This window comes from Rattus norvegicus, chromosome 7, assembly GCF_021556685.1.
Source record: "Rattus norvegicus strain SHRSP/BbbUtx chromosome 7, alternate assembly SHRSP_T2T, whole genome shotgun sequence".
Classification (NCBI taxonomy): Eukaryota; Metazoa; Chordata; class Mammalia; order Rodentia; family Muridae; genus Rattus; species Rattus norvegicus.
Genome location: NC_141540.1, coordinates 31,871,199 through 31,943,287, shown reverse-complemented (window position 1 = coordinate 31,943,287; position 72,089 = coordinate 31,871,199). Strand labels below are relative to the sequence as shown.

Genomic DNA, 72,089 nt, shown 5'->3' with positions numbered 1-72,089 from the left:
CCCACAAAGGAGTAAACCTGTAATAACACTAAAGGATTTGCCAGAGCCTTAACTACACATGCGATCTAGGTGAATGTCCAAGAGGTGTCTGGTAAAAATATCATCTTCCATTGGAACTCAGAGCTCACTTCGTGCACGGAATCTTAAGGGCTAGCATTTCTTCCTATATGCTCTGGGGAATTAGAAAATCTCAGTTAATGCAATAAAACTATTAAAAGTATTAAAAAGACACCTTCATTTCATGATGGAAGAATCAGGTACAGATGGGGAGGGTTGTAGGAAATCGCGGTTGAACGAGTCATGAAATGCTCATTAGTGGGATGCATCCCAGGGCCCTTAGCTCTGGGAGCATGGTCTGTTTCTTAGCTCTACGTTGAGAGATATCAGATGTTGATCATAGCTGGAACAATCCACTTCTATTCTGTAATATAGAGCAAGATAGAAGGACAGACATAAGCCTTGGTGCAGACATAAAAGAAGCTGGAAGAGACAAGGACCACCATCTCTAGGATCAGCTTGCCTCAAATCCTCAACAAAACCGTCTATGAGCTCTTGAGTAAGTTACATGATTTCTGCATGACTCTCTTTCCTCATTTGCATAAAGGGACTAATTAAGACACCTCTATCACAAAGAATGATGGCAACTAAATTCAACAGTACTTAACACAGTATAGTCCAGTATTGTAAGGGCGTAACATAGCATAATCCAAGAAAGTGCCCAGTATCTGTTGGCTATTACAGACTGAGTATCCCTTATCTGAAATGCTTGTGAGTAAAGGTGGGTTTTGGAGGAATATTTGCATATACATAATGAGGTACTTTCAGATCAAATCCAGGTCTAAACGACCACTTCATTAATGCCTCATGTTCTCATTAAGCACACAGCCTTAAAAAAAAAAAGTGAGCTTGAGTTGACCGCCTGTGACCCGTTTGATGGGTTCAGGAGTGGACTTTACCTTTGCGACTCTGTGGAAGTGCTCACAAGATCTGGAGGTATTTGGGGCTTCTCCATTTTAGATGAGAGGTCGTCAACCTGTAAAAAAGCAGAGAGGCAGCTGTGCTCCAACTCATAACCATTGAGGAAAAACTAACCTATCACGGCCAGGGAAAGCGAGGTGAACCGATGCATGCATGGAATGATGCAGAAAGGACCAGTAAAGAAAGACGTATCATGCCTTCTAGAAGTCTGCACCTACCTTCAAAACTTTCCTGTGATTTTACAGTGAATGACTCTGCCCCCACTTCCGTTAGCTTAAGCAGTCTAGGTGGCTTGCAATCACAAAGGCAAAACTCGAGTGGCAGAGACAGGATTTGAACCCAAGGCCCCTGGCTTCCTGTCCAGCTGTTGACTATTGCCATATGCCAATTTACTGAGGACCTTGATGTAACTCATGGAGAAACGTGTCCCAGAGGAAGAAGCAGCTCTTTGCAACTGGCAGCAGCCTGTGTCTGGAATTAGATTTAGAGCGCCTGGCTTCACAAGACACTGACTTCTGAACTTCCAGCTGCTGCGGCCGGCGCCAGACCAAAGCTGCTGATGGTGCTGGAGAGGTTCAAGGCTCCAGAGACGTGCCTGTAAGAGACATGCTCAGTAGTCGTCTTCTGGCATCATCTAGATATCGATTCAAGGGGCGGTTAGAGGCTGTGAGGCTAAATGTGGGATTGCCATGGATTTGCGAAACAAATTACATACCCTGTTCGATCCTCCAAAATCCAGCTTGCTCACATCTCCTCGCCTAGGACAGCTAAACTTTTACTTGTTGCTGCTTTCCATAGGCTTTTCCGTGGATGCCCAGTGGGCTGCAGAATCATCTCCTGTTGCTGTGAAACCACCACCTGACTGGGCCAGCCCAAGAAGCTGGCACTATGTATCTAACAAGCCATTCAGCAAGCGCCCTCTCTCTGCAGGACCCTGATGTAAGAAACCCAGGATTACTCTTTGAAAGCACTCCGTGATGTTTTTATCCATATCTGCCGGGAAGAGCTATAGACTGAGAGGATGCACAGAGTGAGATTTAAAAAAAGAATATCGTTGTGCAAAGTCAAAATCACATGGAGCCTGGTTTTTTTTCTTTTTTGTTTTGTTTTTTTCGGAGCTGGGGACCGAACCCAGGGCCTTGAGCTTCCTAGGCAAGCGCTCTACCACTGAGCTAAATCCCCAACCCCGGAGCCTGGTTTTTAACTCGGGTCTCAGTGGTTTGGCCTGTTGAATGGATCCGGTAGTGGGGCCGCCCTTTGCTTTTTGTATAGTTCACTTGCAGTAGCTAGAAACAAAGTATCTGATACACCACCAAGCAGGTGGCAGTAATTAGTGTACCAAAGTACAATTCTCAGGGAGAGAAAGGATCTAATTAGGTATGTAATCTGTTCCTATCCTATCACAGAGCTTTCCTGGACTTACCTCAGTGACAGTGTACCAGCAGGCTTCATTTCTGTTGATAATGTCGAATGTTTTTAAGCTTTTGCCTAAAAGTGAGTCACCACACGAGATGCTGATTGGCTGACACCAGTTCTATTTTGTTGGGTACTAAATAATGAAGCGGGAGGGGGGTGGTGGTTATTAATGCAGAGAAGGCGGGAAAAAAAGAGCAATGAATAGAGACACAGAAATAGCATCAGTAATTATAAGTCTCACAAAGCCTGTTGTGACGTACCGTATGAGTCAAAAATGAAATGTGTATGACATGAATCATTCTGTGAATAAGAGAAGGGATCTAATTTCCTAAATTGGGTTTTGTCAGCAGTAATGCTTCATGCTGAAAAATGTATACTCTTCAGCCAATGACAGCTAACTTTGCTGGGGAGGGGGAGTTGGTGGAAGGATTGTGGGAGGGGGTAAGTAGGAGAGGGACAGTGAGAGGGGATGTAAAGTGAATAAGTAAAAATAATAATAATGATAAAAACCAAACAAAACATTTCTTCTTAGCAAAACAAAAGTGAAAGCAAAATTCTCGTGGTAATTCAGCATGATCTCAGCTCTGGACTTACCTTAGTGGGAAAATTATAACACACTTAAGCAAGTTTCAATGTGTCAACCAGTCTCTGCCTCTTTGAAAATACACGAGTTGCAGTTTTGGCTTGGGAATGGCAATATGAATGCATCGATGATCCTGGGAAGCTTCAACGTTCAGTGAGAGAGGCCCAGGGAAGAGAGGAGAGAAGAGCATCTATTCTAGGTGATCAGAGAAGTCCCTCGTGTTTGCAAAGTTGAGTCTGGAAGCAGGGTGGGTACTGTGGCTGGACTGAGACTTGTTCTAAGTGTCAGAGTATCCAGTCTGTTCTCTCCATCTGGGATGCCCTACCAGTGCATCCTCTGGACCTGCAGAACAGGCATTTACTTCTCCTAGTTCTACTAGTACTGGGAGAGTCTGCAGGGTCTGCTTCCTGACTCCTGGGTGCCACCTTCTCACTGTGGCCTCACACAATACAGTACAGTGACCTTTAGGGTTGTCATTTGTAAAAGAGTTCATATCCTGTTCATGTGGCTTCTGCCTTCATGGATCTAATTCCTTCCCAAAGGCCTCAGATCTTTATAGAACCCCAGTGCCTCAAGGTTAGGTTTCAACGTGGACATTTTTGGGCTTCACAAATATTCAAACCATAATACATTGCAGTCATCTTCTTCCTAATGGTGGGCATCAGTGTCTTAATACTTTCGAACCTCGACTGCAGGTTTCCATTGATTTCATTAACCCATCAGACAGAGTTCCAATTTGTTGAAAGTCTAGACATTTCCAATGGGACATTTGTAAAGGGATAGAGAGAAGGTTCCTACAAATTAGAGGGAATATATGAACAAAGGCTTCAAAATAGCCCTGTCCCCCAGAGGGTAAGACAGGGATTGTGGTGGTTCTACAGTGGGAGAGGTAGGCTCATGTCTGTAGGTCAGGTGGAAGAGCTGTGGGTTTATCCTCTGACAACCAGGGGACTGCTGAGCACTTATCAAGGCAGTTATCATGACCTTTGACCTGGCATCGTGCAGAGAATATGCCATGTTGCAGGTCAGGAGCCCTTCAGCAGCAGATTTAACTGAACTTCTTTTCTGCGGCACACAAGGGTTACGCACACTTGAGGTTTTAGGATACCATGGTGGTTTCAACTTGCACCTTCTGTACTGACTCACGTCTCTGGTGCATGGCATTTTCTGTCTGCATTAGCCTTGTTGCATTCCTTGCTTGACTATCAATAGCTAAGGTATCATCTTGCTCGGTTCCGGAATCATCCAGGTTAGGCCGAGTGATGCTGAAGCTTTGGAAACTTCCAGATTGTGTGTGATTAAGATCAAGTTTGTTTCTAGTGTGTGTTTCACGCCAGTTGCAAGCGAGAGATTAGACAGTGACATCCATCATAGTCGTTTGGTCAGAGTGACGGCTGTGAAAGGGAACATGGGTCACCTTGTGCCAACTCCTGAGGTCACATATGGCTCTCTGGACACGTTTTGTTGGTCAAAGAAGCAAGCTAACTGAGCCTGCTTTCAGGAAAGAGAAAAGTTTAATCTTCCCTGGAGGAAGAACAAATCACATAATTTATGACACAGCCCTCCATGCCGCACTCCTTTCTGGGATTGGCCTCTGCAAAACTAACAATGCTAACATACCAAACGCTTCAATCCTTCCAACATTTCCTCCTCATCAGCCACTTGCTGTATCCAGGCAATGGATGGAGCCTGACCTTTCCTTTCTTTCATTCAATCCCCATAGTAAGTAAACATGGAGTCATCATTGATCATTACGAACATGATTGATTCATATAGTATTTTTGCAGGGAGAGGCTATGATTATCTCTATTTTGCAGATTACTAAGCTGAGTCACAGAGAGGCTGTCACCTGAAGAACATAGAACTAGGAAGGACCAGAAGCCAGTCTTTAGCATTGTCTTCTTAACTTCAGTAGCAACTGAAGCCCTCAATACAGTGAGCTCTGTCTTACACTGTGTCCCTTTCTGTCCATTTGCCTCCCATAAACACTGCCCCCTTGTAGGCACTTTAGTTACTGCTCTGTGACATGTAGAAAGTTGGGGCTTTCTCCTATGCAATACACATTAGAAACAAACTTGATTTTAATCACAGCAACCTGGAAGTTTCTATTGCTTCCGCAAAACGCGACCTAACCTGGATGATTCCAGGACTGAGCAAGATGATACCTTAGTCAAGCAGGAAATGCAACAAGGCAAGCCTCGCAGAGAGGTAGGTGGCAGAGCTCGGGTTTAAGCCCCGGCCTCAGGCTTCAAGGTCAGCATTCAAGCGACTATGCCATATTGCCCACATGATATACTTGTTTATACTACAACATTCAGTTTATACTACCCTACTCCATTCAGTCCTCTGTACTGGGACCAGATGGGCTTGAGGCAGAAGTCAACGAAGAGAACACAAGGAGCTCTAAGAAGGATGCCTCACTCAAAAGTGCCAGACACAGGAAAGGAAAACCAAGGGCTCCTCAGAGTGCACGGTTGAATAAAGCATGGCGGGTTGAGACACTGCAAAGCCTGGCCTGAAGTTTGACAGTTGGGAGGGATGCCCATGAGGACATGTTGACCAGGAAGCTGGACTGCAGCTAACACTTGGGTTTTCACAACTTCCCATGTTATCACAGAACACTGGGCCAAGGCATGGAGCATGGACGTGTGATATGCACAGGGCCACATGGCTTATAAAGTGTGGAGATTGTTCTTTAACATTTCACTACATGGGTCTAGAGAGACGTCTCAATGGGTAAGAGCACTGCTTTCCTTTCAAAGAAGCCAAATCCAATTCCCAGCACCCCTGGAAGAGCGCACAACTGTCTGTAAGTCCAGGTCCAGGAGAGGTAATGACCTCTTCTGGCCTCCAGGGATACAAGGCCTGTGGGTGGTACACAGCCATACATGGAGACAAAATATCGGTATGGATAAAATAAAATACTAAAAATTTTTTAAAATTTCAGTACATTTGAATTGGTCACTGTTAAGCATTTATGGACCAAAAACAATGTGTATGTAATGTATCCATGCATCTGGATTTGCATATATATTACTCTAGTTAATGTATCTATCATGTATATATGCATATAACATATTTAGATACAGTATATACTGAATATAGAGTATCATTGTTCTAGTTGACTGTTACTGTTAAGATATGCAGACAAAAGTAGGGTGATTGGACAGTCCTTCCTATTAAAAAAACAAACAAAAGAGACCCCCCCCATTTTTGGAACAAACAAATAGAGAAACAACAGAAACAAACGTGCATTGGCAAAGATGCATAGACACTGGAAATCTAGCCCACTACTGGTGAGATTTACAATAGATCAGCTAAGAGGGAACAATGTGGTTGTTTTTCAAGAACATCAACACTGGGTTACCACAAAGTCAATTATTTTCATTGTGGGGTAGAGACTCCAAATGCATTGACAGCAGTCTTGAGATACTGGACACCTATATTTATGGAAGCTTTGCTCACAGTAGTCAAAAATAGAAGTAACCCAAGTGCTGTAGCACATACGTATGATTAAATATCATACAGCCTTATGGAGAGCTAGTGTTTGATAGACATCGTTTGGGGAAGATGACAAAGATCAGGAGAGGGGTCGTGATGAGGGGAGGGGCTGTGATGATGCTTATCCAACAGTGGTTATAAAGTTGTCAAAACGTATATTTAAAGGGGGCGGAAGGGGTAAGTGCTATGCTCTGCATGCTGTACCACACTTTCAGAAGTGATAAAGGAGGAAGAGTCATGTGGCTGAGGGTCCACACCATCAGTGTCCCTTGTTCATAAAGGCAAGGCCAGGGAGCTCCATGGACCCTTCAGCTTTGTCTTCTTGGAAGCCCATGTGAAATGGGACTTGATGCTTTTCTGTGGGCCACATATCATAGCATTGACTTGCTCTCTTTGACCCTGGAGGGGCAAGAGAAGCTCTCTTGAACACATCATTTCTCCTGAGTAAGAATTCGTAACCAATTAGGTATGTTTGGACTTGGAAGCTCTCCTAGGAGAGGGTAGGTGCTGGTAAGCATCAGTCACAGACAGGCTGTGAGAGACAGACCGTGAGAGACAGCTGTGAGAGACAGGCCGTGAGAGACAGGCCGTGAGAGACAGGCCGTGAGAGACAGGCTGTGAGAGACAGGCTATGAGAGGCAGGCTGTGAGAGACAGGCCGTGAGAGACAAGCCGTGAGAGACAGACCATGAGAGACAGGCTATGAGAGGCAGGCTGTGAGAGACAAGCCGTGAGAGACAGCTGTGAGAGACAGGCCGTGAGAGACAGGCCATGAGAGACGGGCTGTGAGACAGCCTCAGTTGAAGCATCACCCGTGGAGGGGAACAGGGGCTGCTGTAGAAAGTGACAGAAGCGCATGGTGTCAGGGAAGAGAGTTATGGAGCTCTGATAAGAAGAGAGGCAGGAATCCCATTAGAATTTCCAAAGACTTTTTCTCTTAATGGTCCAGGGCTGGTTGTATTTAACCTTGTCTTAAGCTTCTGTGCTCCATATATGTTTTAAAAAATTATTAGCGTATATTAAGTGCACAAATTAAATGGGTCCATTGTGGCATTAATACACACTCACACACACACACTCACACACACACTCACACACTCACACACTCACACCACATACACACTCACACACACTCATACACAGACTCACACACACACTCACACACAGACTCACACACACGCTCACACTCACACACTCACACACTCACACCACATACACACTCACACACACTCATACACAGACTCACACACACACTCACACACAGACTCACACACACGCTCACACTCACACACTCACACACTCACACACTCACACACACTCACACACACTCACACACACTCACACACACTCACACACACTCACACACACTCACACACACTCACATACACACTCACACACACCCATACACACACTCACACACACACTCACACACACAATCACACACACACTCACACACACACACACACACACACACACACACCACACATCAGGCTGTCACCATACTGTCCCTAAAGACTATTACACATAAACATTTCTCCGCAGGGAAGGGAGAAATTCATTCCACTTGGTCAAAAACATCCAGGTGCCACAAAAGTGCCTTCCCTGTGCCTGGCAACCAACCAAATGGGAGACTGACTGCAGTTGCTGCACATTTCAAGTGCCTTTTAGAAACGAGGACACCCTGCTTCGCATCCTTCTTGCTCCGTAATCACCATGTACCCAGGAAGCAGAGGACGTTCTGATCGGGTGTGAATAAGTGCTTGACAGACACCTGCCAATACAACGTGGCTGTAGTTTTCAACCTGTGTGATACCTAGCAAGGCAAAGAGAGCCTCCAGGGGGTGGGATGGAGTGGGGTGGAGTGGGGTGGGTGCGGAACCCACCCTCAGCTGAGGCAGCAGTGGAAGAGCTAATGCCATACTGCAGGTCTGGGTCAGGATGGTCGATTGAAGGAGAGGAAGGTAATTCAGGACTCCCCCTCCCCCACTTCCCTGCTGTCTTACCCTGGGGAATTTGTGGCTGCAAAAGCTATTTAACCAGTGAGGGGGACAAAGACTTAATAGTTGGCAAGGGTGGGTGGAAGAAGAAATACTCCTGGGTACATGCAGCCCATGTCTGCAGGTATCCCGTGCAGTGATTTTGACCCCTCTCTTCCTCTGTCTTTGCTAGGCTGTGGGTATAGGCTAGCACATCTGCCTTTCTTCTGACATCCTTACTTGCATTTCCGGCTGAATCCCGAGGTCTGAGTCTGTCCCTCCCCTGAGGTCCTTGCTGTCTCTTCCTTATTTACCATTCTCTTTAAACAGAGAGCTCAATCCCTCCCCTGGTTGGTGAAGCAGACCGCTTAGCCTTGAGGGTTGGCCAAGCGGAAGTGGAAGCACTTAGGTGCTGAGGCGCTCAGATAGAGCAAGAAGCTCCCCCCCCCCCCCCCCCGCAGTGCTGTGCTGAAGTGAGCCTGCTCCATCCCCTTTTCTAGAAACCCATGGAAGTCAGATGAAGTTGCCGCCTGCTTCCCTGGTTGGTCCTGTTAATTGATCCCACATGTTTCCTCCACTGCCTGATGAGAGGGATTCCAGTGTCAGGTTGTGCTGGAGCCAAGTCAGAGCAGTTTCCCCTGACATCTCTGTGATCCTGGGCAGATGCGTGCCTGGGGCAGGGCGGCATGACCAGCCGGCCATTTAGGGTCTGTGTGTGTGTCAGAGGGGATTGACCGGTGTGGCGTGAGGAGCTGGGCAAAGTCTCTGGCAGGGCATCCTAGAGTGGAGGACTCCAACACTAGTGGGAGGCAGGAGCAGCCCAGGCCGGACATTGTGCTGAGGCTGGCTGAGGCGCCACTCCCTGGGGATGCTGTGTTGTTTTGTGTACCGTGGACTCTCTTCACAGCCTTGTGTTCAGTGAGGAACACCCTCGCTCTGCTTGTACCAGGGAGGGAGGAATGGGGTCCAGAGAAGTCAAGGAGCTTGATGAAAATCACCCAGCAAAGAAGTGGCAAAGTCTGGACCGGAACTTAGTCTTGTTGGGCAGGGTTGCACTTTCTTCTCCTGGGAAAGGGTGACTGATAGTTCAGGCGGATCTGCAGAGTAGTAAGGGAAGGAGGCATGGTGAGGAGAGGATGCTCAGAATTATTTCTCAGGCCCATTCTCAGATCATTCTCTTTCCCATGTGATGCATGAAGGGCTAGCAGGCCCAGAAGGTCCGAAACTCTATAACTTGTGTTTTACTTAATTTTTAATTAAAATATAATTCAATCATTTCCCCCTTTCCCTTTCTTCCTTCTCACGGCTCCCATGTCCCGTGCCTCCCTACTCCATCTCAAATTCATGGCTTCTTTATCCTTATTGTTGTTAAGGATGTTTATATAAATACATACATTCATACATAAATATATAACTAACCCACTGAGTCCATTTAGCATTGCTTTTGTGTATATGATTTCAGGGCTGACCACTTGGTACTCTGCAACCACTTAGTGGGTCCTTCCTTGGGGAAGACAAGTCTCCCCCTCTCTACAGTGTTTAGTTGCTCTCAGTTCTTTGTTTAAAAGTGGGGGCCCATGGGATCTCCTCCTTCTACATTAGCACGTCTATTGCTGTTCTTGTTCAGGCCTTGTTTAGGAAGTCATAGGGTCGAAGTGTGCTGGGTGAAGCTTCCCTATGGCTTCTAGGACACCCAACTGCAGCAGATTCTGCAGCTCCTACCATCTCCCCACCACCTCTTTCTTGATTTTTTTCTTTTGAGTTTTAGAGGAGGGGTCGTGTTCTAGATGTTTCCAGTAGGATCATGCATGCACCTCGGGATCAGTAGTTCTATGCATTTTGACCATTTGACTTTCCTATTACGGTCTCTGTTGCAGAAGGAAGGTTCTTCGACAAGGATGAAAAGTTACACTTATGTGTTGGTATAAGGGCAAGTATTCAGAATAGTCAGACATTTTGTTGGCTTATTCTAGTGGAAGTCGTAGGCTCTCTTCTAAGATCCATGACATCATTAGCCCTGGGTAGTTGGTTAGATTTCCAATGCCAGGCATGATTTCTGTCCCAGCTGAGTGGGCCTTAAGCCCAACTAGGCAGTTGTTAGTTACTGCCAAGATGGGAGTGCCCCTACTCCACCCTTAGGGATATCTTGTCATGCTGGTCATTGTTGTGATATATAGGCATCGCAGCTAGGTAGGACTATAGGTTACTTTCCTCTCTCACTATCTTGAATGACTAACTCTATTCCTTTTCAAGCTAGTCCTCAAGGAGGAGGCTTTCAGGTTAGATCCAGCTTGGGTCCCCATGTTGTGTGTCCCAAGAACTTAGAGCCTTTAGTAATAGGAGCATACCACCAACTTCTGGGGGGCAACAAAAGGCAACAGCAATAGCCTATATTGTTTTGGGAGTCTCCTTGACTTCCCTGACCAAGAACTCGAAAGTGAGATTCTCCTGCTTGGTGCTGGTGTTTTTGTTAAATAGACTATCGCTCTTGGTGGGAGAATTATCAATCAGCCCAAGTGGCTTAACCTCATTCAAACTACACACACACACACACACACACACACACACACACACACGCACATGCACATACACATGTATATATTTATATGTTTATTATATAAATATATTATATGTATGTGTGTAAATATGCACATTTAAACACACACTTATACACATACACATTACATATAATTTTTTGGTAAATAAAAAAGCAAAATGATTCCTTATAGGTTTTTTCAAATAGCCTTAGTGTTATTTTTCCATTCTTCCCCCATCTCCTTCTGTACTGACCCTCCTCCTCACATCCAATTAAAGCCTCCCAGCCCATTTTTCCCATTCCCCCTTTATATCACTTGCTTTTAAATTAAATTTCTCTCATATATTACATTGCAACCACAGTTTCCCCTCCACCCCTCCCCTAGTCTTTCCTCTCCCCAACTCTTCCCCAGATCTACTCTCCCCACTGTCCCTCAGAAAAGAGCAGACCTCCCAGGAATACCAACCAAACACAGCATGACAAGCTACAATAAGACCAGGCACCTATTATCACATCAAATCTAAACAAGGCAACCCTGTAGGAGGAGAGGGCATTCAGAAGTAGGCAAAAGGATCAGGGACATCCCCCTCTTAGGATTCTCACAAGAACACCAAGCTACTCAACTGCAACATACATGCAGAGAACCTAGGTCAGATGCCCACATGATCCCTGATCTCTGCAAGTCCCCATAAGTCCCAGTCAGTTGATTCTGTGTGCCATGTCTCATGTTACGTCCATGAGTCCACTGGTTCCTCTGATCCTTCCTCTCCTTTCTCAAGTGACTCTTACCTTTTAAAACTTCCTCTACAACACAAGCCCTGCATCAAGTTTCCCTAGCAGATGCAAACTCTCCCTCCCAGCACCAGGCAGTCCTAGGCAGAATGATTCTCAAGACCAGGACAGTCAGCAGGGCTTAGAAGCCAGGGTGCCAGTGTGAGGTTTTATCTGAGGTTCTTTCATTATTTACCTGACGGTGGACTAACTTCCCACAAAATACCCAAAGTCAATGCGGTTGTCACCAGCACTGACAATCTCCTTACTGTAACCTTGCACTCTACCCTCCCAAGAAATTCATCTTTCTCCTACTGTGGTTCAAATCTGATCCTGTAGCTATGGTGTTCTGGGCTCACTGCAAGTCTACACACATGTCATTTCTACACCATACGGGTCTTCCAGATTAGGAATTCTGTGTTTATTACCCTTAGTTTAGCAGTGTCTAGTGTAGGATCTAGGGCTTAGTATCCAGACTCCATAGAGTTAAGAGTTTGTAAAGTGAGCAAGGAGGAAAAGAGAAAAGGAGAGGAGAGGAAGAATCTAGCTTGCATGGGTCTTTCCTAACTCCAGATTCAGAAAGAAAAGATTCAATGTGCATATGGACTGGGCAAAGCTGTACTGCTGTCTGCTGGGTCTCTGCCTGGCCAAACAGCCTGCTTTCTTCCCAAGCCTCTGACTGCACATTCATGTGTTGGTTGGACACACATACTGCATTGCCACAAGTTCATGTTGAGTCAAATGGTTTAATAGAATTCCATTACCTTTAAAATCTAGAGAAAAAACATGTGTCCTCTTTAATTCTCTGGAGTGAAAGTCGTGGGTAACATTTCAGGTTTAAGGTGTGTGTGTGTGTGTGTGTGTGTGTGTGTGTGTGTGTGTGTGCATATATGTGTGTGGTGTCTGTATATGGTATGTATGATGTGTGAATATGTGCATGTATGATGTGTGTATGTATGTAGTGTATATGTATACTATACGATGTGAGTGTGTGTGTCATGCGTATATATTTGTGTATGTGGTGTGTGAATATGTGTCTTGTGTCATTTGTATTATGTGGTGTATGAGTGTGTATGATATATATGTATGAAGTATATTTATGTGTGTATGAGTGTGTGTACATGCATGTATGAGTGTTTAAGTATGTGTGTACATGTGTATATGAGTGTTTTAGTATCATGTACATGTGTGTATGAGTGTGGTGAATTTTTGAGTGTGTGGTATGTGTAGTGTGTGTGTGATGTGTATGTACATGTGTGATGTGTGTATGGAATCTATGTATATGTGTCTGTGAGTGAGGGCATGTGTATTTATGTGTATGTAATTACATGTGGTATGTGTATCTATGTGGTATGCATAAGTGAATATTTAGTATATAAGTATGTTTATGTATGGTTTGTTTGTGTTTGTATATGTGAGTGTGTGGTATTTATATATGTATATGTGAGTGGGAGGTATCTGTAAATGGTATATGTGAGCATGTGTATGTGAATGGTGTATGTATGTGGTTTGTGTGTATGTGAGTTTATGGTATATGCATATGTTTGTGGTGTACAATTATGTGTGTTTATGTGAGTGTGAGGTGTGTATATATGAGTATGTGGTATATGTGTGTGTGTGGTGTATGTATTTGTGTGTGTGTGAGTGTGAGGTATATGTGGTTTATATGTGGTAGGTATGTATATAGTGTGTGTATATGAATCAGTAGTTAATTTTTCCAAGCTAGCTTCCTAAGGAAGCTTGGACAGCTTCTCCCTGTTACTTGAACCTGAAACTGTCAAAGCTACAAAGGAAAGAAAATGCACAGGCACACATCTAAAACAGTGTTAGCTGAGAGAACGTATAGTCATTCCTGTAGGTAAGTTCTCTCAGTCAGGTTCAACTGGAGCAGTTCCCTTAGGTGCCTTTGAATTAGGTTAGCCACTAATGGCCCCCAAACATTGTTTATTGCATAATGACAGATTTAGCGGTCATTTGACAAATGGCATCTGAGCTATGTTATGCTCATAACATTTGCTATGTTATGCAAAAATGTTCCTAAATTCTACTGTGGTGATAAGACATGGCTATTGGCTTCATGAAATTTTCATTAGACACGGAGAGAAAAGAACAACAGAGACACACAGAGAAACAATTATATAAATTATTAGCAAAAGCACGATGAGTGCCGTTAAGAAAACTGCCCGGGAGCTACAAGAAAGAATCAGTGCTCAGACCTGTGTTCTTGGGTTTCTGCTGTCACACGGAGGGTGTACGACAAGGAGGAGAGAGCCAAAGGCAACAGGGGGAGCCTATGCAAAGACCCTGGAGCAGGAAAGAGAATTGGGCGCTTAGAACTTAGCTGTAATCACTTGAGAGGAATTATCAGCTGAGATAGGAGAAGGACACACGGACAAGCTTCATGGTAGCTTCATGGACAGGGTAAGAAGATCAATTTCATCTGAAGCTTAGAGTACAGAGAGTTCAAAGCTAAGGGATGACCGGGTCCTGTATTTTAAGGAGTGCTGTGTCAAGTGACCTGTAGGGGAACAATGGTAGAAATGAAGACTTTGATGAAAAGTCAGGGACATCCATTCTGGTTCCAGATGGTAGCCTGGACTGGAAGAGGGGCTATAGCACAGACGTGGATGCATTTAGGTGTATCTGTAGACGGGATGCAATTTGTTGATGGTTCGAATGCCGTGGAGAAAGTGAAGAGAGAATGAAGGATATTCCTTATGTTTCTTGGTCTTGTTGCCTGAGGTCACTCCACTTTGACACCATCCTGGGGGTGAGGCAATTAGACCATCAGGTATAAGACACTTGGGCCATTTCTTCTTCAGTTTTCTGCAAGCCTCTGATCCACCCAGTTAGAACTAATGTACCAGCATGGGCATTTTCTAATGTTTCACCGTGAGATTTCTTAGGTGGTGCTCAGAGTACAGACAATGCTGTTGGGAGGAGAAAAAAAATGAGCCTCGGACTACTGTCATGTAACACAACAGCAGCACAGAAATTAGGGGGTGTAGCTAGAGGATAAAATGATAATGCAGAGGAATTTTATCAAGGACCTCCTGACTAGCTACCTCCCACTCTTTCCTCTCTAAAACATCAGTCTCATGATGTTCTCGCAAGGTTGGTTGCATTCATGACTGTATTTTAGAGATAAGAAAACTGAGGTGGAGAAATAATTTCTCCAAATCGCACCACCTGGATGACTGTGGAGGACACCTGAGTTCAGACAGGCTATCTCACAGCTAAGGGCTGGGTGTGGACCGGAAGAGGAGATGGTGTCATGGGGGAGAAAAAAAATGTCTCCACTTAATGACTCATAGTTAGGTAAAACATGGTAGTTAAGAAGGGGAGTAAGGAGGGAGGGAGGAAGGGAGGGAGGGAAAGAGAGAAGAACCAACATGCACAGTAGGCAGCTAGAGACAGCATCTGTCTGTCTTTTGTCTTGCTACATACAAGGCAGCTGCTTAGAAGATCCCCTTTCCATTTGTGTGGCATAAGAGAGCCCATCGTCATCGTTGTCATCGTCGTGGTGATCCCATTTGATGTAGGCAGGCAGACAGGGGTTTCCCAGCCAGGGTTGGAATGCATGTGTGTAATGTGAAGCCTTCCTCACATGGATCAAGGTCCTGTCTTTCCACTCTCGCATGGATATTAGAAGAGACAAATGTGATGATTAGACACAGCCTCCAGAGTGGGATGACCGAATGCTTCGGCTGGCACTCTCCTTATCTACTGGTCCTAGGTCGGAAGTCATGCTAATGCCATTGAGCCTCGGTTTCCCCACTGGAAGGAAACTGGGAGTTATTTCTCTCTTGGTGAGTATAGAGAGGAACGGTAAAAAGTGAAGATCATTGTTGGGTAGTAACCCTTGAAGATGGTTCAGCCTTTCACAAGCACACATGTTCAGTTGGCTCTTCACCATCCAGACTTGATTTCTGTTGATAAACACACAACTAGATATAAGGAAATGAAAAAATCTGCATTCCAGATTTCCATAGGTCTGTGCAGTCTCGTGGGACTATGGACAATCATCAACGCGAACAAGTCTCATTTGGAACAAAAAGAATTCAAACCAGTTAAGAGCTGGAGATGAACCAAGGGAATTAGGCAAGTTGAGAAGCTCAGAGAACGCTCTGATTTCGTCCCCATCACTGAGACTAACTCAGTCACTCCCTTCCTATTTGTAGGCAAAGTTGAAAACAAGTGGAAAAGCCTAGAGTTTTTGTGTTTATTTCAGTTCTGGCTTTAATGTTTCTCTATGTGTCTGTTTGGAGACTGTTTCCCCATGGATCTGAGTCCGGAACAGGAGGCAGGTGAAGAGCTACTAGAGAAGACAAGGGACCTCATACGGCAGAGGAGACAGGAGGCAGGGGTACTGCTCTGGAGTATACCATTTATGCCTTTTCCAAGCTCACATCTGGGTTCTGTGTCACTCCGGCTTCTCCGGTGGATGAGTGAGCCCAGAGGAAAATGACCATCAGGAAAAGCTTGCATAAGAGGACTTGGGAATTTCATCCCATACACCCTTGTGGTGCTGCCCCAAGTTAACCTTGAAACAAGACAGCAGGCTTAGAGGAGCATTATTTCAACGTTTCATAATCTCCTATTTGACAGCAGCTGGTGGTACAAAGAGGAGAGTCTACTGGATCTGATTATGTAACAGATGGTTCTGTTTTCAAATTTTCTCCAACTGTTCAGATGTTTTCTGCACTAGGTCCATATTGCCCATCTGATGCTACCCCCTGGGGCTGAGCTTTAATCTGGATTCCAGTTTGTAAGGTTGCCCCCTCTTTAATCTTCCAATAGAAAGAGAATCCCTAAACACCACCAAGCATCCGCAGGGCCTGAACAATGACTGCACATGAATATGAGAGGATTGCTCTCTGGGGCAGGTCTTGCCTCAATCAAATCTCCTGCCAGAGGTGGATTCAATATGTTCTACTTGGAGAAGCCTCAAAACTCAGCTTCAATGACCTTGAGATCGAACAGCATGTTCCTCTCCTCAGGCAGTACATGTTAACACACCAAAATTCTTAGTAGCAAATTAAAACTCCTTTAGTAAAGAATAAAGGCCCTAAGTAACTATGTCACTGGACCATTGTGTATCTCTAATTGTGTCACCTCACTCCTCAGTGGGGCTTTCTGTTCATTACTTCCAGGTCTTTCCCCCACTGCTGTGCCTTGATGGTTTTCCCTATTCTTCCTCTCAGCTCCAGCTGCCTACAGCTGTCAGCCTCCCACTCCAACCTAGCCTTTCTGATGTTTTCATCTTCCTGCCAGCATTATGAAATTTAATTTATAACAAAAAATGCTCTCTGGTCCCTCTTTTCATTTCCAATTTCTGGTTTCTTTCAGCACTTAGAAACCTCCCTGGTTTTCCAAGCACCTGTTTCCCAGGACTCCTTTTGTTGAAATTGCCTTTTCTTTGCCCAAGTATATGATCCCAGTGGACACAAGAAAGAGAAGAGAGGCCTGAGAATGTTGCACTGTGTTCTGGAAATGGGACAGTACTGGGGAGGGGATGTGTTCTGTTGGAGATCCAGTGCTACCTTACTGAGTGGTGTATGGTGTCTTTCTCACAGAAAATAGTGGGGAGGATGACTTTCAAAGCCGTAAAATAATGAAGCTGATACACATAAAGGTTGACATATCCGTGGTCTCCCCTATAAGGAGCTAAGAGCCTGGGGACACCTATTTTACATCTCTGTTATGTTATCTGATGAAGCCAGTTTATAGGGATGGCTATAAAAGTCACTTGTAGTGCTATTGAAGGACCACCGTACCCCCTCTCACTGTATATATTTCTACATCAAGCATAAGTATTGAGAAATGCTAGCAATGGGGTCAGCGCAAAATGGAAACACAGGACTGAAGCTCTTGTTCAACAATGACAAAGAATGATAAGACATTTACTGCAGAATATTAACCCAAGCATTGGGTTAATCTGATCACCGGTCTTGTGTGACAGTTCACAATGACAATTGTAATATTGTAGGCCACAAGGTCATGTCCACTTGGCAGGTTATGAATTTTTCTATTGAACAACTTTTTTTTTCTATTGAACAACTTATAGATATATCTTCATATAGAAACTAAATACTAAACAAATTCTACTTAATATTCCTTGTCTTCATTTCGTTTCTTTTAGTAGTCACGTGTTTCCCTATGTTTACCATCCGATGACAGGCCAAAAGCTTATCCTGTCATCGTATGTAGGCAGTATTTTAGGTTTTCAGGTTTTTCTATCCTCCATATTTATATCCATGTGAAGATGGAGAGAATTTTGCTTAGTAGGATTGTTTTTAGAAATATATTTTGCTGGGGTTGGGGATTTAGCTCAGTAGTAGAGTGCTTGCCTAGCAAGCACAAAGCCCTGGGTTTGGTCCCCAGCTCCGAAAAAAAGAAGAGGAAAAAAAAAAAAAGGAAATATATTTTGTACCTATATGGGAGAAATTCTTGATGAACTTCTAATGAAGACAGGAACTCCTTTTTTTTTTTCATCTTTATCAACTTGAGTATTTCTTATTTACATTTCGATTGTCATTTCCCTTCCCGGTTTCCAGGCCAACATCCCCCAACCCCTCCCCTTCCCCTTCTCTATGGGTGTTCCCCTCCCCAGCCTCCCCCCATTACCACCCTCCCCCCAACAGTCTAGTTCACTGGGGGTTCAGTCTTGGCAGGACCAAGGGCTTCCCTTTCCACTGGTGCTCTTACTAGGCTATTCATTGCTACCTATGAGGTCAGAGTCCAGGGTCAGTCCATGTATAGTCTTTAGGTAGTGGCTTAGTCCCTGGAAGCTCTGGTTGGTTGGCATTGTTGTTCATATGGGGTCTTAAGCCCCTTCAAGCTCTTTCAATCCTTTCTAAGATTCTTTCAACGAGGGTCCCGTTCTCAGTTCAGTGGTTGAATGATGGCATTCGCCTCTGTATTTGCTGTATTCTGGCTGTGTCTCTCAGGAGAGATCTACATCTGGTTCCAAAGACAGGAACTCCTAACGGTGTAAGCAGCTCAATAGGTCACAGAGCAGCTAGGCATAGGCCAAGGACTGGATCCTTTGTGGATGCTGAATGGATGACTGAGGAAGACAATAAAACATAAGAAGGGAAATGAGAAAGGAGCCGAAGGAGACAGAATTGGCTTATGAAAAGTGTTGACTTTGTGGCCCCCCAGTGAAAAGGGGACTTCAGGATAATAAATATTCAAGAATGGATTCTTCCACTTGTTTGATATATGTGACATGATGAACCTGTTGTGCCATTTTTTTAACAGATTGTGTGTAATCGTGTCTTATGTGCCATGTGTATACAGACTGGAGAACCCAGTGGGAAGAATGTGACTAACGGGTGATTTCTTGTTTACAACCACAAGGCAGTCTCTGCACCCTAAACATGACATCAAAAGAGACCCAAGATTATCAGACCCTTAAACATTCTTAGATTCCTCCCAAAGGGTAGTGTAGAGGCCATACAGCTTGTGATAAAGCAAACGTTGAAAGTAATTCCCTTGAAGAAAGGGGTAGGGTAAAGGCCCTAGCTGATAGCTATATTTTATTTCTTTCCATCATTTCTGAACAGTCATTTAGACAGTCTTGATTAAATATTTCAACTTTCTCTCAAACTGTAGAACACAGAGTTGGAATGTTCCTGTGGCTACCCCTGGACTAGAAGCTGGACTGGAGGAAACACTCTCTTTGTCTTTCCAGGCTGACTCAGAAGTGCCAACTAGTCTTAGTGAGAGACCTCCATGAGGCTGTTAAATCTGTGGGCAGTTACCATGCTTATGGGATCTCAATTCCTTCCCACCAGTCCAACATGGAGAATCTCTCTTTCCTGTTACCCTTTGTCCTTGCTACTGTGACTGCTATGGCAATAGGGCACCTGAATCTTTGCAGTTTAGAAAACCTAAGAACTCCATTTCTGGGGTGATAGATTTCTGAACTTCTATAATTTCATAAGCCTTATATCAAACCATGACACATGTGTGTAGAAACTTGCCCCAAAATAGAAATGCTCTTCTAGATCCTGAAGTGTTAATTAATATTTAAAAGTCGATAAATGAGTAAAAATGCAATTTAGTCATTATAGTCTTAAAAATTCAGCTCATTCTTCGTATCTACCAGTTACAGTCCCAGAACTCATTTTCCTCAGTCCACATAACGTGTATTTTATCGATAGCTTCCTCAGTCTGTGAAAGATGGCATTTCAGTGGATTAAATCACTGGGATTTTGGACTTTTGAAAAATTACCTTTCAGTGACTGATTTCTTAAGAATGGTCCTGTAGACAGGCTCCTCTGGTTGCAGGAATGGTTGCAAAGAATAGTTAAAATATAAACCTATGGGTCTCTAATGTCAGGAACTATGTAGAATTATTGTTTTGTTTTTCTATTGTTAAAGCAGAATGTCATAAACTGGCAACTTATGAACAGTAGAGATCTAACTGGCCCATGGGTTTGGAGGCTAAAAAGAACATAGAGCTGAGATCTTGAGTTGGCCTCTTACACGTCTGACAAAATCCAAGAGATTCATCTCTCTCATCAGGAACCCTCTCCCACAAAAACCAACTCATGATACCATCATGGTGGCAATCCATTCTTCACAGTTTAGAAGTGCCACCTCTTCTTCCTGTAAAATTGTCGGTAACTTTCAGTGCAAGTCTTGGTGGGGACATTCAAATCATGGCATTGCCTTCCCTGGAGCTTGAAATTGCAAAGCCACAAACTAAAACAAGACTTGACTTGTTAAGAGATGACTCCTTCCATCTCTCACAGGGCAGGATAAGGAGTACTACCTTTCAAGTTTCCTCTTTGGGGTATTTTTTCTTTTTCTTAGCTTCCTTTCTCCAGACAACACTATGTTTCAAGGTGGTTTGTGGCTGGCATTACCATTGTTGCTTTGAACTATCAACCCAAGGGGCAGTGAGGACATCCAATGGCTACCACTGCAACATTGTTTGTACTGATTGTCCACGATGGTGATGGCAAAAATCCTGTGCTGTAGACAGTATTGGAACTTCACTAATGCCTCAGGGTTGTATTTAGAGATACAGGCTGAGACTAAGCATATAAATAAATTGGAGACGATATAAGTTTTCACATTGTGTATTTAAATTTTTTGTGCTTAAAAAAATGGGGCTTTATTTGGGGTTTAGCATTTGGGCTGACATTTCACTGTGAATTGAATAATTACAGGGAATTTATCTTATGTAACATTGGGATGGCCTTCATTGTGTAAGCCGGGTTTGCTGTATAACCTCTGGCAAGCTCTACTGGAGTGTGTGGCTGGGCATGATTAGAGTTGGGGAATAGAATAGTCAGTGATTCTTGGGCTTTTGAGGAAATTAACCATGGAGGTAACCAATGTTCTCTTCCAACCCAGAGATCTCTGGGAGAAACAGCCAACTGGCTCATCCGAGACACTTGAGAGGATTTGACATTGGTAGGAATTAAGAAGGCAGAGTACCCTACTGTCCTTGTCTACTAGGACTAAGGGTTCCTGGGATGTGAAGTTTTCAGCACGAAAACTCAGAAAGTCTCAGACATACCCTAAGAAAATAGGGCGTCAGTCTACCCAAAGAGAGGAGACTGCCTTCAACACAGAGCTCAGCTTTCTCTTCTAGGTATAGGGAAGAAAAAAAATGCAAGGAACTAACTGCCTTACCTCTTTGCCATAGGTTCCCAGTTGTCAGTAGATTCTTGCCTTTTCAAAGCTCAGGCATCATTCAACAAAGAGGAGTATGAAGAACTGAGTCTGTCATTGGGTTTCTGATGCTGTGACTGGAGTTAAAAGGGGTAGGGCAGAAGCTTTTGCCAGAGCTTGGGAATCAAGAAATCTAAGACATTGCTGTTAAAACAGGTTCTGTTGGACACAGCAGACATGAAGATAGCCTGAATTCAGCTGGAATTGCTAGTCTGTAAGTTCCAAGGCACAAAGAGGTGTAAATTATTCAGGTTGCAAGAGTCTAGTACATGGCCAGTGTCATCTGCTAAGTTAAATACTTTCTTTATTTTTCGAAATTGTAAATTATGTATATGCTTGTGTGACTATATACAGGTATGGCCATATGAGTGCAGGTGCCTGCAGAAAAAGTTGTGAGATCCTCTGGAGCTGGAATTACAGGTGGTGTTGAGTGACTCAACAAGGCTGTTGGGAACTGAACTCAGGTCCTCTGTAAGAACAGTATATGCTCTTAATATCTGAGCCATTTTTCCTGCCCTGAGTCAGATGGTTTTTATTTGCAAAAAATAAACACCCCAGGAGAGATTAATGTGCACAAATGAAGTTCAATAGAGCACAAGGCTTATTTGTATATACACATGTATAGATACATATGTTTATAATAAAGAATATACAGAGCATCTTATATAAGTTATCTAGAAGTATTTCTTTTTCCTATTTGAGACTGGTAAAAATTGTTAGAATTCACACACAACATACAGAAATTGAGGAGCAAATAGAAGTTTATGTGGTAAACACAAAGGGTAAGAATATACCAGGTCCATATGAACCACATAGGGTTATCACTAATTTAATAGGATACACTATACACTGTATGGCTGGCATATGAATGTGAATGTGGCCCAGGATATTAAGTCCAAAGAACAAGTAGGAAGACTGGTTGGAGACATTATGTGCAATGTGGTGGGACTGGCCTAATGTGTTAATATTTAGTATTAAATAACACCAGTTGATATTTCATTACATTTAGTATTGACCAGGTTCTGTTCCTCAGAATACAAAGCCATCCCACAATGAAGATGCCTACAAGGACAGTTACTATCCTATTATAGGACTAAGAATCTGAGACCCACGGAAGGCAGATTAATGACTCAGTATCACACAGTTGTTAACGGGTCTCATGTAAACCTGAACCCATGCAGTATATCGTCTCAACCATTATGATGTACTGCTATCAATTTCCTCAAAGGTAGATTTGTGTTACAAGAGGTTGGAGTTGCTTCTACCACACAGACCATTGTAGTCATTCCAGTGAGTGTGTGTGTGTGCGCGCACACACACACACACACACACACACACACACACAATCACACATGCACACACAGCAAAACAGCAACATTAGGAAGAAGGCACACAGATCAGTCCAAAGGATGTTCAGGGTGTCAGGAGAATAGTATTATAGGATTTAGTGAGCGACTGCATCTAGAAAGGAAGGCTGACACTACTTCAAAGTTTCTGGTTTGGGTGAACTTAAGCAAGAGGGTGAGTTTGTCATGAACAAGCAACAGGATAGTTTGGTTTGGAAGCAAGGACGGAGTTCAGTTTTGACACTTTGAAGTGCTCACAGGATAACAGCGGTGCTTTGTGGGAGACAGTTGGAAGGAAGGATAGATTCAACGGAAAAGGCAGTTTCAAGGAAGGAAGAGTTCCTGGTAGCCAATGCAATAGAAGGTCGGGTAAGGTAAGGCCTGTGGAGCCATTACTGAATCTGTAAACACAGAGGTCATCATGACCTTGACCAGAACAGAGTAAGTGGAGAGGTGGCTGGAAGCCAGCTGGCCTCGGATCCTGACAGGAGGAAGGGAAATCAGCAAGGGGGATCTTAGATCTCTAGAACCTTGCTAGGAGGGAGGCTGAAGGATCATATCCTACACAGAGACCTAGGGAGGACGTTTAGCTTAGTTTCCCTTCTATTGTCTTCCATCATGGAATAAGAGAAAGAGGGAGGCTCAACATTTGGGAAGAAGCAAGGCACTATCTTTCTCTAAACCTGAGTGCCTCAGAGGACCACAGGGGAGGCCAACAGAAGGGCAGGTGGAAGTATTCCCTTTGGAGGGTGCAACAGCATGAAAAGAGGAGATTAGAAGATAGTGTGCTCAGAACTGGATAGATTTATGCTTCTGGGCAAGAAATTGAAAATTTTCATAATACTTTCTAAGAAGTACTAGATGAAGTCATTTGTCTGAAACGGAGGAGAGGGTTAGCTGCCTTGAGGGAGACAGTGGAAGTGAGAATTGCTCTTTTGTAAACAGGCACCAGAAGGAAAAAGGCATCTCTGGAGAATTTGTTATCCGGTAAGCACAGTGCTAGATTTAATGTATAAGAATTGTGGAAATAATTATAAATAACATATGCCTTAGGCCCTCTGGAAACTGTTTATGTCAGGTTTGTGCTTTGTAACCTTTTCCTGAATGTCTGCTGTCAAGCAATCTGTATGTTGTAATTCAATTTTGCAGGTAGGTACCTTCAGTGACAATGAACACACACACACACACACACACACACACACACACACACACATACTTTTCCTTCTTAATACATGACATTGGTTATTAAACCTGGACTCCTGAATGCTACACAGATGTTCTACTGTGGAGTCATTTGGCTCCTGTCATTGAATATGAATTAGATTTTACTGTGGGAGAAAATGGCTTTATGTTAGGAGTAAGAGAGGGGGGATTTTGTAGCTCAGGAAGTAAAAGATGGCCCCTGCTCTGAATGAGAATTCAGGATATGTTCCTGTCCACCATGGCATCTCTCCAGGCTCTTGATAATTTAATGTGATAAAATATGTGATTTGTCATAGTAGTGCATACCAAGCATTCAGTAAGCAATCGTTTATATATTATTATTAACATAAAAACATTCAGGATTCCAAATAACGTTGACTCCCTGCCGTGAGCTATTGACAAGGTCAGTTTACTTCTTAGAAAGTATTTTGAAACTTCAGCTTCTTGCCCACAAATACAAATATACCCACCAGGAGTTAACGAAAACATTATCTTTGGACCTCCTGTTTTAGAAGAAGTTTCATCCTCCAAAGGAACCCTTCTGTCTGTAGATGTGTCAGTCAACCCTTTGCTCCTGAAAGCCACTTGGATCCACATATAAATATTCATGCTTATGGTTTTCTTCATTGTTTTTTCCCCATTTCTTCACGGATCCAACCTAGCACCTTGGGTAGGATCTCAGAAGACTAAGACTAGTTCTACTCAGCTCCCTTACAGGCTCCCAGTTCTATCACGGAGAGAAATGGGTTTGGTGATGGTGCCTTAGAAACATTCCTAACCCTTAGCATATGTTCTCAAAACATAATTAGCAACCTAGAGCATCGGTACATGCTTTGGAATGGAAATCGGTGTAGAGAGAATATCTAGTGTAGTGTATAGATGTATATCACCTGTCAATAGAAAAACCAATGGCCTCTAGGAAATGGTAGAATAGAAGGTGGGACATCCGGGAGGCAGAAAGAATTCTGGGTTAAGAGTGAGGATTTTTCTAGAAAGATGTGACGAGACGGATGGAGGCATAGTACCTGAGCCCAGGTTCTGAGCCATGGGACAGAAAGTAGATTAGAAAAAATGGGTTCTTTTAAGTTATGATCTAGTCAGAGAAGAGCCTAACTATATGGCCAAGGTATTTGTAAATATATTTGAGTGTGAGTCTTATATTTGGGAGCACGGGGCTGGGAGGAAGAACCAGACTTAACTTCCACAAATTGATGCTCTGGGGCAGAGCTGAGCAATACTGATTCACCAGATTTCTAGACCACTGTGTGCTCACTCAACTGCAAATTTCACCTCCGTGGACAAGAGCCATTGTGGTTTTATCCCTAACCCCACACCTCAATACTAGGGACTTTTCCTCACAATTCAATGCCAGTGATTAATCTACACAGGCAGCAAAGGTTTCCTAAAGTCTCTAAGCTAGGTCAGGGGTATGCATACATAAGTGGTGATGTGTGGAGGAAGAAAGAGTGGGAAGCAGAAGAAGGCGGTGCGCAGACGGAGGCCAGATACACTTAATTTTCATCTTCTCACTGCGAGAATGACTTGTAGTCTGAGAATGGTAGGGAACTTAGGGTACAAAGGATGTTGAGACTTCTGCAACTCTAACTGGCCTTGGGCAACAGCCCATGTCAGGGAAGGATCACAACTTTATTTAAAAGCATAAATCTTTTTATTTTTATTTTATAACTAATGTACCAGCACTACACACTACATATTTGATCATATTAAATTAGCAGCTAAGAGGCTGCCAAAATGCCTCATTGGTTATTAGCACTGGCTCCTTTTCAGAGGACCCATGTGGCTTTTCTAGCACCTGTGTAGCAGTTAGCACAATCATCAGGGACTCCAGTTCCAGAGAATCCCCTCTTATGGTCTCCAAGGGTACCACACACACACACACACACACACACACACACACTCAGTCACACAGGCACACACGTATACATACATACAAATCTTTTAAAAAAATTACCAATCAATTATAGTTTTATTCATTTTTGTAGGAAAAGAAAAGAAAGGTGAGGTAAATGGTGTGTGATTCAAAGGCTTGTTTGTCTCTAGGTTGATTAAGTCATGTAGCCAGGATAAAATGAGATATTTAGATTTATTTTTTGAAATCTGCGCATCTCTGTCTCTCTGTGTTACACTCTTATACACACTCATACACGTACCTACACACACTCTCTCTCACACACATCCTTCCACCCACACTCCTATGCAAACAGAACCTCACACACCTCTACCACACACACACCCCTACACAAACAGACACACACCTCTACTACACACACCCCTACACAAACAGAAACACACCTCTACCACACACACACACCCCTAACACACACACTCACACACCTCTACTACTACTACTCCTCTCTCCCTCTCCCTCTCCCTCCCTCCCTCTCCCTCTCTCTCTCTCTCTCTCTCTCTTTTTCTCTCTCACACATACACACACACACACACACACACACACACACACTCACACAAACCCTACCAACAACACACACTCACATACCCGCCCCCAGACTTATCAGCAATGTAAACATTCACCTGGTAAATGGCTGTTGCTTACCTTGGGAAGAGATTTTTCCCCTCCTCCCGCTCACCTCATCCTCAAGCCTACACTGGGGGCCACTGGAGCTCAGATTGGCATGAGTCATCTCAATATCCATGGCCTGTGAGGTCAGAAGCTGAAGGCTGCCACTAGCTCTTCCAAACCCACAGACCACAGCTCTGCAGCATCTCTGAAAGGTGGCTGCCTGGAACTTTCCAGAGCTTTCGGTTCTCTGCCGGACTGGAAATGCATTCAGGGCAGAGGGCTTTTTTTCTTCTTTTCTTTGTGGTATTTGGCTATGTCCAGCTCAAATCCTAACTCAGCCCTGGCAGGGCTGAGGACTGTATAAGTGAAAAATAGTGGACCAAAACCTCAGAACACGTTATGACCTTCAAGAAGGTTTGGTTTGGATAGCGTTCTAGAAATGATCTGAGTTTTTTTACTTGCAGATTTTTTTTTTCCAGAATGCAATTTAACTTTCTTTAGAAGGCTGGCTGTTCATGGACTCTGAGAAGTCTGTGAGGCCCTAGTGGGTCTCCCTCTGCCCCTCCCTGTGACTCCCAACAACAATGTTACTGACCTAAAAGAAGGACAATGTTAGGGATTACCCTTAATTGATGCCAGTCATACCCACAACTGGGCTGAAGAGTCTTATAACCATGAGTATACAGTTGTCACAAGGGCTCAGGGAAAGGAGAAGTTGATATGTGTGTTGTTTGGTGAGGAAAAGACAGTAAAGGCTTGCAATGTGTTGTCCATGGATCTCAAGTTAATGATAGTGTGGGATCTGGTCATCGGAATGTTTAACTTAAGGGCATGACTTCTGAACCAAGTAGCCTAAGCTCTTCCTTTGTTTTCACTTCTGTCTCTGTCTCTGTCTCTGTCTCTGTATCTCTCTCTGTCTCTCTGTCTCTGTCTCTGTCTCTCTCTCTCTCCCTTTATCCATTTCCTTGCTTCCCTCCTTCTCCTCCTACCTTTCCTTGCTAATGCCTACAATTCTCTCTTCTCCATCACCTTCTACTCCCCTTTGCCTTCCCTTCCTGCCCCTTTCCCTCCCCTCCCCTCCCCTTCTCTCCCCTTCCCTCCCTTTCCCTCCCCTTCCCTCCCCTTCCCTTCTCTTCTCCTTTTCTTTTCCTTTCCTTTTCTTTTCTTTCCTTTCGTCTACTTTAAGTCTCTCCCCTTCTCTCCCCCCTTTCCCCTTCTCCCCTGCCCCCTCTCTTGGGCCTACCAAGGCAATCTATCCAGGTGTTTTGCATACCTAATGGAGGTAAATCACTGTGCCGGCTCTCTCAGAGAATTACTAGATGCAGAAGACATACGAGTGACAGAGGAGACCTTTAAAGATACCTAAGAGAAGGTGATACTGGAGATGGCCAGTGAGCCCCTCTCCCTTTGGTGGACTGTTAAACTTAGTTTTGCTGAGAGACACAGCCAGAATACAGCAAATACAGAGGTGAATGCCAGCAGCAAACCACCAAACTGAGAACGGGACCCCCGTTGAAGGAATCAGAGAAAGAACTCGAAGAGCTTGAAGGAGCTCGAGACCCCTTATGAACAACTATGCCAAGCAACCAGAGCTTCCAGGGACTAAGCCACTACCTAAAGACTATACATGGACTGACCCTGGACTCTGACCTCATAGGTAGCAATGAATATCCTAGTAAGAGCACCAGTGGAAGGGGAAGCCCTGGGTCCTGCTAAGACTGAACCCCCAGTGAACTAGATTGTTGGGGGGGAGGGCGGCAATGGGGGGAGGATGGGGAGGGGAACACGCATAAAGAAGGGGAGGGGGAGAGATTAGGGGGATGTTTGCCCGGAAACGGGGAAAGGGAATAACACTCGAAGTGTAAATAAGAAATACTCAAGTTAATAATAATAATAATAAAAGAAACATCTTCCTCTCTCCTTTGATTTCCAAATAAGGTCCTTGATCCATAGATCCTAGGTAACTCAGAGGGGAACGAGTAAGGATGCTGTTTGTTAACTGTGTGTGGCTTCATGTTTGTGACTGCAACACCATAAGGTAAAACTATGTGGGAGGAAAAGGGTTTAATTCCATATGTGGTCTTTTGGTGCAAGCCATGCCAGTCACTTATATTGGCCTCACTAGAAAAGACTCTTTCTCTTGGGACTAGTAAGACATGGTAGACTTAGGGCTGCCTGAAACCATCTTCCTCTGTCTGTTGAACACAGAAAGTGAAGCCCATGGATAGGTACCCATAATTAAGAGGAAAGAAGCCACGATTCCTGAAGAAAAGCATTAAAATGCACCATTCAGACATGTTTGAAACCAATCTGCTTGCCCCAACAAATTCCCACTTTGATTTAAGCTCGGTTGAATTAGGTTTAAGCCACCTGCAAATGAAAATGTCTAAGCAGGAGCAAGGAGAAGGTGGCTTTGTCAAGATCAAAACATGTCAGAAGAGATGAGTCTGGCCAGAAACATCTCTGTCCTGATCACTACGTATGGCAAACACTTAGAGTGATGCTTGGCACATGGTAGACATTCCATAAATACCACTGGACACAGCTAGGATGGGACCTAGGATTCTGTATAAGCCATTTCATTACTGTGAGCTTAAAGAATGGCAATGATGTCTATAGCGACCTGCCTCGTGACTCTCCACTTCCTTCTGTTTCCCTTTCATTCTTAATAACATCTTTGCAAATATCAAGCCTGGAGCTTGTGCCAGTAGGGCAAAGGAGAGACTTGCCTAGATCTAAGCTGGAAAGGAAAATCAGGATGTCCTTGGAGATAGGTACCACAGATAAGAAAGATTTCCATGCTCCATTGGGTGAGGATGTAGGGAGAAGGCTTTGCTTTCTCTTTCTCTCTTCTTTCTTACACCCTCTCTTTCTTCTTCTCTTTCTCTTTTTTCTTCTCCTCCCTAAAACTTCTTTCTCAAGCAGGAGGGATCTTCAGGATCAATTTTCCTCTTTAGTTACCTTCACCTTCTCTTCTCTTCTCTTCTTCTCTTCTTTCTTTCTCTTTCTTCTTCCTTCTTTTCCTCCTTCCTTCCTTCTTTCTTTCTTCCTCTTTCTACTTCTTCCTTTCTTCCTTCCTTCCTTCCTTCCTTCCTTCCTTCCTTCCCTTTTCATTTCTGCCTCTCTCTCTCTCTCTTCTTCATGCTTTCTCTGTTTTTTGTTTTTTAATTTTACCCAACGGTTGCTCTCCAGGCACTGTTCTCAGTGATTCAAACTTCATCCCAAGATTGACATCCCCTTCTATCCCACCATCATTCCGAGCTTTGAATACATTATACAAAATGGAATGTGGAATCACATGCCAGATCATTCAAAGAACAGACCCCTGAAAGGGGTTCGACTTGTCAAAGCTCCAATGTCAGTCGGTGTTGGATCCAGAGAAGCTGAGCACAGCCAGAGCACATTCCAAAGTTTGTCTCCAGATGCCCCAGGCACTTAGTTCAACAAATGTGGGAAAGTACAACAGAACACACAGTGAACCTCATAGTATGGGGAAGGGTGAATACGTAAGAGAAAGTCTGGAGGCCTCGAGGTCTTAGGTCTACATCCCAGCTCACTGTTACAGAAGACTGAGTTTTAGACAATTTACATAAACTTTAATGGGCTTAATTTGTTTGTAAAAGACATTGGTAGTACAGCCTAGGTATCTATAAGGGATGGCCATTAAGAATGCCCTCCTGCAGACACCCAAACCTACACAGGCTCAGCTCAGGTTTCATATGTAGACTAGCATAGCATCTGTTCATAGTTCATAGCCAGCCAGTCCTCCTGCATGGTTCAAGTCATCTTTGCATTACTTAGGACACACAATACTGTATCGATGCCATGTGGATGGTTGTCGTTCTGTGTTGTCTAAAGTCCTCACTCTTGTCTGCCCCCTCTCAAGTCTCCTTTCTGCCTTCCTCATAAGCAAATCGTGTCTCTTAGTCTGATAGGAATTTACTAAGATTAATTTTTTTCTGAAGCTCTGGCAGTAGGTGACATGTATACGCTTCAGCAATACTACATGTCAAGGTGGCTTCATGACTTTCTTAGTTTTCTTTACCCAGGATAGTCTTTTCCAAAAAGCACACCCAAATCGGCTGTTAGTAGGGTGGAAGCCCTAGCCTCCATCTCATTATGAATGAACAAAGTAATGAATGGCAAGCATGATTAATAAAATGCCAGAGAATGTAGCGCATGCGTTTCCATGTCATGCTTTATTGGTAAGAGAAAGCTTACCCAGCTTCTGTCTGAGAGAACATGTGACGTCCAGTGACCATCCATAGTGACCTTAAAAACAATGGATAAATGATAGGAGATAATTCCTGGATCTGGCATCAAATTTGAGATAGCAACAGAAGGGGACTGGGGTCGGGGGTAAAGACCTTGAATGACTAGGTACGTCCTTTTCTAGTTGACAAACGTTACTGACAATCTTCAAGCCCAAGTTTCCTCTTTCCCAAATATGGGGTCACCACACAGACACTGAATGGGCTTTATGGCAACACACAACAAGCACCTTGTGTTGTTAGTCACTGGTGAGCGCGCGTTTCCTTTCACCTTTACCCTTGCTCTTTCAGGCTCAGTGTCCTCTATACTGCCTTGCAGATGTAGTAGTAGCTTAAGGTTCTGGCGTGAATTGAGTTACTATAGATAATCAGATGCACTTAGGATTTAGAAAAGGCAAGTAAGAAAAATAAATCATTTTGAAAAAATTTAAAATCAATGCCTGTATCTATACATACATGTGTATATGTGTGTATATTGTGTATATGTGTGCGTATGTGTGTCTATGTATGTGTGTTTGTATGGGGCTTTGTGCTGGGAGCTTTCCCCAGAGATCACTGGCCTGGCTAGGTGCACAGGTTCAGGCAAAGGGAAGAGAACTCAGGAAGGGAGGGGGAAACAGCTTTGGTTGCCTCCACTGCTGTTACTCAGGCTGGGCTGAGCCAGCAGGAGAGCCTGTGAGGTATGCAGGGGAGCTTCTGGCAGCAATTTTGGGAGAGCAGATCTCTTCCCCAAGTGGTGGTGTTACAGCTCTTATGACAGACGATGGAATAATTCCTACACACCTTTAATCCTTCTGAACAGGATTCATAAATACAGTTTTTGGATGGGTCAGTGTCTGACAGCAGGTAGACCCAAACCCATTTGGTTTGGCCTGAGAGCTTGGGAAAACCTCATCTACCTATTGTCTTGAGCCTACATGATCTGTGGTCACGTCTTCACCTCTGGAGGAGAGGTTTGGGGCATTGCCCTATATGACTGATCTGTCTCAAACCTCTCTACAGGGGATGTATCTGGACTAGTAATCGGGTACCTTTCACAGCTGGCCACCCTACATGTTTGTATGTGTATGTGTATTCCTGTATGCATATATGTGTATGCGTGTGAAAGTGTGAGTATATATATATATATGTGTGTGTGTATGTGTATGTATATGTGTATGTGAATATGTATATGTGTGTATAGGTATGTGTATGTGTGTATGTGTATGTATATGTGTATATATTTATGTATATGTGTGTAGGTGTATATGTGTGTATGTGTGTATATGTGTATATGTGTGTATAGGTATATGTATGTGTGTATATGTGTGTCTAGTATGTGCATGTGGTAAGACCAATAGTATTTGACTAAGCTCTAGCGTTTATCAGAGGTATTAACAAAATATGAATGGTTTTTAAATTTATTTATTGTGTATATGAGGGAGTGTATATTTGCATGTGTATGTGCATGTATGTATACATGTGTGTGTGCCTGCATGCTAGTGTGTGAATGTATATGTGCATGTATGAGTAAGTGTGCACATATGTATGAATGTGTGTGTGTGTGTGTGTGTGTATGTGTGTGAGCATATGTATACGGCATATATATAGCTGTTAAAAGCACAGCTTGTAGGAACTGGTTCTCTCTTACCATGTGGCCTAGGAGTCACACTCATTCCTTAAACCTGGCTGGAAGATCTTTGCCTGCAGAGCCATCTTCCTGGCTTTTAACCTGCCAATGGAGTTGGGGCCCTTGTTGAAAGAATTGGACAGGAATGTGATGCTTCTTTTCCTTGTGCAAAAGGCCTTTGAGGGACTGCAACGAGAAATCCATGTATTTAGGAGTGCCTCTTCCAATTTGAAAAGGAGCCACACTCCTGAACCACTTTTGGAAAGCCAAGTCTGAAGAACTTTTCTGACTCTTGTCATTCTCCCATAACTATTTGGAAGAGGCACAGGGAGTCATTAGCAAGGAAAGCAGAACCAACTTATTAAAAATTCATGAATCTATAGATAGGAGAGAGCGAGGCTAGTGATGGTGACATTTGGAATTGTGTGAAGCCTCAGGAATTATGGACTAGCCTAGAACTTAAGCCCTTCGTGGCTCTTCAATTGATTTCTAGCCAGCCAAGCAACTGCTGTAAGATGATTTAATATTTGCTGAGTTGTCTGTAACAAGGGGTCTCAGTGCTACAGTTAATGCACTTGAAATTCTGATGAGGTCATTCATAACATCTCTTGTCAGTGACTTAATTTTAGTTAATAACTTCCTTGTGACTTTTGTCAAATGGATTTTCCTGGAGATATTAGTTTCCAAAGGTTTGTGGATGTCCTTCAATTGTTAGCCAGTGACAGAAATAGCCATTTTGCTGTGGCATGTTTTGAGGTTTTTACCCTTACTTCTAAGAAAAAAAAAAGGCAATAATTGGGCAAACCAACCAGTCATCAGTGTTTGGCATCAAGTTTTAACCCAAAACTTGAAGGAATATTTTCTAAAAAGAATAGTTTCATGCAGTTTCCACGATAACAGTACGCCAACACCAACGATTCTAAAATGGCAGCCTGTTGTTTTACAGGTTATGTAAGTCTGATAGAGGGGGAAAAAATTCTCTTACCACCTCTCTCTGGAGGCAGTTTCTTAGAATTTTCCTGACTAACACAGACTCACGTCAGTCCACTCATTTCTCTTCTGCACTCACACCACACAGCCAAGCCAAACCCACTTTCAGCCCAGAGCCAAGCGTAGGCTCCACTGTCTGCTCTGTTTGTGTATTCTCTGTGGCGCAGGAGAAACTAGGGATAAGGTCGGCAGAGAGCTGTTCATCGCATTCGAGAACGTCTGAGGAGCTGACTAGGGCAGCCTTTGGAGTGGGAAGGAAGCATTCGCAGGGGTTGGGGAGGAGGCAGAAGAGGAAAAGGGAGAATAAGAAAAGCATGGGGAGAGGAGAGGGGAAAGGAGCTGGTGAGGGAGAGGGAGAGAGAAATTGCTTTACACATCATATAAATTTCATTCAGAATTTTCTTTTTTTTAAATTAATTAATTTATACGAAACGCCACCTCCCCTCCTGGCACCTCTCCCCCCCCAACAGAGACCCTCCTCCTATCCCATTCTGCTTCTCCTCTGAGAGGGTGGGGGCCCCCTAGGTGTCCCCCCTATCCTGGTCCATCACTTTCTAATCCATCTATAGCCTTCAGGCTTCCCTTGGAAAATGGAGATTCCCATGCACTCAGTGACTGATTGAGCACCATTGATAGGGCCAAACAGGGTTTGGATAAATGTACTTTGGATTGATATGTAACTGGCTTGGAAGAGGATTTCAGTTTCCTTTCTGTCTGTTTCCTCTTTGGGACCTCTGTAAATCATGGGAATTACTAGAAAGAGATGCCCTGGTGTTGCTGTAAAATTATAAAAAATGGCTTTCTTTTACCCTGCACTAGGTCCAGCACCGCAGTGCCCCAAGATATCTGGTAGATACCTTAATCTCAGTCAGCAAAGCCTCTCACCCGCTTCGCTCCATCCCATATAACACTGCTGATGGCCTCTCTTGAGCCTGGCAACAATATTTCTACCCATCAAGGTCCCAAGGCAGGCTGCCACCATGCCAGAAATATACATCTCAATTCCATGGCGGCTTAGAGTCCCAGCTGCCACATACTCTTTTAAACTTAATTCGCCACAAGAAAGAGCACACAACACAATAACCTCTGATCCAATTCATAAGATATAATTGCCCACCTAAACATACAAAGTCCTATACACATCCATCCCTTAAGAATATCCCTAACAACCTGTAAATACACAGAGTGGAATCTTAACGTCAGCCTCCGTGTTCTCTCAGTGGCTTCTCTCCAGACTTCTTCTGTTCCAGTCTCCTCCTCTTTCCTCAAACTTTTCTCCCCACCCATCCTTCCTTCTCATCCAATGATAGGCCTCGTTCTGTCTTGTACCTGCCTTCAGCTGTATGACATCATCCTACACCCTGGAATCAGGAGAATATTCTCCATGCTCATGGAGAACATGTGTGTGTGTGTGCAGGTATACACACTATGGGTGTGTACTCCCTGAGATTCGATTTCTTCTTAGAAATGATAGAAAGCTGGGGACACAGAGAAACAAGGAGTTGGTGGGGGTCAGAGAAAGAGGGTAAAGCTTTGTAATGCTTTCTGAAGGCTCTCTTAAACGACTTGGTTTTGCTGGTGAAACAAAAGGCCGGGCTAAGTGTGGCTTCTTACTTGAGCTTTACAATCTCATGGGGAGACATGGCATGTTTTGAAATGGATTCTTTACATGAACATATATGCAAAGGGCATGCAATAAAATATATATTCTGAGGCCTGATGAGCCCCTGAAAACAAGGTATCCTTCTACTCATTCAAGGGAGATCCATGCAAGGATCCTTCTATCCATTCAAGGGAGTTCCTGTTCCGCTCTTGTTATAGTTCGACCATACAATGCCTCCCTCAGGATCAAGGTCTACATGCTTGGTTGCCAGACCATGGCACTATTTGAGAGAAGTTCTGGAAACTAGGAAGTCAGGCTGAGGTGGGGGAAGTGGGACAGTGGGGTTGGTCTTTAGGGGACATTCTCCTATGCTTATCTCCAGCTTCATCTTTATTCCTGCCAATAACCTAACTTGGTTCTTCCTTATGGCTGAACGATGCCATTGTTTAGACTACACCATGTTTTCTTTATCCATTCCTCCCCCATTGGATACTGTAGCTCTGGGCAACTGTGCCGCACTGAACAATGATAGGTGGATACCTCTGTCATGTGGAACTTAGGATTCTTTGGGTAAGTATCCAAGAGTGGCATAAGCTGGATGCTACAGTCATTTTATTTTGTTTTGTTTTATTTTATTTCATTATTATTCCTTGAGGAACCTTCAGGCTGATTTCCATGGTGGCTGGACCATGTTGGCATTCTCACAGACTGAGAGCACAAACCAGGTGTCTCATTTTAACAGTGCCTCACGATAAGTACTGATCCTCACTCTGACTGACCTGCCTCCCCGAGCTTGGTGTAGGCACCACATCCACTTTCTCTCTTCCCAGAGGTGCTCCCTTTAAGAGACACCGTGTCACCATGTTCTCCACAGTAACTCAAGTCATTAGTCCTGTCTTCCGCAGACTCTTAGGCCTGGTTGTTCTTACTGGGTATTTCATTTATTTATATTTCAAATGTTATCCACTTTCCCAGTTTCCCCTCCACAAATCCTCTGTCCCCTCCCCTCCCCCTGCTTCCATGAGGGTGCTCCCCCATTCACCCACCCACCCCCACCTCACTGCCCTGGCATTCTCCTATACTGGGTCGTCGCGCCTTTGCAGGACCAAGGGTCTCTCCTCCTAGTGATGTCTTAGGCTTTACTTTACTAAATGGGTTTCCTCTCTTCATTTGATTCCACAGGTATTTGTGACACATTTAAAAAGAAGCTTGTGTTTTATTTACAGTTCTAGATTTGGATAGGGGTGCGGAATATGGCCTAGAGTGCTTTCCTTGCTTTCCTTGGTCCCTCTGGCTCTTTTCTCACCCGGTTATGCTCTATGGATGTTTTTCTCTTTCTCTTTCATACAACCCCCTTATTCTGACTGCTGGGGATTCTGATTTGGGGGAGCTCAGTTTCTTTCTTAATTTGTTTCCTGATTTAACTGAAGCCATTCTGTGGGCCTCACAGAACTTAAGATTCCTGGTCTTACACAGCTCTACTTTTCTGAGTTTCACAGTTCGTGTTCAGTTGTAGCCACTCCAATCTCCATATTCCCCCTGCTGGTAGGAGTCTCAGCTAGGGTCACCTCCTCAACAGGTCCCCCTGTTCCAGGTCTCTAGCTACTCTTAGAGTTGCCTCCATAGGTAGTCCTCCTCACTCCTAGATGCCTGAATGTCACACAGAAAGAGGGGGAAAAGTCACTGAAAATAAATGGAGTGAGAGAGGAAAGTGGGAGAAGGGGTGAGAAGGGGGATGGGGATGGGGATCAGTTGTTGGAAGAGAAGGTATGGGAGGGCGTTATGGAAGAGGGGGTGTGGGAAACGGGGTATGGCGATCAATGGGGGGTATCTCTAGGAGTAAAGTTATATTTAGTGAGGGATGTGTAGGTTGATTTTAAGAGCTTTGTGGTGGTATGTAATGGGGCTTCTAGAAACAAGAATGCTGCACCTTACAAACAGGTCAGACTTCTATCTGGATGTTCTATAGGCATCTAGAACTTGGCATGCCCAAGGCCAAATTCAGCTACTTTTCTCTCTGTTATTGCCTATTTTGGTTGGCAATGCCAAATCATCCAAGCTCGACATCATTCTTGGCTGTGTTATCTAATCCAAGACTCCGTGACTTATATATCTCCCCATTTGATAGATTACTGTGCATTATTGGTTTGCATGCAACTTACATGAAATCCACTCATTCCTTTCCCATTTCTTCCACTGACGTAGCTTGTGTCCTGGCCATTCTTCATATTGACCTTTGCAACAATCTTGTGTGTCGTCTCTCCGCATCTCCTCTTTCCGTATTAAAATTCCAACCAAACCCTGCCATGCATGCTTTAAATGCTCTGAGCTCTGGTGATAGCTATGAAGGACAATCTCTGCTTCACAAGAAGGCACCAAACAGTGACAACAAACTCTGCTGTCCTCTCACCTCTGTCTCCAGCTTCAATTCTCACTCTCCCTGCCCGAAACACATCTCTCAGCTTTCTCTATGCTATTTCTATCTGGTGTCTGAGATGAATTTCAGATGTTGCCTGTTCCAACAATATCCCAAATGGACAGAAGTATGTCCTCTCCTGAATCTGTCACTGACTTTCTTGATCACTGACTTACAACACTGCTTTAAACCGTCTCATCACCTGTTTCTGGTTTTGTCTTTAGTGAGGAGATTACCCATGTCGGGTGTAAACTCATTCTCATTTTCTTCTTTTCGTTTTCTCTTTTATTGAAAATAGCTATTTTTTCCTCATACGATATATCCTATTCATAATTTCCCCTCATTCTTCCCCTTCCCCTCTGGATCCACTCCCTTTCTGTCTCTCATTAAAAGAGAATATGCTTTTAAGAGATAACGACAAAGTGTGGCAAAATCCAATAGAATAAGACAAAGCAAAAACTCCCATGTTTAAGTGGGATGTGCCGATTCAGCAGGAGGTAAAGGCCCAAGAGCAGACATAAGAGTCAGAGACCTACTTATTCTCACAGCCAGGACTCTCATAAAAATAGTAAGCTAATAACAATAGTATATCTTTAGAGGACCTGGTGCAGTCCCGTGTAGGCCCTGCGCTTGCTGCTTCAGTCTCTGTGAGCTCTGTGTGCCTTGCTTGGTTGATTCAGTGGTCTGTGTTCTCCTGGTGTCCTCCATCCCCTCTGGCTTTTACACTATTTCTGCCTCCTCTTCCACAGGATTCTCTGAGCTCTGAGGGGAGGGATTTGATGGAGAGCTCCTGTTTACACCCGTTCTTCAGGTCTGTAGGTCTTTGCATCTGTTCCAATTTGCTGCTGGAGGAAGGTTCTCGCATGATGATGAGAGAAGGCACTGATCTATGAGTATAGCAGAATATCACCAGGAGTCAGTTTATTGATACTTTGAAAGAACATACCCATTTTACTTTGCAAAACAGAACCCAAGTCTTGACTGGATTTATACACTTAGGCCCCAGAATCTGTCTACACAGTTCTTATTAAAGGACTTACCCAGGACTCAATTAAAGAATGAATACGATCCTTGGAATGAAATTACAACCAGTTTATAAAACAACTCCCCAAAACACAGTCATATAGGATGTGGGAGGGAACAAGCAGCGTGATATTAATATCTAGTTCTTTCTCACAAGGAATTTGATAAAAGTCCCTTAGTTAGGGATAGCAAGAGTATTGTATCTGCTCATACCTAGTCCAAATAGCCACATATTCATATTCTCTCTCCTTAGGTCATCTCTGTTTTCCAAGTACCAGGATTACAGATGTGTATCTCTCTACCAGTTTTGCTCTGTGCTGGAGATTCGGCTCTGGATGTTGACATGCTAATCAGACACACTTCTTACTAAGCCACAGCTCCAGCCACGCTCCTCTTGTCTCTTTTCTGATGACCTTGTTCTGAGATCATGCTATTATGCCCTTTAATATTTCATGCAAGAATTATTCTCTCTGCGTTCCAAGGTCCCTAACAATGAGATATTTGCTTCGTTTGTGTTTGCTCAGTGTCTGTATTTAGGCTTGAAGTAGAGCTTTCTCCCTTCCTATTTAAGAAGGCTGCTTTTCTCCAGCACTTTGACAAATACAGTCTGACAGCTCTTGATTTTCTGGGACCTTTTCTTGTCCTTTTCCTCTACCACTCTAGCAAAGGCCAGACAGTATAGGTTAATAATGAATGGGGAGATTGGTTTGTTTTCTAATAGTCCCTTAAGTAGTTTTTCCAGACTACAGAGAGAAGCAAATATAGCTCAATTTAAATTGCCCACAAATTGTTCTTCAGAATAAGCTTGCCTTAGTATTTGGGAAGAGATACACATAGATTGTTACTTATCTGAAATTCAGATTTAACTGACGCTCCATATTTTTTTTTTTAGCAGCACTACTCTGGTACAGTCCTTGGACCCATACACACTTCACACACATGCTAAATAAAAGGACTATTTATCACTTCCAAATAGAAATGTTCCTGTTCTCACTTTGCCTGAAGGAGGGATGTCTTCTTGGTCTTGCTTTAATTTTTCTCTTTGTTGAGCTTGGTTTTATAAAGTAGTTATTTTTCTCAGCAATCTGGTTACTAGGATGCCTGGTGCCTTACACAGGTCTAGATTTTAGGGAACTAGTAGATATTGGATTCTATAGAAAATGGGAGGTCATACATCAGAAAGAGGTCTCACACCCAGCTCTAAGGTTTCCAATCAGGAAATATGAGCACTGTTTTGAGAATCGTAAATTGTTTTAAAGGAAGCAAGTATACAGATTTATATTTTAAAAACACCAGAATGTTTAATCATTATTAACCATTTTAACTTTTTTTCTTGAGGCAATTTGAACCATATAAACATACACTGTGTTTTGGGGCCTATATATTCTAGCTTTGTGAACTTCTCCAGAAGTGTGCAGATAGCCGCTGCTAGAATCCTGAGTTTAGGAAGGATGTGGTCAGAACAAGAGACTTAGAGTGCTGAAAATGGATTTGCAAATTCAAAAGTAACCCAGATGGCACTGTGAGCAAGGTAATTCCACTCCTTCTTTCTTTCTGGGTCTCCTTTGCAGATTCCCAGTGAAAGAGACAATAGGATTCCCACCCCACCTCCACCCCACCCCCAAATCTCTGACACAAGACAAAGGAAACAAACAATTACCTTTCCAGGCCTGAGAGTTCCACGCTACTGAAGAAATTTTCTACTTGTTTTAATCTACATGTGTTTTAATCTGAAGAGTTTGGGGAGTAGGGACAACCTGAGGAAAAGAGGAAAAAAAGCAAGATCTGCTTTCTCCCAGCCATAAATGAGATTCCAAGAGAGCAGGGAGCAGGGAATGGCCTGGTGAGCAGGAGAGTATGTGTTTCTGTCCAGCATGACTCCTTGGCGGTGCACCACACAGAACTGAGAAGGGACAAAGAAAGAGGAAGCCAGGAATCAACCCTGGTCCAGTACGCCGAAAGAACCAACCACACAGAGAGGCGAAAATCTCTCATAGCTAATTAAATACTACAGTGAATGATGGACAAAGTCACTTCCTTGTTTTAGGGTAAAGCCTTAAACATGGCAGACCACAAGAGTAGGAGCATCAGGGAATGGAGAAGAGGAGGAACCCAAATGCATTAAGGTAAGGCTATGAAAACCATATGGAAGTCTAATATCTCATAGCCTAGTTCCAAAAATTGGAAAGATAGAATATATATGACATGAAAAAGCAGGGATGGCTTCTGGGGTTTAAAGGATTAAACAAGGATGTGGTAGTGGAATGGGATACTTAGGGGGCTAAACAAATGTATTGACCTGTGAAAAAGCCTTTGGAAAATCCACTAGTTAGCAGGCTGGTTTTAAAATACAAATTTAAAAAATGAGAATTTGGAACAAAAGTATCCTATATGGATCTACCGTTGGTCCCAGAATACATGGGTTAAATAAAAATCTCAGGGCAAGGCATGGGATGCTTCACAAAGAATAGGCCGAAAAAATGACAGGGAGTGGGGGGTTGCAGGGGAACCTTGGGCTTTGTGCAGTTAATGGCCATCAGGGGAAAAGAGAAATGCTTCAGACTGAGGAGGTGGTCCTAGGCAGGATCTGCCCTAAAAGGACAAGAACGGGGAAAGGAATATTATAAAGGGCAATGGCGGATTTAATATGAACAACTTGAGGGTAAACATCTAGCAGGGTTAGCAGAGAGAGCATGAAATGAAAAATACATGAAGCATGCATGTATACAACACTTTAGAGAGCCTTGCTGTGAAGGGGATCATAAAAATCTAAGGGGAGGAGGTATAGACAAGGAAGTGACATACGTACATATGTATATGCATGTGCACTCCTGACCCAAGATTAGAGACACTGGAGCATGCTGAGTTCTTTGATTAAAAGGTTCCTGGACTTATACCCCACGTCACACTGCCACCACTAATTACATTAAGTAAGAAGTGAGTGAAATGGACCTATTAATTTTGAAATTGACTCCAGTTGTGATATTTTTTTAAAGCTTTAGAGCTGTCTTCACTGCTGTGATCAAGTCATCTCTGTCCCATCTCTTCACCTCTCTTTCTCTCATCACAGACAAAAATCCACTCAGGGAGCAGTTGAAGTCTTCGTCCTATTCCAGTAAGTTTGCCTGGAGGATGTCTGTGTTTGAACTAATACTCTGCCTTCAGCCTCCTCTTGGTTATGTGACATCTGTGCTTGGGTGGCTTTGTAAGCCAGGAAGTTGCCTCATCATTGGAGAGCTGGGTTCTGTATATGGACAGTCAAGCCTTAGTCAAAATAGAAATAAACACTCTGTTTATATACACACTGACATGAGGCTTCTCAGGCATCCATCCTGCAAACACTTGTCAACTGTCCTCACTTTCATCAGTACCATTTTCGACATTGATAATAACAAAAGGAAGCAGGCCCATTTGTGTCCTCACAGGAGTTCTCTAGACTAAGGCTAGGAAAAAAAGTATTACAATTAGACAACAGGAGAGAACTACATTTACTGATGGCAACATTACAAAGATCTCTGGCATCCCTGTGAGTGGAAGCCATGTGTGGACCAGGAAAGGGATTCTGGATCTCTTGGGATTAGAGATACAGGTAGTTGTAGTGTGCCTAATATTAATGTTTGAAACCAAATTCCAGTCTTCTGGAAAGCAACAGTTACTCAATTCACCAGCTTCACAACCACTTTCTTGGTGTGTCATTACCCGGTTTTGCCTTGTGTGCACGTGCTAGCATCTTTCTCCGCTTGTATACATTGCATCTTATAAAGATTCTAATCGCGTTGAGTAAGAGCTTGCATACACAGCTTCATTTGAACTTAATCACGTTATAAAGGGCCAAGTGCAGTCACAATCTGAGACGCTTAGAAAAGGGAGCTGGTGTTTCAACCTAAGGATTGGGAAAGGAGGTGACATAGCTCCTAGTATTTGAGTTGTGACTGCCGCTCTCAACAAATGGAGTTCCCATTCTCAGTCACTGGCTAGGAGTGTTTTGCTCATTGTGTGGAGCCCTGGGGAACAACTGTGGAAGGTTTCAGGTCCTCGAACTGGACCAAAAGGAAGTGGAAAGGGAACAGAAGACAAGGTTCTTGTGGCATTTCTGGAGTGTGGCCACAAAGCTCCCATGTCAGACAGATGGGAACCCTGAACAGACTTCCTGGTTTTACCTACGGGTTTCCATGCCTTTGTCATTTCTCAACAGATCTCTGGAGAGACAGACATTTTTCTCCTGTTCATCTTTGAATCCATCCCTCAGGCCTGGAACATGACTGGCATATTTGTGGAATAAATAGTTAGCATTTGGAGTCCTTTTCCTGACTGAAAGTTGCTTTCTGTATGAAGAAGCCTTCAGCCTCCTTCTGGCCTCATCAATGAGTTTTTCTCTTATTTTTGCTTGGGAGTTTGTTTGATGATTTCAGATAGGAGGACAGTGGGTTGAAGGTTTACACACAGAGATGCCTCCTTTACTCATCCTGACAGCCTCATGGGGTGTTCGATCCTTGAGTTAATTTGTATGCAATACCTGTTACATGGGGAGGTACGAGCCCTGCCTGGTTGCACACGGCCAGTTGTGACTTCTGGACCATGTTAAACAAAACAACACAACCAACTGACCATGCAAGCAGTCTTTCTTATCATAAATTGGAGCACCTCAATTTCCTAGAATTTACTATTTCATGGCATCATTTCTCCATCATATTTAGCACTAACTGCAGATTAGACTTCCAACTATTTAGATCTAGTGACCCTGGAAAAAATTAGAGACTTGGCCCATGCATGAAGCACTAGAGATCATACATTGCTGAGCTAAAGGGTACATGTGTTTCATCGAGTCCTTGCTTAGAACTTAGAACCCATTATACTAGGGGCAAAGTCTCCCACTTGCTTCAGACATGGTCTCTTTTCAATGTCCCTCACCTCTAGGTGCTGTTTAGGGGCCAGCAGGGTCTCTACAGCTATACATTGACAAGAAAACGAAAAGAAAATCGCAGGAGGAAATTCGTCTTTTGTTGAGACTCGCACGTTGATGTTTCTTTTTCTCTCCCTTCTCTTCATTTTCCTCTTTGTGTTCTAGCATATCTAACCTTAGTGTTAGCATTGTGTGGACACAGCCCTAATGAGCACATGATGGCCTTGGTATCTGATATCTAAACACATGAGGGTGACTTAAGGGCAGAGCTTCGGCTTCGCCTCAGACTCTCTTGGGTTTTGTGGGTTTAAGTTAATGTTGTTTGAAAGTTGTTGTATGTGTGTGGTTGAATATATACTATCACTTGTTCTTTTGTGACAATAAGATTTATACTGGCCATGTCTCCCACACCACTGGGAACTGGAAAGAAACCTGACCTACAATGTGAGCCCTGAGAGTTTTAAAAAGACAGTATCCAGGATTCTTTCTGTGATGGTTTTGAACCTTCTGGTGAACCTCCTATCGGGCTGAGCTACACCCTCACTCTCATGAGAAGACACCATTCTCGGGCTCTAAGAGATATGGATCCATTACAAATACATTTAGTGACGTTTCCCTGCCCTCTTAATTAAGATTCCTACAGTGACTGAGGCTTTGAGGGAGAAAAACGAGCTGGTAGGACTATATTAAATATCAATGTATTTCCCAAGTTTCTGATTTTTTTTTTCTTCCACTCCAGATGACTTGGCTTGGATGGCGAAAGGACTCGAACAAAGCATAGAGGCAGGCATTCCATTCCTTGTATCGTGTTGGCCCTAGTGAACAGCTCCCATTATAACTGAGCCCGCTAGGTATAGTTGTTTTATGCAAGAGTAACAATACAGGCCTTTTATAACTCATAAATCCTCTTAGACTCCAACAACTTGGAGCCAACTGTAGTCTATAAGGTTTCAACTCACAGGGATTCCGTTACTTCTTGGTGCCTTTCAGGCCATTATTTATATGAACTTCTCAGATGTTAAGCCATTTAAGAATCATCTTGTGTATAATAGAAGCTTCTAAGCCATGCCTTCTCTCTCTCCCTCTCTTGCTCTCTCTCTCTATATGAATATATATTATATATTATGTATTATGTATTTTGAGAGTCATTTTATTTTGTTTTAGACATAATTTGACTAGACATATTTTAGATAGCCCTTTTTAAGAGGGAGAAATGCTAACACGAACAAGTTAATGTTTCGTAATTTTCAGTCTTCCCCATACTTTGCTTAGTTTCTTGAAAATGAATGGAATCGATATCTTTACATCTGATAGTTTGTAGCAGTTAGGATCCTTTAGCACAAGCAATAGGGACTTATAACAGCAAAGAGAAAGTTAAGGAATGAGACTGCGGCCATGAACACAGGCAGGTTTATGAGTTGGACCAGGGATGCCTGAGCCATCCTAACAGGATGCTACAAAAGAATGTCAAAATTGTCCATGACCATCTCTTCATGCCTAGCTTGAGCACTGTTACTATCACTCTGGCCCAGACCTGCAGCAGTCTTAGAAGACAAGGTATGAGTCACATGGCTTAGTTACCTGTCAGTTCTCGTGGCAGAAAGCAAAGTTGGTTTTTGCAAGACCTGCAGACCCTCAAGAATCCGTGTAACGTAGACTATTTTTTTAAGGAAATGGGACACTGCCAAGAAGAGCTGGAAGGTGGGAAGGAAAATAAATGCCCACTCCTTGTTTAATACTCTCAAGAAAATAGGTACAAAATTCCATTTTTATTTGTCTTAATAAATTCCAAGAGTTTCAGTAAACCCCCTTTCAAATTAATACTTAGGTTTTTTTTTTTCCCCCAGAGAGGGGAATCCAATCATCTTAAATTCAATTCAGTGAAATAATTGTGAATTCTTTGGTTTCAAAGTAAAGAGAGTCTTGAGAACAATACCCATGATTCAGTTCCATACTGTAAGCCCGGGCACTCAGAAGACCGGCCTGCACTTTGCTCCAACCTCTAATGAAAAGTAATGATACGGAGAAGAGCTACAGGCTTTTATATGGCTGCTTCTGACGAGCTAGTTAACTTTTACAGCTTTATTAAATGTTTTATGGAAAGGTTTATTTCATGTTTTATTACAGCTTTGTAAGATGGCCACATCTGGCCAAACAACTTGACAGATGAACACAAGTGTTTTATAAATATTGTTAGTAAGCAGTTGCTGGGTGAATTCATGGGTTATTTGAACACATGGAGAGGAGGGTGCGAGGGATTCTCTTTAGTGCGCTGCAACAGTGCTGAGTGACTATGAAGGGTATAGGTAGAGATCGGGACAAGAGAAAGCGGAGCAAGCGTGACACGCAAGATCAAAGGCAAGACACGTTTTATGGATATGTGCGAAAGAAGACACTTGAATCAGGAAATATATACCCTCAAAGCACAGATAGGTGATTTAAAGTATGTTTTTATGAAGCTAAAGTTATTTATTTGCAAGCCTTTTATACAATAAACTACTTTTTTTTTTTTTTTTTTTTTGGAATAGAAGGTCTGGCAGAATCTCCTATGGATTCATCTGGACTTGGGATGTTTTTCCTTTAGTCCTTTTTTTCTTTATCTTTTTTAGTTTGAGGGATTTTTTTTTCTGTTTCAATCTCCTTATTTGGTATGAGTCTGTTTAAATTGTTGTTCTCTTCATGGTCTAAAACTGGTGGTTTGGATAAATCTAAAAATTAACCCATTTCCTTTAGAATCGCTAATTTAACGGCGTATATGATTTTCAGGTACTCCCTTACAATATTCTGAACTTCTACTAATATGTTTCTTCATCCATCTCTGATTCCATTAACCTGGGTTCTCCTCCCTTTTGATTAATTGGGCTCAGGGTCTGTGAATATTGCTTATCTTCACAAAGAATTTCTTCTTAGAATTTGTCAATTCTTTGGGACGTTTTCTTTGTTTCTATTTTATTAATTTCTGCTCTGATTTTTCTTATTTCTTACCACCTACTGGATTTCACTTGTCCTTGCTTTTTCAAATTCTCGAGTCATATCATTAAGCCAATTATTTGCATTTTTTCTGATTTTGTAACGTAGACAGTTAGAGCTATAAATTCCCATCCTGGGACAGCTGTCGGTACGTCCCTGGGGTTTTGCTTTGTTCCTCTTAGTTTTCATTTAGTTCCAGGAAATATTTTTATTTCTCTTGTTGATTTCATCTTTGACCCATTCATTATTCAGCAATGTTGTTTAATTTCCATGAATTGGTGTGATCCCTGGAGATTCACCCACTGTTGATTTTAAGTTTTTATTGCATTGTGGTCAGATAGCATGCAGGGGATTGTCTTGGTTTTTCTGAATTGTTTGAGGTTTGTTGGGGGGTCTAGTATGTGGTCTGTTTTAGAGAAGCTTGTGAGGGCTGCTCACTACAGTACATAGTCTTAAGTGTGTGGGTCAGAAAGTCTGTAATTTTGTTAGGTCTATTTTATATACAATTCCATTTAATTCTGATGTTTCTGGATTTGTTTTTGGTCCAGTTGAACCGTCTTTTAGAGAAATCAGAGCACTGAAGTCATCTACTGTTACTGAGTTGGAGTTAATTTGTATCTTTTAAGTCCATTAGTATTTTTTGTATGAAATTAGATATGCCAGAGTGTGGTGCATATATGTTTAAGATTGTACTGTCTTAGAGGTTGTTTTTCCCCTTTATTAGATTTCCTTCTTTATCTCTTCTGGTTATTTTAGTTTGTAATATATTTTGTAAAATATGTAAGATAGTCATATCTGCTTGTTGCCTAGTCCCATTTCTTTGGGGTTTTCCCCCCATTCTTTCATTATACTGTGTTTGCTGTTTTTGAAAGTAAGGTGAGTTTCCTGTAGGTAGCAGACAGATGGACTTTTGTTCCTTAAACCATTTAACAAACCTGTGTCTTTTCATTGGGAAAATTGGGGTCATCAATATTTAAAGTTACCATTGAAAGGGGTATATTGACTTGCTATTTTGTTGACTTTTTTTATGTTTGTGCTTTTAGATCTGTTTTGTGTTTCTGTAAGTATAGCTACATTTGTTTTTGTTTTTATATGTTTGTGTTTGTATAGTCTCTTTTTATATATGTTTGTGTTTCTCCATCTCAAGTATTGCTTCCAATATCCTCTGTAGGACTAACTTTGTGGATGTAAATCCTTATAACTTGTTTATATCATGGAGTGTTTTATCGTTCTCTTTCAACCATGGGAAATAGTTTTGCTGGGTAAAGTAATCTCGGCTAACACTTATGGTCCTTTGTAACTTGGATTGCATTGATCCAGATTCTTCTGGCTTTTAAAGTTTCAACTGAGAAATTGGTGGTTAGTTTGATCCTTTTTCCTTGACTTGTGATTTTTCTCTTGCTCCTCCCACTATCTGCCTTTGTTCTCTATATTTTAATGCTTACCAAACATATGCTGTGGGGAGCTTATTTCCTGGTTATGTCTATTTGGTGTCTGCATGTTTCTTGCATTTATATAGGTTTGTCTTTCCTTTATTTGGGGGAACTTTTCTTCTAGGAGATTTAATTTTTTTTTAGTTTGTTTATCTTGTTTCGTGTGTATGATTGTTTTGCCTACATGCCTATATGTGCATGTGCATGTCTGGTACCCATTAAGGCCAGAAGAGAGCATAACGTTTCCTCAAACTGAACTTTTGGAAGGCTGTAAGTCACCATGTGAGTGTTGGGCAATGAAGCCATGTCCTCTGCAAGAGCAGCAAGTGCTTCCGAATATCTCTCCAGTCCTTCTCTGATCTTCTTGAATGTCTGGTTTATTCTAAAGACCTGGGGTTCTCCACCATCTATGCCTGTAATTTGAAGAGTTGATCTTTTAGGCGTCTCATAGTTCCTGCTGGCTTCTTTTCTGTGTTGTAACTTCTTTCATGTTCTTTCCTTGAGTGATTTAGGTCCTTTCCTTTGTCTTCAAGTACTGGTACTTTGTCTTCTCGTGGGTTCTCTAACCATTAGAGCAGGGGCAATCTCTGACTTTGCTGCCTGCCATTGGATCCCCTTCCACTAGCCAGGCTGCCTCGCCTGGCCTCAGTGGGAGAGGATGATCCTAGTCAAGCCGTGACTTGATATTCCAAGGTGAATTGACACACATGGGGAAGGGAGCTCACCTTCTCTAAGAAGAAGGGGAAAGGATAGTGAGGGAAGGGGTACATGAAGGTGGGACTGGGAGGAGAGGAGAGAGGGGGGCGGTGATCTGGCTGTAAAGTGAATAAAAAAGTAAAACACTGACATCAGGAAAAAACTGTTCCGTTTAAGGGTCTCTCTTGAGTTTTCTAATTGGATCATTGAGTTTTTCAACTTCATCTTAGTTTTGACTCGAGTGCCCTTCAATATTTCTGTCTTCTTACTCGTACTGAATTCAGTTTTCAAATCCTGAATTGTCTTCATCAGTTTATTCATTCATAGATTTGTGTTTTCTTGAATATCACTTGGGCGTTTATTGTTAATCTCCTTTGGGTTCATTGAGTTTTCTTTAAACTCCTTGAATTATTTGATAAAGTTCATGATTATCCTTTTTACTTTGCATCCTGTGGTTTTTCTAAGTAATTATCATTAAAGATTGTCTCTACAGAATTAGTGAATTTGAGGGGTACATACCATGTGGCCTTTCATATATTTTCTGATTTTGCAGTGTGACCAGGGCACATGGAAGTCTTCCTTTGGCTGTCTGTCTGATGCAAGTTTCTAGTCTACTTAAGGTCGGACCAATACAGGAGCTATGTGACTAGAACCAGGCCAGGGACAGCCACAGCCTCTGCTTAAGATGCTTGTTTGACAAGACCTGTGAGTGTGGAGATAACATGAGAATTTGTAGAAGACAGAAGCTCAGGAGGTAATGACATACGCACACACACACATCACAAAAACATAAACACACACACATACATGCACACATATCACAAACATACAAACACACATATGCATGCATATGTACCACAAACACACATACATGTATACACACAAACAAAAATATACATACACACACAAGCACATACACTAATATACACAAGCACAAATACATGTACATATACAAACACACACACATTACAAACATACACACAAGTACACACAAGCAAATAACACACACACACACACACACACACACACACACACACACACACACACACATGCAGAGTACCCTGGGCATGTACTTACTGTGCCACCTAGGTAAACATTTCACACCTGTCATAATTCAGTTCTGGGAGACAGAGCACTACATGGTTCCATAAGGCAAGGACTGCTGGGAGTTTCAGCTGGTTTTCCCTGACCTTTTCTACATTAGCTTTTCTCTTAGTTAGTTTCAGCTTTTATTCTCTTTCTTTAAGAAGACTACGCATGACTGTTGAACACAGATATTTTTTCCTATAGGCAATGTAACAACTATCTAGGGAGGGTGTTAAGTGAATGGCCACTCCAGCTAGGTTTTGGCCTTTCCATTTTGCCTTGCAAATGTTCTTTCCACTCTTGTCTTATTTCAGGTAATTGCACATTAGAAAAGAGAAGTTATGTTAAAACCCTTGGTTCTGGCTCCGTGTCTTTCCTAGGAAACAAAGCCATTTTAATTTATATGGTTAAGTTGGAATTCTCCCTGTAAAAATAAATCCTTTCTTCCAGCTACTTGAAATCAGTCTCATGCCAATGATGATTGGATTTTGAGCCAGTTTTTTTTTAAAGCAAGAATCCAATTTTCGTTTTAGTCTTTTTAATATTATTAATGTTGCAGGGGCAAATTCAGCTACAGTTCTAATCCTTTGTACATGGTGCCCTGCATACATGTCCTAGTAATTGTCTTTATGTAATAGTGTATGTGTTCGAAGCAAAACATCCATTCCATTTTGAATTAAGAGCTTAGCAGGTATTATAGGCTGGCTTAGGCACTTGGTATGTCCCATGGTTCTTCACTTACTCCTCACCACAACACTAGGTGGGCCATGTCATCAATATCTTACACATAAGAAATCTAAACCTCAGAGAGCATGAAAGGCACATCTAGATTTCTGGCTGTCCCGGGGATGAAAACAGATTCTGAGGATGACTCTGCATGGCTCACCAAGGGACTCTCCCGAAGAATTGTATTTGTGGCTCGATGTCTTTGTGATACTGTCATGGCATTTGCTTTTTTTTGAAAGAGAAAAAGATTATGTCCTCCCATGGTGAGAAACACACTCAAGTCTCTCCTCCCGTGGAGCCTGAAAATATTCCCTCAGAAATCTCAGCCCAGAGTAGAAAGTTTGAACATAATAAACATATTCAGGGCTTGAAAGTTGATTTAACTCTTGATATATGTTGAACTTGAGATGCTGTGTGTAAGGTTGTATGTAATGGTAATGTTGTATGTGTGTGGGGGGTGTTTGGAATACATAAAGTTTGTATGCACAGGAATATTTATGCACTATCATCTATATAATGCTCTTATGTATGCAAATTCAGAAGTAAATATTTTTGGATGTGTGTTTACTCGACAGAAGGGAATTACCCAATACCAGCCATAGAGTTCAATTAAGGGCACTCTAGAAATCAAAGGGCTTGAGATATGGCCTCCAAAACAAGAGTTCAGATTCATTGGAGAATATTAGTATATAATTTCTCATTTAATTTAAAAATCTGGCTTCACAGCCAATAATAAGCTCCTCTGAACAAAACATAACTGGACATTTGGATAGTCCCTTAAGGAATCTGTACAAAAGGGATTGCATCATTGCCAAAACTATTGAAACAGCCCCGAAGCTGTCTAGACAGAAACTAATTGCTTTTATTTATCTTTCTTCTTCCAGACTCTGTTCACTCTTTCATTACTACGGAGCCTTTTCATTATATCGAGACAGGAACATCAGTTAACTAGGGAAATTAATAGAAAGAGAAGCAGGAATTAGATCTGTCATTAGGTTTGCAAAACCTGAAGAAAGTCACCCACCGTCTTTAGACCTCAGACTTCTCATCTACAAGAAAACAGAAGAATATGCATCCAGCCCATGTTTACCAGCTTATTGGATGGAGCACATGAAAGGTCATGAGACCTGAATAGCATAAAAAAATCATAAACCAAAATACTATAATTTTTACTGATGCAGTTGCCACCTGGGAGCTAAGCTATGGACGGTGTAAGCTCCTTGAGTTTCTCTGCTGACTGGTTAGATGAGATGAGAAGGAACTAGGAGATCTCAGCATACTTGCTACTTGTATTACCTTTTGGCAGGGTAGTCTTTGAGCACATTGTTTTGCCTCTTAAGGCTTAGGAGTCTCTGTGTCTGCTATGGTTTGAATTTGAAATGCCCCTCTCAGACTCACTCCGGATGCTCATTCCTTAGGTGGTAGCACTGTTGGGGGAGGGTATGGAGCCATTTGGGGGTGGGAAGTGGTAGTAAAATAGGTGAAGGTTGTCACCAGGCTTCTAGTTCTACCTGCTTTCTGCTTCTAGATCCACCACAGCAACAATAGCCATTGCCACACAGTCTTGATGTCCTGAATGCCACCCTTACTTCCCCACACCAACTGTCTGAGACCCTGGGCCAAAAGACTTTTCACACCAAATTGTCTTTGTCAGATATTTTGGTCATAGGTTAGGGACAGTTGCTGATGAATCTGTGAAATAGGTCTGTAAGAGTTTTCCCACTGGGTATTATTTTTTCCCCACACATTGGGTATTATTTTAAAAATTCCATGAGATGTAAGAGTATTTTAATTGCTAAAGTTTCACAAACGAAGAGATTATTTTTCATTACATATTTTGTATGTTACTCGAGTGACGTATTTATCTCTTGGCTCATTCACAGAAAAATCTTGAAGAGTCAAGAGCTTTGTTCAGAAATACATGGTTCGTTTACCTTTTTGTACTGTTCTCCGAGTACATCTTTAAAAAGATCATGAGAGCGAGTGAGGACAGAAGACGCCCAGGAAACCAAGCCCTCACAGGGTCAACACAGGCCTTGGCAGCATGCACAGCAGGTCTAAGGTAGATAGAGCCCCAGCACTGAGAGGGGATGTGGAGACAGCCTCCCATCCCCAATCCAGAGTCTATCTCCAATCTACCGCTGTTCCCAAAGGAAAAACTGGCTTTCTCCAAAGAAGTCTCGCTGCATCTACAAACCACACTTAAGGGCATGCACATGCCCAGCAGTAGATGCCAGTATGACACTCGCTTAATGGTATTTTTGGAGGGTGTTTGTTTGTTTGTTTGTTTGTCTGGCTTGTCCCATGATGCTTTGTTTGTGCTTTATTTTGTTTCTTCCCTTACAGATATTTTGCTGATATATTATGGTTTCTGCTTTGGTTCTTATGGATTTTCTGTGTGTATGAAGATATGTGACTCAGTATCTTTATGTGCTTCTTGTACTTTTTCTTTGGCCTCTTTTTTCCCGTTTGTTGTTGTTGAAATGGCTGTTATTATTATTATTATTATTATTATTATTATCAGCAGTAGTAGCAGTAGTATTTAGGTGCCTGTTTGGCTTCTAATTTCATAGAGAAAGAAGAGGTGTGGATTTGGGTAGGTGGAGAAGTGGAGAGGATCTGGGAGGAGTAGGGGGAAGGAAAACTGTAATCAGAATATATTGAACAAAAGAAAATCTATTTTCAATGAGAGAATTTTAATATATAAAAAAGAAGTGACTGATGTTCATGGATCAAGGTAAGTCCTTCTGAGGGAAGAGTATGAGGCTTCATAAATACTTAAGCTTCTTGAAAATTAATCAAAACAATTACTGTGAACCATTTTCCAATGTGTGTGCCTTTTGTTTTTACTTATGTGAAATGAATAAACAATGATATTAATTGTTCATTATATGCTTGTGGAACATTTTTCTAGGCTCCAGTTAGAAGCTAGATATGTAGAGATGAAAACTATGTGTTCCTAATGTACAAGGTGCTCTTAATCTAGACAGGAAACATACATTTATTTTAAAAGCAATGGCAACAAGGTGCATTATTGGGTTTTAGGGGCATGCACAGGGTTCTCATGCTGTGGGTACGGAGAAGATTGGCAGTCCAGTCCTACAACTGAATATGGGCTGCTCAGTGAGAATTTACAAAAATGACAGAAAGGAAAGAGAAGAGCCCAGGCAGAGAAAATGCCACAGGAAAGGCTATCAGGAAGTCTGAGCATCCTTTGGACCTCATGGAATGGCAAACACATTATAAAGCTCAGTTGGAATATATGTGGGGGCATAGTTCGTGCATTTCTCCTAGAATGGGAGACATAGGACTAGGTTTTTAAGGGTCTGGATTTGGGATTAGGAAGTAGGAGAATTGAAATTCAAATTTTTCCTTGTATCTCGACCCTTATAAATGATTATGGGTAGGTAAATAACATGATGACATTTGTATTTCCCAATCATTATCATTTATTTGCCAACAGGCTATGTGTAAAGTGCTAACAGATTTACCTTTAAAGGTCTTTAGGATCTTGATTTTTGAGAGTTGGGATAGACCGTCTGTTAGCAAGTGTGTCTTTGGTAGATTGTTTCTCAGTTCATTAAAGAAACACCAGACGAAGATGAAAAAGAAAGGAGAATAAAAGGAAGGAGAAAGAAAGAATGAAAGACAGACAGACAGACAGAAAGAAAGGAAGAAAGAAAGAAAGAAAGAAAGAAAGAAAGAGAGAAAGAAAGAAAGAGAGAAAGTAATAGTTAAGAACCTGTTCTCTCAGAGAAAGAACTGGAAGAGCTTGAAGGGGCTCGAGACCCCATATGTACAACAATGTCAAGCAACCAGAGCTTCCAGGGACTAAGCCACTACCTAAAGAGTATACATGGACTGACCCTGGACTCTGACCCCATAGGTAGCAATGAATATCCTAGTAAGAGCACCAGTGGAAGGGGAAGCCCTGGGTCCTGCTAAGACTGAACCCCCAGTGAACTAGACTATGCGGGGAGGGCGGCAATGGGGGGAGGGTTGGGAGGGGAACACCCATAAGGAAGGGGAGGGGGGAGGGGGATGTTTGCCCGGAAACCGGGAAAGGGAATAACACTCGAAATGTATATAAGAAATACTCAAGTTAATAAAAAAAAAAAAAAAAAAAAAAGAACCTGTTCTCATGAACTTTTCCTCCATCCCCAGTGTTTTGTTGGGGAAATCTTTCTCCGTCATGAGAGGAGACAGCTGAGACTTTCTATCTACTGTCAAGTGACCGTTCATCATGAAACATTCCTTTCAAAAGGAAGAAAAACCTCTGAGAATACAAGACACACTCCGCGAAAGAGAAACCCCCTGGGTCTGCAGAGAGGAAAAAGGGAGGGTCACCCACATATCTAATGCTTGGCAGGTGACACTCATTATTTCCAGAAACAATGTTCTGCGGGAACTGGAATTATTTTTAATAGGATAAAAGAAGAGTGAGGGCTTTGAAAAGAGAAGCGCAGGGAACTGGCAATTTCACTAGGTCTGATGTATGTTCAGCCAATAAAGCTGCTTGCTGCCAAGTGAGATGACAATGACGGGGCGCCCAGAATCCCTGTGGTGGAGAAAACGGATTCTGCTCAATTGTTCTCTGACCTCCACATTTGCCCTGTGGCAAGTACACACCCCCAACATGAAACAAATATATAAAGGTTTCAAAATTGGGAATAGGGTCACAGGAGTGCCCAGCAAGCTGAAGTTATGCTCAGAGGACGGGGAGCACTTTGGTCGTCATTGTCATTCCTGTGCTTGTGGGAATACAGGTCTGGGTTGCAGAGAGGAATAGACAGCAAGAAGAACAAGTGAGAGCAGACAAGACACGGTGGTTGTGGAGAACGGAAGAGGGAGAAAATGTTATCTTAGCCCTTGACAGTTTTCCAGTTTCCCACTCCGATCTCCCCTGAGGCCTCTCTAGACTTCCTGACTTTGGCTTCTATAAATTTCACTCACATTATCTTAAAAACATCCCTTTTCTGGCATACCCTAATTTGAATAGGATACTATTATTATTTGCAACTAAATGGTCCCTGACCCCAAGAAATGCAAAAAAAAAAAAAAAACACTAAAAACAAAAACCCAGTAGCAGTGTAAACGTCTGTTTTGAAAGTCAACTGGAGAATAGCTCTTACCGAAGCATTTCTTGATTTCCCAGCAAAGATACATATGAATTAAGGGATTTAGAAATGATTTGCAATAACATTGAAGATGGAGACTGGTAATCAATGTTTTTTTTTTCAAAACAGAAGTTGATTCCAATGGCTTAACCTCTAAGTGGCATTTGTCCCTGTAGGTTGACATCCTTTTCTTGAAGTCTTTGCATCCTCTGGTTCCCATGACTGTGTTCTCCTCATGGATCTCTGTTCCTCTTAGCTCTGTCTTTATCTGTTTCCTTTGTTCCCTGTTTTCCTCAATGGTTTCCTCCCTTCAGTGGTTTCCTTGGCTATTTTCCCATCCTTCTCAGTCTACTCAGCCAGTCCCACTCGAGATCCTAGCTTTGCTAATGTTTTTATATCTATAGGCTTAGTTCATAGCTGTAGAGGGACCGGCATGCTCAGCTAGAAATTTCTATCAGGATAATCTCATTAGCTCATATGAAACCCAAATCACCCTTCCATCCACATCGAACTTCCTCCACCTTCTCCATCTACCCAGCCATTCAAATTAGACACTTAGAAATTATCCGGGGATGCCTCTTCTTTTTTGGTCTTATTATCCAATCATTTCTGTCAACCCAGCTGTAAAGACCATAGGGACCAGCCTAGCATTTCCATTGGCAATTGATTTATTGTTAGGAACATCTGGGATTTAGCTCTCTTCCGTGTCCGCTGCCTCCTGTGAATCCGGGTTCACATGCCTCCCCAGTACGACTCCCAGAGCCTGGAAAACCTGAGTCTGTTTGGGAAAGCATATATATCCATACATATGTACTGGACAAAAACAAGCTTTAGTGACAACACATAGTGGGGAATGGAGTTGTTGTGGTGCTTGGAGATTGATCCAGGATCTCGTAGATGTTAGCTAGGCAAATAGTCTACTAACTCAACTACAGCCCCAGCCTGGGGGCTGAGTTTTAAATGAATACAGGCAACGAGAAGAATGAGTGAGATTAAATGAACACATATGGAAATATTTTCTTCCCAGCCAAAACTCGGGAAAAATAACATAAAAGCTAGAGTTAAACTTTAAGTAATAAAAATCACATTTTATACCGGAAAGTGTCTTGGCATTTCCTTAGGGGTGGTGTGTGAAACTCTGTGAAGAATCCCTAGCGCTAAAGACAAATAGGTAGCAGGAAAGAGAAAAAGTCTGTTGAATCCAAACAAAATCCACAGAAAGTAAGGGGAGAATATAGACACCGCGAGTGGGTTAGGACTGCTTATATGCAGAGCTTGGTGAGGAGCCCTGGAAGAACACAGCCGAGAAAGCTGCAGTTTGAGGGAAATAGAGACGTAAGGACAGAGAGTTGCGAAGTGTGTCCTAGAAGATAAACTCACACAACAAGCAAGCGCGACCTTGCGAGATTTGACGGCAGTACCAGAAGGCCACACAGATCGAAGAACTAGGTCATCCATCTCATCCGAAAACTACTTAAAAATGGCATTTGACTGTATTAACTATACAAAACCATGAGTCTTATGGTGACACTTGCACGTACATATGCACTTACTTTGACAATATCCATTCCTTCTTACCCTCATCTCCCTCAGCCTCTTCCTCCTTCTCTTGTAACTCCCCTTCTGTTTACACAGGCCCCTTCATCCCCCTCTAAATTCCTCCTGAATATGGAATATTTCTGTGTGGGCAGTCTCTCATGGGACAGCAAGGATACAGTAAGGACATTCTCAAATAAGCAGAATACATAGAAGTCAGCAACCAAGGATGTTCTTAGAGGAAGGGGAGAGAGCAACCACACAGCAACCAATGAGCTGAATCCAAGCAAAGGAATCAATCCGAACAAACTGGGGCTGGCAAGGTGGGTGAAGCAATCTCTGTGTAAGTGTGAGTACCCGAATACCCACACCTGGCACCTACAAAAAGCCAAGTGAAGGTGCCCTGTCTAGAATCACAGCACAGGCGGGAATGAGGCGGGCAGATCTCAGAGGCTCATTAGCCAGCCAGTCTAGGAACAATGGCGACTGTTGCATTTAGTGAAAGGCCATGTCTCAATAAAATAAGATAGAGGGAGGGACCCAAGTTGGACTTCTGGACTCCACATGCACACTCGTGGATGCACGCACACAGAGAAAGAATAACAACAACAATAAACATTAAAGGAACAAAGGATAAAGCTCAAATGCTTTTGTTTTGAGCAAAGACACATACATACATACATATGTATATTATATACATATAATATATTATATATGCATTGGCTGCAGTCCTGGGACACAAATGCACACATTCCTTTGCAACCGGACCTATCTATGGCGGCAGATCCTTGCACCTCACCTTTATTGCTTACTGCGATCCCTGCATTCTCTTCAAAACAGAGAGACACCTTATATTTTCATTGATACAACTTCCATTGTCAAATTACCAGAGCAGGAAGAACCTTTGCTTAGCTCTGGCTTCCCTTTCTCCGCTGTGGCCATCTCTGTGTCACCCACCAGCAGCAGGAAGTCTGTCCAGCCAGTTCCTTGATTCCATTTGCAGAGACGATAACCACGTTTTTGGCTCCTCTCTTGCCAGCGTGGTTGATCACAGCTCCTACTGGACAACTTAGGGAGACCTAGAATTTTGCTCTGAAGAACATATCACATTCTTCTTTCGACACCTTGAGCCCCCAAAGCCAAAAAGGAAATCCAAACATTTAAAACTTAAAAGAACTAAAACTAAATTTGGGAATGTATGAGTGTGTGGAACCACTCAGGGGAGTAACCACGGTCTAAAGTTCTTGACTAATTGGTGATGGGAGAGAAGACAAACACCAAATTTGTACATGGTTTTGAAGAAAAAAATTGAAAGCTAAATGAACAAAGATAAACAGTGTTTGAAGAGAAGTGGATTGCATAACTTTAGAGCAGTGGGGACGAAAAGGACAAAACCTGCACAGATCCAAACAAATGTTCAAAAGACGTGAAGTGAAGCAGGAACTTGGTGAGGAGAAAACATAGACCAATGTAAGAATAAACTGTCAAAGGACCAATATTACAATATATAGTGGTTGTAATCATACAGTTAGCAAGAATGTCCAAATAATAATAAGACTCTGAATTCAATAATTAGGAGAGATCTGGCTTTTAACACAATAGACAAGGAACAATTGCAGATTAGTGCGGTCTGACCATACAGGGAACCCCTCAAGAAATACAGTGTGAATCATTTTTAGTGGCTACAGTAGCAGAAACCTAATTAATGACAATATGTAGCTTATGAAAGGGCCATGTATTCTCACATTAAAACAAACAAAAGTGAGCTAATCTAATTTGTCAGTCTAATGAAAATAACAAATGCATACACATAGAATTGAATGAAAATAAAAATTGTAGGTTACTAGTCCATTGGTTCTGGAAAAGAGATTTATACCCGTGAGTGCCTCATTGGAAGTTTAAAAGGTTTAAATGTTTAAAAATAAGTTAGTCTTCCCATGCAGGAAGCCAGGGGTGAAGGGAATAAAGAAATATTAGAATGGGGATTATCAACAGAAAACCGAAGTTGAAATTAGAAAACTGCACAATATCAAATCGTAGAGTTGCTAAGTGAAATCAAGAGCCAATTAACGAAGTCAATTAAAACCCTGGAAAAGCAATAAATGGAAGGAAAAGAAAGACACACATAGAATTTGACAATAAGATGGTACAAGAATGTTTTGAAGAGTATAGAAATTTTGCGAACCGTTTTCTACGGAGGAACTTGAAACCTAAATAAGTCAAATATCTTAAGAAAACTAGAAATTTATCAAAATAAGCTCAGTGCCACAGGCCAATCAACGCAAAGGGAACAGAGGCAGAAGCCATGTGTGTCTCTGAAATAGACCTGGTCCGATTCTCTCCATGGGGATGTTCTATTCTAGCAAAGTGTTAAGAAATAGAAAATTCAGGGCTCGAGAGATGGCTCAGCGGTTAAGAGCACTGACTGCTCTTCCAGAGGTCCTGAGTTCAAATCCCAGCAACCACATGGTGGTTCACAGCCATCTGTAATGGGACCTGTTCTTCTGGTGACACTGTACTCATAGGTGAAATAAATTAATCTTTAAAAAAAGAAATAGAAAATTCCAGCTTGAGCACACTGTTCCCAATAATATAAAAAATGTGAAGGCCACCCAACATACTTTGTAAAATCAAGCAGTGATGTCAAATCAGACAATGCTCATTGTAAGATTAACCTATTATATATTTTTTCTGACAACCTTAATCTTATTCATAGGTACGTTGTAAATTTGCTGCTGTCTCGGCCTCTGTACTTCCTGTTATTTGACCAAACTTGGCGATTGCTACCTCAAGTGCAATTCTAAATTTTAAAGATGATTCTATAAACATTTGATAGAAAAGGATCTTGTCCTTGGGGAATTTGGTTTTGTACTTGGTTTCAATATAGGTGTCTCGAAGTTCACATTTATAGTAATTTATATAGTGTTGACATGCACTTTGAATTACGAGCATTTGTTTGGGGAGGGAATCGAGTTAGGGAAAACTGTCTTTAAATTCCCCAACCATCATATATCAGGGTTCCCTTTCATCTTTTTATATATTACAAATGCCTTCTGCATGTGATCTACAGAAAGCTCCACACATGGTAGATATTACAGGACCGACCACTCTGCGGTGACAGGTTTGAGAAACAGTTCTGTCTGGAATCCCAGGGAAATATGTTCTCTCTTTGGAGTGCCTTTTCTCTACTAATGCCTTCTGAGATCATCGCTGGAAAGAGAAGTACTATTAGCTCGAATTGCTTTGCTGGCTGCTTATGAGGTAGTAGGAGGTAAGGTGGCTTTCTCTAGGACACACACATCCCCAGAAACTCTGATACTTTTTCTTGCCACATATTTATCAGCATATACTATCGCTATATGCTATCATGGATTAGCAGTGATCAAATGTGGTGTTTTTGTTTGTTTTTGTTTTAAAGAGCTTATAATACCAGTACTGAGGTCAATGGTTGATTATAATATTTTCTAATTGAGTGATATCAAGTTGGATAATTAAGTTTTCTATGCCAGGAACCCCTTCCTTGTGAGGTAACATTAGTAAAGCTTCATGCATGGGGTTATTAAAGGAGATTATATTACATTAATATTATATTATATTCCTTCTGATGCATAGCACTGATTATACATGTATATGAGTTCAGTTTCTCTCAAATTATAGGCAAGCTTGGGGGAAGACACCTGATCATCGGATTGTCCTGTTGAGCATCCTGCTTTGGATTTCAAAGAAAACTTTTTAAATTTTGCAGTCATAAATTGGAGGTATGAACAAATCACTCAACACTTAAGAAATTGAAAAACGTGGGCTGGAGAGATGGCTCAGCCGTTAAAGGCTAGGCTCACAACCAAAAATATAAGAAATTGAAAAATGTTAAATGAAGCTGCTTACACACACATTCTTTCAAACAGAAGTCAAGACTTTATTTAATATTCACCCCACACTAGACACCCAAATTTGAGCAATGAGGGGGATCATTTTATGTATGAATGGTTTTAACAAAGTAATCAGCATGCCGCAGCACGTCTGGGATTACAAAGAGCAATCGTCATGATTTGATTTATGTCTGTATCAAAGCCCGGGGATTAAGTTCGGTAAAATATTATTATCCTCATTTTCTATTTGAGAATATAAGACATAAGAATTTCTAATTGCTCCCCGAGTACCATAGTACTTGGAGCTCAAATTTGCTGATTTTAGTATTCATTCATTTATTTTTACTTTTTACTTTTCTTAAAAGCATCTTGAGCTTTGGGAGAGTACATGGACCCAATCGACTAAGATAGCGATGTGACTTAAGAGTACTTTGACAATCTCTGACAAAATTTGAAAACATTCAACCTCGATGACCTAGGTGCTGGGCTTCTAAAGACTGCCTTTAAAGAAGCTCAAGAACAGAAGAGCAAGGACATTGGTAATACAAACCTGGAAGCAATCTCATGTCCATCTGTAAAGAGTAAGAAGTACTCTGTTCTCTTCATGTAAAGACGGTTAAAATAGCAGGCCTCTCTTCTAAATGTCTATTGAATGAAAAATTTTAGAATGCTACTTAGAACCGGAAAGCAGTCATAAAACATTCTTTTTAAAGTTGAATACTTTATTTTGTTTAAAAATACACATTTGCTGTGATGTTGAATACCTTTAAGAATGCCTATCGATTTCAATATAGTATTTACTTCTGGGAAGACAGAGGGAACGCAACAGGGAGGGCAAAGGAGACTTCACTTTTGTATACCTTCATAGCAGTATTCTTTTCTGAAATGTAAAATTCAGAAACAAACAAATGTTAGTCTTTATGTCTAATGTCAGCTACGTGGGTATGATTCTTTTACTATTTTTTTAAGTGTAATTTTGGTTCTCAACATTTCAACAAACAACCAACAAAAAGTTAGGCAAGTTAGGAAAATCTGCTTTAAGAATCGAGTATGTCAAGCAGGGCTGGGCATGGGTTTCTTCGTGTGAATGGACCTTAAGTCCAATCAGACATGCATTGGCTATTCCTACAAGTTCCGTGCCACCATTGCCCTAACATACTTTGCAGGAAGGACAGATTGTAGGTCAGAGGTTTTGTGGGTCGGTTGGTGTCTATGCTTCTCTTTTGGCAGCCTTCAGCGTACCTTCTCATACCAAAGAGAATAGAACATAGGGGTGAAGGCTTCATGCAGGTACTAGACCAACTTTTCCATAGTCAATTGAGTTATGTGGTGTTGTCCTCTGCAATGGGGCCCTGCTGTTTGTCTGTCTTAGCAGAAACCTCAGTTCTTTGGAAAACTCTATAGGACCCTCTTAGCCAGCAACTCAATTGAATAAAACCCAGGCATGTCACAGGAAGCCTTGCCTGGTGACAAGAGATGGCCAGCTGAGCCTCTGTAGCCCTCATTGCTGGGAGTCTTCATTACGGTTGCTTTTGTACATTCTAGGAAGTTTCCATTGTATTCGATTTCCATATTCTAACCCCCAATGCCTCCCAAGTCCATCTATCTCTCCATGTACTCTCTCCCTGTACCCCAAGAACCTGAACCCAGATAGTCCCAAAGACCTACTGTAAAACCAAACACGACTGGTCTTAAAAATCAATAAAATGACTCCTAATAAGATTCTTCTACACTCATAGATCAGTGCCTTATCTAGTCATCATCAGGGAAGCTTCCTCTGACAGAAGAATAGAACAGATGCAGAGACCTACAGTCAGACATTATGAGTGGAGAGTCTAAATAGGAAGTCTCCATCAAATCCCTTCCTCAGAGCTTAGGAAATCTCTTGGAAGTGGAAGCAGAATGAATGTAAAAGGCAGAGGGGATGGAGAACACCAGGAGAATAAGATCTTCTGAATCAACCAAGCAAGGTGCATATGAGCTCACAGAGACAGAAGCAGCAAGCATAGGGGTCTACATGGGTCTGCACCAGGTCCTCTGTCTATATTATGATTATTAGCTTAGTATTTTTAAGAGACCACTGACTGTGAGGACAAGTGGGTCTCTGACTCTTGTGTCTGCTCTAGGAGCTCTGCTCCTCCCACTGGGTCGCCTCGTTCGACTTCGATATGACAGTTTGTGCCTCATCTCATCATGGTTTATTTCGTCATGTTGGGTTGTTATCTCTTTGAAGTTTGTTTTTTCTAATAACAGATAGAGAAGGAGTGGATCAGGAAGGGAGGGGAGGTGGGGAGACTCTGGAGTAGAGGAAGGGGAAACTATGATCAGGATATGTTGCATGAGAAAAGTATCTATTTTCAATGAAAAGTTAAAAAATAACTTAAAAAGAATGAAGTATGTTGGCTCAGGCAAAAAAAAAATCTCAAGATTTGAATCCCATTCTGCCAATTTAAATGTTAAAATGAGATAAGTGTCTAACTACACTGCAGGATTTAGGCCACACTGTGTTAGACAACACTGGGCTGTCTATTGTGAGTCCTTAGAAGGAGTATTCAATATTCAGAATTTCTCAGATTTATTTTGTCATGGGATGACAATCTGGAAGGACACGCCTGATAAAGTCTGCCTTTTGACATAATACATGTTTAAGTGCTACCTTTAAATGATCATTTGTCTTCAGGCTAGAAGAAAGCTTTCCTTCATATCCCCTTGCCATTTAACCAGTGTTTCGTGCTTTTCCTAAATTCCCTTCGTTCAGCCAGTTTCCATCCTTCTGGTCCTCAGTAGAGCCGATGCCAAGACAGGTTTCTTTGGGGTCCTGAAGGTCATAAGACAGAGAGAGCCTCTTTCAAGACTAGCATGGCTCATAAAGTATGGGGAATTTCCAAGATCTTTTAGAAAATTCTGTTTAGTTTTGACATGTTGTCACGTCCAACTTTAGGTAATACATATAAAATGCCTGATGTGACATTTTCACTTCCCCTTCATTACCCAGAATCCTATTTTTATTGCAGTTTGTTTAGTAGTCACGTATCACATCAACACAAAGATCTACTGGTTTAAAGTCCCCCGAAGAGTAGCTTAAATGATTCCTCACACCATACAACAAATGACTTCTCCACTCCTTAGAGACTCCTACCAAGAAACCTTGGAAGATGTCATAAGCGTCACACCCAAAACCTGGCTTCATTCCTACAGCTCCTGATCATAAAACCCCATGAGTCAATGAAACTGATTTGGACTTCAGCTTGGCGACTTCCCATCCATGTCACCTCATGTCTTTCTAAAGTGTTTAGAGATCTGCAAGATTAAAAATAAACATATCTTTCTGGGTTACACTCATTCAATGTCATCATGTATCGCTTTAGGTCATGGGTTCGTTGAAGGTTATTTCTCTTATATCACATCTTGGAGCCCTTCTTAATTCAGCATCACTTATGGATTATTTTTTCATATTTTAATGCCATTGGAAAAATAGAAATTTTGACATCTTGAGAGTGCCTTATGCTTAAATGTTTGTTATCAGCCCCAATGATACCCCCTGAGGCCATGAGCTCTTATTATATTCCTTCCTTTTCGCCAGCTGTGGTCCACACCCATCAGCAAGAGCACTGAGTTCATTCACATTTACTTGTGTGGACATGGTGAATATAGACTCGCTTTTATACCACCCTGTGTTAGCCAGTAAATTATTGAAATGTTTTAACCTCTTGTGAGCTCAGGATGCTACAGTCGAGGCAGTGACTTTCACAAGGTGCCTGGGAGGGTTAAATTAGGCAATGCATACAAAAGACCTTTGTATATCCTACTGCATTTGAACATTGCTTAGTGTCAGTTTTGTGTTGACCAGCTATTTCCATCCATGTTGAACCTTCTTCACGTTTCAAAGTGAAGGTTCCAGTTAGTCTAAAACTAAGTTGTTTAAAGCTAAGTTTTATATGATTTCAGTGAACTTAATTTGTTTTAATCAAGGCTGACATATTTCATATGGGAGACTTGCGTTTGCCTTGATTCTACTACTTAGCTTAGGTTTGGAGCAAACTGTGAGTTAAAGATTTAATTCCAGGTCCCAGGTCTGACCTTGGTCTTCATTTGACCTTGAGTAAATACAGATCTCCTGCAGGGCAAGTTGTCCAGACAGAGAACAGTTGGTTATGGTTTACCTTGGATTTGAAACATTTCCCTAGTGATTTATGTCTCTGACATGGTCTCATTTCATATAACCCCAAATCCAGTCCTATTTGTTTCCCTTGGCCTCTTTGAAAGCACGAGAGCTGCTTATTCCATATATTCAGGCAAATTCCCCAGGATGTATCCCCTTCTATGCACCAAGCCAGTTCTGCTTTGTTGATTAGCTCGGTGATCCTCTAGGCTTCTTTGGGGAGTTCAGAGCTGATGTTCTCATGGTGTAGTGTTCCAACATCTGACAGATAGAAAATAGAAACTGGCTGCTGTACTCAATTCCCACGTGTTGTGTTCTGACTTAGCTTTAGGTCTGTACTTATTCAAGAGAGAGCACATAGTGTGAACCACACTGGGGAGCTCAGATCTATGGCACTCCACCCACACCAAATAGGAATCTTGTTTACTTGAGGATGTTCAACCAACCCCCAAGCCTAATTCCTCAGCTGGGAAAGCATGAGTGAATCTTGTGTCTTCTTACACAACTGTGCATGGCCAGATAATCAGTAAGCAAGTAAACATATTTCTCACACACTACATTTCCTGCTCTTGTACCAGAACCAGCCCTTTATTATGAAGGCGATGAATGAGAAGAATCCCAATCTTTCTCTTTTTGGCAATTCCAGATTGATGGCAGAGGTGTAACCTCAGTAGACAGATACATTATTGGTGGACAGTTCTGAGCCTTACTGTAAAGTGACCTGCAGAACTTTCAAGTATCGAGTCTGATGGTTCTTGTAGATTACAGATGAAAAGTACTGTTATGCTTTGGTGTGATGTATAAACAAGCTTCAAAGCAAGTGCGACTATAAGCACTACACGGTGTGCATGTCTACATATGAGGGGGTAAGGACGTTACTGCCACAACTTAAGTATGAGTATGAAAAAGACATAGAAAACCAGGTCCTGCAAACCATCATGGCATCCCCTCCACGTTCGCTCATGCAGTGAAATTTTAGTAAAATACTGAGATAAATGAATGGTCTGGGACACTGGGGGAAGAGTGATTAACGTCTTGGCTTTCATCCTGACAATGTTTGAGCTGAACTCACTCCGTCGTTGGATTATCTGTTCTCTGAACATTCAAATCCATTTGTTCCCTGGCTCGCTTTAGAGAAACGTATATGAGATTCTTAACCATACAGTGACAGACTTCCAACATGGTCTCCTTCAAAGACCACATCCTTGTTTGATTGTTGGATGACTTTCTTACTCAAGGCCCGAGTGACCACACTTATTATCGATGTGTTGGCAGGTGTACACTCACATTCTTCTGGATTAAGGGGGATTTAAATGTGATCACTCACGTAGTCTGCTTTAAATTTGAGAGAGCATGTTTCAACTCCATGGATATGGGGGGGATCTGTACATAGTCAAAACTGACAGAATGCTTAAAAGCACTTCATATCAGCCTTTCTTTCTTGTTGATTTTTCTGAAGCTGCTTTTAAAAAAATATTGGAATGCTTTGAGGAGGCTCATTCTTTCTCTCAAATGTCAGGCTCTTTTCCTTTTCTTTCCAATCAGCATTTCTGGTATTTTTGTTGAGGTAAATGTAATTCAGAACTGTGTCCATACAACCAAATGAGGTAGAGAATTTCAGACATTTCAGTCAGTAAATGAAGCTTCTTCACAGTGATCCTAATATTTTAGTGAATATATTCTTCTTTAAAAGGTCTCTTGTGTGAAATAATTTAGATTAAAAACTTAATTGTCTGTATTACATTGCACAATCACAAGGTGTATATGTCATTTTTAGGTTAGAAAAATAAAGGAATATTGGAGGTTTAGTTGATTTTTATTCTGGTCTGTTTGTTGTATGAAGAGAATTTAGTTTTGTGTCCCTTCTTTACCTCATGGTAGTATCAGAAGCAGCTGTGGTTGCCTTGGCCACGGTACAGCATCTATTTGCTGTTTGGGGGACATTAATGTTTGAAATTGGCTGAGATGCAGGAATTCAGAACTTCTTGGAATAGAAGGCGATGAGCCATGGCTCATGGGCCCGAGGCACCTGTGAGTGTAACGCCCTTGCTAGTCTGTAAGAATATGCCCTGTGTCTCCTACTGAGCATATCCTGACCTCAAGGGAGGACCTGGGGACCTTAAGCACTGCCAAAATGCCAAGATTAAGGCCAGAGCACATGGATTCGATGAACTAAGAACTCAGTTCTAGGCTTCTAAGGTCTAGACACTCACTGCCTATGTAGGGACTCTCTTTGAAAGGAAGGACAAGGCATTCCCAACCAAATGGACACTTCTGGAATCTTTCCTTCTTGAGGATCTTGACTCATACTCAGTCCAGTGTCTTCCTGCTAAATACTCATTAGCTTAGAAGCAAACTTTTGCTAATAATCCGACCATATGCAATTCTTATAGCCTTGCAAAGGGCAAGAGACTCAGAAAAGGTCTGCATGAAGTGGCTTTAATGACTTTCTTGACTCATGATCTAAAACAGTGATTCTCAAACCTTCCTAATGCTGGGACCCTTTAATACAATTCCTCATGTCATGATGACTCCCAACTATCAAATTATTCTTGTTGCTACTTCAGTACTGCAATTTTGCTACTTTTGTGAATATAATGTTAATATCTGATAAGCAGAATATCTGGTATGTGAGCCCTGAGAAAGGGTCCTTTGACTCTTTTCCCCAGTTGAGAACCAGTGAACTAAAAGTTCTTTGCCCTTTTGGGTCAGACTCCTGTTCTCATTTTGTGTTGTCCACTCATTGCCTTATGTTTTATATCACAGTGATCCTAAGCCATCTGAGTCTCTGTTCTGTGAGAGCATATCTATTTTTTCTTGCTGCTCTGTTTCCGGGTGAGTAGTTCTTTATTGGAAACTGCTTATGTTTCTCCTCTCACACACAGTCTCCTAACTCTGTCCTCTGCTAAGATTCGCCTAGAAAGCACTCCTTGAGTCTGGTCACTCTGTCCTTGTCCTTGCTTATGCACATACACATACTTGACAGCTTTACCCACCTCCGATGGTGTCTTTCTCTCCACTGGACCATGAGCTCTTATAAAGCAGATGTTGGTTCTGTTTTTCTTTTATTACCCATGTTTGATTTACAAATTAGAGTGGAGTGGATACTAATAATAAATACTGAATAAACCAAATTATTAAATAACAATGTGAAGGGAGGATATCTTTTTGGTTGGAAGTTGTGTCAGTCATGAGCAGAAAGTCAAGTACATTGAAGAAGGCATGGTTATAATATCTATTAAATATAAAGGGAGCAGGACATAGTGGCACATGCTTATATGGCCAGCACCAGGGAGAGTGAGATGGAGTGACCATGAGATCGACGCCACCTTGGTATACATAGTGAGACCCTTTCTCGTTTTTGATGGAAGGATAATTAACGATGACAATTATAACAGCAATAATTAAAAACTCAAATTCTCAAGAGACAAGCTAACTGACTTTTTTTTTCTTAAAGCCACACACAGTCTCAAAAAGCAGAGCACAAGGCTGTTGCTACCCACTGCCAATATATGATGTTTAATAAATGACATCTTATTTTTTGGAGGCAGGTATAGGAACTAGCCATGTTGTAAACCAGCTGAAATTTACCCAAAAGCAATTAGATTTTGTATTACTCTACTGGGAAAACCCTAAAAGCAGTACAATAAAAAAAATACTTCGTTCAGTTTCTCTCTGGCAGAGTTTGTATGCACATGGGCTCCAAAGGCAGGAACAGCTTGTTAATTTGGCATTTAACTACCAGAAATTTCTATTAACAGTTATTGCTGGGAAGGGTAATTGATGCATAATGACGGCCCTAGGGTATGATTTGGTCATGAGTACCTTCTGAATCATCAAAGAAAATTGAGCTCACTTTCAGTCGAAGTCCTGTATTAAATACATTTTATTGTCTTCAAAGTCTTTAAATGTTAGTAATATCTGAATAGCGTGCACATGTAGCTATATTAAATATTTCAAAAATCCAGAAAATCCATCCAGTTTATTGTAATTCTTGAACTTGATTATTTTATTTTATTTTATTTATTATATATGAGTACACTATAGCTGTCTTCAGACACACCAGAGGGCATCAGATCCCATTACAGATGGTTGTGAGCCACCATGTGGTTGCTGGGATTTGAACTCAAGACCTCGGGAAGTGCTCTTAACCACGGAGCCATCTCTCCAGCCCCAATTATTTTTACTTAGGGGATATGTATGTCTTATTTCTGGGACACCAATCCAGAAAATTCAGTCCCTAGCTCTTTCCATTAGCATGTGTTTTCCAGTTACTCAATTAATAAATATCTCCCACATACCTACCAGGTGGGCAGGTGCTGTATTGAACACAGGAGTTGGAGGTGACACTAAGACATGCATAATCTGTGCAAACACATGAACATGTTTGAGGATAAAGAAAGAAATTCCGAGTCTGAGATATTAATGCTGCCACAGGCACCCTGAGGCTCCAAGGCTATAAAGAAAAGCTATAACAAAATGGAGAACCAAGTGTTTGAGAACTGGGGAAGCACAGAAGTGTAATTACTTGGAGATGTATAGATAGGAAGGAAGCACACAGTCCTATGAAGAAAGCTCTTAGACAGTTGAAATCTAAGCAGTTTAGCATTGTCCCAGATAATCAATGTCAAAGAGGCAACCACCGTGTACCAACTGTGTGAGAGCATCTATAGCACTTGTGAAGCTTGAAACTTGGTCCTGTCCCATCAGCAGTTTATGGACTATTTACAGGTGTGGTGTGTGTGTGTGTGTGTGTGTGTGTGTGTGTGTGTGTGTGTGTGAATTAATTAATACACATCAGCTATCTTTCACTCAGATAAAATATTATGCAGACTCCAGTTGAGCACATGGAAAAATGGAGAGGAATTGTGGGTTGTGCTCCTAGTTCAGTTAAGGAGTCAGACTGTAGTACAGATCCAAGAAGAAATGAAATCCAGGCTTTTTATGAGGGAGACATCCACATATGGAGATATGTTAACTCCCTGCAAGACAGGACAAGGACAAGGACAGAGGGCTGGAAGGGAGCTCCCATATCATCTATCCTGATATGCTGGTGACAAGACACGATCTGGCGTTTAGGACAAGAAGGTCCATGGCCCTTCTCCATCGGGCGGGTCGACAGTAGAATTGAGGCCAAACAAAGTGTACGCAAAGAAGAGGTGCGGGCTACAAATTCAGTTTTTAAGTCTCTTATTCCCTTTCCACTAAGAGCCTTCAAGTCAAGGGTCCAAAGCTTGAATTGGCTCAGCCTGTGGATTGGCAGCTCGCTTAGACCACTGCAGAGCAAGGATTTGTTTGCTTTATAGTTTCCTCCAAGACATAGTTAAAAGGCAGATGTAAACCTATATGTTCTCCTTCCAGCAGTTCTTGGATGTTCACGCTCCTCGATGCTTGCACTCTTTTCCCAGGGCGCCTTAAGGAACATAATCTTTACTTTGTTGAAGGAGAAGGACCTTTGGCTCGCATGCTTTCCCACCACCCCATCCGTTATTATGTGTGTTTTCTTGAAATGGCTCCCTCCAGCATGTTTATTTGTGATGGGACTTGTGGTCAGCTGCAAACTTAGTTTGCAAGTTTTTTGGGTAACATTTATTGTTTTCATCCGATTAAGGAGAAATGCACGCCAATGGTTGAAAGTTCTGAAAAAAAAGACAGAGAGCCATGGCAAAGAAAATGCATATTTCACAATTCTATCACCAGGGAAAATCATCAGGGCAGATATTTTACTTAGTGCTTTGTGTGTGTGAATGTGTGTGTGCGTGCGTGCATGTGTGTTAAACACATATCCTTGTCTTCAGAAACAGAGCCTTAAAGCTGACATGATTTCAACAGATGCTGAGTTTTTAAACCATTTAAACTAAGGATCTATATCTTAGCTTGTTTTTTTGTTTTGGTTCCACCTTTAGGAATTATTGGTGATAGACTCTCCTAGAGGAAATCACACTCACTATTGTTTGGGTATATATTTTTTTAATAACACAGATATACAATTTGTAATCTCTACAAGTGTGGGAATGTTTGTGTTATAACATGACCCTCCAGGATTCTAGTTTCTTAACTTACTGCAGATGGAAAGTTGGGTCTTTTAAATTTATATTCTTACATTATTAAAGAGTTTGATGGCCTTTGTAGAAAGTTTTGTTCTAAATACCGTAGCTCCTCTTTGTCTTCCTTTAGGTTCTATGTATTTCCTTTTGGTCAGCACTTTGGTAGTCAGGAAACATTTACAGAGAGGCTGCCACATGTCAGGCTTCTGAATTTAGTGTATGGGAGGTAGCTGACGGTCTGTACCCTCTGGAAACTCAAGACACAGAATACACACACACTCACACACACACACACACACACACACACACACACAGTGCAAAGTAAAATGGAATGGTTTTGTATCATGAAGTCAGTGTTTACTGCTTGCCATTTACCTGCCAAAAATGAGGGTAAGCAGTTAGATGACAAAAGGGAGCAAAAATAGGTCTGGTTAGTAAGACTACTGTTATATATTGAAAACAGTATAAAATTATTATGATGCAATGGGTTAAGATAGGGGCAGCCTAAGTGATGGTCACGCACATAGTTCTAAAGTTAGATTGTCTGGGTCGAATAGGTTCAACCTCCAAGTGTTGTGTCTAATGATTACGGGCAGGCAAATTCGTCATGTCGCTGTTCTATTTCCTTTTTGTAAAAATAGGGGCGATTTACGGAGTTGTTCTGTATGCCCATGAAAAGCACTTAAAACAATGCCTAGTTTATAGTGAGTACTCAAATGCATGTGGTGATCTTCAAATTATTCTGAGATGGATAGCTCGGTTCAGCTCTTAGAATGTGTGAAAGAGGCAGGTGACTGAAATCTGAACCCCACGGATCAGGGGCTCAAGCAGCTGCTTTGGGAGGAGGTGACATGCTGAAATGAGAAACATTGCTCTTTTGGTAATATTAAATATTAATATTAGCAAAAAACTATAAATGAACTACATTTCTAGCTTTAAAAGTGTAAATAGAAGAGCAAATTAAGTGGAAGAAAAAGTAACAGAAATCATAAAGATCATGAATTTAAATGAAGCCGGAATTTAAAATATTAGAACTCTATACTATTAATAAACTCTGTCTAGCATAACCAAGGAGGAGCAGGAGAAATGAAAAA

At 42.0% G+C, this 72,089-nt stretch overlaps 2 long non-coding RNA genes across 2 annotated transcripts; one reads left to right on the top strand and one right to left on the bottom strand.

Moving 5' to 3' along the window:
• Positions 1 to 232: 232 nt before the first annotated feature.
• On the bottom strand, positions 233 to 1,912 carry LOC134479654 (uncharacterized). Its single transcript, XR_015626108.1, has 4 exons — positions 1,694 to 1,912; positions 1,197 to 1,573; positions 957 to 1,033; positions 233 to 421 (listed from the first exon to the last, which is right to left on the bottom strand). It is a non-coding gene; the product is annotated as an uncharacterized LOC134479654 (long non-coding RNA).
• Positions 1,913 to 23,689: 21,777 nt separating this feature from the next.
• Positions 23,690 to 42,799, top strand: LOC148004604 (uncharacterized). The gene is made up of 4 exons (XR_015626107.1): positions 23,690 to 23,783; positions 40,498 to 40,576; positions 41,521 to 41,565; positions 42,646 to 42,799. It is a non-coding gene; the product is annotated as an uncharacterized LOC148004604 (long non-coding RNA).
• The last annotated feature ends 29,290 nt before the right edge of the window (positions 42,800 to 72,089 follow it).